The 72,089-nt window shown below is 37.0% G+C and overlaps 1 long non-coding RNA gene and 1 other non-coding gene across 2 annotated transcripts; one reads left to right on the top strand and one right to left on the bottom strand.

The window, feature by feature from the left end:
* Window positions 1-23,872: 23,872 nt before the first annotated feature.
* On the top strand, window positions 23,873-54,367 carry LOC147378700 (uncharacterized). Its single transcript, XR_015148719.1, has 2 exons — window positions 23,873-23,980; window positions 53,962-54,367. It is a non-coding gene; the product is annotated as an uncharacterized LOC147378700 (long non-coding RNA).
* LOC147378701 (small nucleolar RNA SNORA43) lies at window positions 46,931-47,064 on the bottom strand. Its single transcript, XR_015153915.1, has one exon. It is a non-coding gene; the product is annotated as a small nucleolar RNA SNORA43 (small nucleolar RNA).
* Window positions 54,368-72,089: the final 17,722 nt, after the last annotated feature.

A 72,089-nucleotide genomic window follows, 5' to 3' on the forward strand; every position in this document is an offset into this window, starting at 1 on the left:
AAGCATGATTTCATCATACTATTCACATTTATATTGATTTGTATGAAATCATAATCTTTAAAACATTCTAACTAGTATCCAGGAATCTTAAATAACTTAACTTGAGGTTAGTTAATTTAATTTGCAAGTTTCCTTTATTAATGAACAAATACTTAGTGATTTTTAACTTTTACTGTTATAGTCTAAAGATTAATTTATTATAAGAATTTAAAATTGGACTGCTCTTTTCACATGAAAACAATGATGGAAATCTGTTCACAAAAGAGATTTAATATTATAGCTGATATACTGTATATTTACAATGATAAAATAATACTGATCTAGTAGTAAAAATTACAAAGATAATAAAACTGAATCAAATAGTGATATATTGTCTTGAATACTGGTATATGAAGTTTGCTTAAAGGAAAAATAATAGAAGGAACTGGAGAAGGAAATGTCAACCCACTCCAGTATTCTTGCCTGGAAAACCACATGGACAGAGGAGCCTGGCTGGCTCCAGTCCATTGGGTTGCTAAGAGTTGGACATGACTAAACGAATTCACTTTACTTAATAGAAGGAAGGAAGTTGGGTATTTTTTAAGGGCACAGGTAGCTGATTAAATAGAAGACTAGTTTTTGATCAAATGCACCTTCATCTTGGTATATATGATATACAAAGACCTCTGTCTTCTTGGTGGTTATTTCTTTTTCCTTTATGAGGTAGGTACAGGAGAAGGCAATGGCAGCCCACTCTAGTACTCTTGCCTGGAAAATCCCATGGACAGAGGAGCCTGGTGGGCTGCAGTCCATGGGGTTGCTAAGAGTCGGAGACGACTGAGCGTCTTCACTTCACTTTTCACTTTCATGCATTGGAGAAGGAAATGGCAACCCACTCCAGTGTTCTTGCCTGGAGAATCCCAGGGACGGGGGAGCCTGGTGGGCTGCCGTCTATGGGGTCACAAAGAGTCGGAGACGACTGAAGGGACTCAGCAGGAGCAGCAGCAGTGTTCGTCTCCGGAAACCTAGATGAATGTTTCTCATGTAGATAGGAAAGAACTGGGTAAATAGAAAAGCAAGGAAAATATTTAATACCTTAAACATATAGTGCATATAAATGGAAAAGATAATGTATATGATTGAATTTATTGAATTTTGACAGAAAGGAGATAAAAACATCTTGTGTACTGATTCTTTTTGGGATCCCAGAGAGGATTGTGTCTGGAAGGTTCTGCTTTTGGTCCTTAGGTGATTCCATCAATCCAGTACCTTGGTAGCTGCCTGGTGAGTAAGGGAATGAATTTTAGATCACCACAGATGCCTGAACTAGAAACTGCTTGGGAACTTTGACTCCTCTATCTTCTTAATTTTCCAATATACTCATTTAGAAAATGCTATCAATTTTGCCTCCCGAGCAATTTTAAATCTGTCCTCTCACCACTCTAACACCATTACCCTACTATATTTATCAAGCTCTACTATTTTTTGTAGTTTTCTGATTAGTTGCTAGGATGCCACTTTCTTCCTACATTAATAAACAGTCTTTACATTAATGGATTGACAGAGTTCTAATCTAAAATGTTCTGATCAGCATAGTACTGTACTCATACTTAAGGTTTAGTAAATTCTGTGTATAGGTCTCAGGCCAGTTGGAGCCTAATAGTGGGCTGAAATATGCTTAAGATGTTTAGAAAATAGAGCCATTTACCCAGCATACATCAATTGAGAGAATAATAAATTGTTTTTATCTGTTTTCCACTACCTAGATAAAACTTATTTCAGTAGTCATCATTTTAGTAGACTTGAATTTATTAGTAATTGTAATTGAAGTTAGATTTAATTAATATATATTGAGATTTAACAATCATTAAAAATTATATCTTGAAACTTGGGTATTATAAATTATTAACTAAAGAACTAGATGAGAATATAATGTTCTTATATACTTGGAAAGGCACTGATTTAGTGTTCTTTACCACAAATGGATTATCTTGACACCCTGTTATTAATAAAAATGTATGGGCACCATACTCAGAAATTTCTATCATATGAATCAATGCTAAAAAACAACAAATATGAATTTTATGGTTTCCTCTTTAAATTATCTTCTTTGTCCAGAGGGAAACAGTGATGACATTGTTGTTTGAAGTCTTTAATATTCTAACTTTACTGACAGTTCCATTCTCATTTTTTTGCCACTTTTTCCATCTGTTCTGTATGTGACCAAAGCCACAGCCACAAACCCTGTTATTTAGCCAGCAAAATCTGACTCTTCTTCAAGGATCATCTCAACATCCTCCACAGTCCCTCTGGTGACCATTCACCACTCTCTGTGCTCCCTAAACCCTGCACTCAAACCTCGTTCATAGCACTCATTTAGTTTAGAGAAGGCTTCTGCACTACACTTTGATACCTGAGAATAAGGATAGTGCTATGTTCTGTGCATCCCAAAGCCCCTAAGCAGAGCGTGTGGCCCATAGGCAACACTGAAAGCAGGTTTAATTGATTGGTATAGAAGGCACATTTTATGTCGCTCCTGTCTATGTATTTGAATCTTCAGCAGAGCTTAGTGAACATACAGATACTAAGGTGCCATTCTATATCTGCCAAATCAGTTCTGTCTCAGAGGTGGGTCTAGGTCTGTGTGTTTGGAGCAGAAGCTCCACAGTTGATTCTAATGTGGGACTGATATATATGCACTACTATGTGTAAAGTGGAGAAGGCAATTGCACCCCACTTCAGTACTCTTGCCTGGAAAATCCCATGGATGGAGGAGCCTGGTGGGCTGCAGTCCATGGGGTCGCTAAGAGTCGGACACGACTGAGCGACTTCACTTTCACTTTTCACTTTCATGCATTGGAGAAGGAAATGGCAACCCACTCCAGTGTTCTTGCCTGCAGAATCCCAGGGATGGGGGAGCCTGGTGGGCTGCCATCTATGGGATCGCACAGAGTCAGACACGACTGAAGTGACTTAGCAGCAGCAGCATGTGTAAAGTAGATAGCTAGTAGGAACCTGCTGTTCAGCACAGGGGCTCAGCTCTGTGTGCTGTAGTGACCTAGATGGGTCGGGGATGGGATAGGGGTGGATTGGGAAGGAGGTTCAACAAGTAGGGGATGGATGTGTATATATAAAACTGATTCACTTAATTTTACACCAAAAACTAACACAACATTGTAAAGTAACTCTGCCCCAATTTAAAAAAAAATGCATTCTGATGTTGAAAACAAGCAAACAAAAAATTAGGATTATAGTTCTTTTTCCATTACATGGTGGGTGAGTGCTCAACAAAATGTCATGATGGGTAATGAATTTTGATAAAAGTCAGCTTTTTTTTTTTTTAAATTTTGCAAATGAGGCACATGCAACTGTAGGTAAAATAGATTGTCAGAGTTATCTGCTTACTGGTGAAAGAGCAAGAGAGAATCCAAGCTGTGGAATTTTTGTGTAGTAGTTCTGCCAGTACATTGTCACCATATTTATCCAATAAGAGACTTTATTTTTAATCATCCGTGTGCAACATTGATGATCTAAACAATGTTTATTTGAAATGCTGGTATTACTGGGAGGATTATGTTTCTTAATATGTTTACTGCAATAACACATAATTGATTTCCATCTGAATAAGATCTGTATCATTGTGAGTTTCGAAAATTTGGGAAATAGGGTAAAATATATTTTTGGACTATTAGAACTCAAAGATTTTTGAATGTTGAGGTGTCAACAAATGCATTGTGAATGAGAGAGAAATCTGGATGGAGGTAGAGCTAGTAAAGGACAGAAAAATTTCAAACAAAAAGTGGTTTAGGAGTTTAGCTCAGAACTTCCATGTTGAGCTGTGTGTTACTGATAACCATCCTTCAGCTAAGTTTTGAAATACTACACACATTTTAAAAATTTCTTTGCAATGTGTATCATTTTGATAGCATTCATTTAGCCTGGCCCATTTGAGAATGGGTTTCGCCTTTGAATTTTTCAAGCTTCTAAACTCTGTGATTCATTTATTAATAATATTAGAATGCATTGAATTAGTGTAGTGTGATGGGATATTGATTTCTGCAAATGCCATGTATATTATCTAGGATCAATATATTTCATTACCATATTGGTAAATCTTGTATCTGGAATTATATTTTGAAAATGATCTTACTCTCAATCTTAAAAGTCTATTAATGGCTGCCTAATTATAGGAAAACATTATCAACATTTATACAATATTTTCATTCTTAACTAAAACTTTGCTCATGATTTCTTCATGGAACTTTTCCTTGCTTTCATAACCCACTATCTGTATATTGCTTTATTTGTGAATAATATCTGAATTGTAGTGATCTCAGTACTCCCTAAGGTAACTCTACATAGAGTATTATCATCATTATTTGATTACTTGTTCCACTCCTTCTTTAAAAAGAGTCTGGCTGTGTCATAATATCTCTTTGATTTTAGATTCCCATTATTATAATTACATTTTGACAGCCTCTGTTAATATCTATTCTAAAACATTTCATTTGACTGATTGGATACATTTTATTTCAATTATACCTGATTGATTTCTAATAATAATAGTTAATGTCAATAATACCTTTAAAATAGGTAATTATTATTTTGATATTTAATAATTTGAGGGAAATTTTTTCTGTTGGCAAGCATTGTTTCTTTAGTTAGATATGAGAAAAATGAGATAAAGGGTTGATGATACTGCTCTGTATTTGGATGTTATATGTAGAATATACACTTTGCAGATATATGCATATAGCACCTCTCACTACATTTTTTTTAATGTTAAAAATACATTTGGCTGTGCTGGGTACTGCTGTACAGCCTTTTCTCTAGTTGCGGCAGGCGGGGGCTGCTCTCTGGCTGCTGTGCGTGAGCTTCTCGTTGTGGTGACTTCTGTTGTGTAGCACAGACTTCAGGGCATGCAGGCTTCAGTAGTTATGGCTCTGGGATCTAGAGCACAGGATCAATAGTTGTGACGCATGGGCTTAGCTATTCCTTGGCATGTGCGACTCTCCCAGATCAGGGAATGACCACCGGCGTCTCCTATATTGGCAGGGAGATTCCTCACCACTGAGCCACCAGGGAGGCTCCGAAAAATATTTTAATTTGTTCCTGAACTATCATTCACCAAAATGAAAAGGCATTAAATAAACAAAAATATTTCCACTAGTTTTAATGGAAAAAATTATATATTTTATCCCAACCCAGTCAGTTCAGTTGCTCAGTCATGTCAGACTCTTTGTGCCCCCATGAACTCCAGCACACCAGGCCTCCCTGTCCATCACCAACTCCCGGAGTTTACCCAAACTCATGTCCATTGAGTCAGTGATGCCATCCAACCATCTCATCCTCTGTTGTCTCCTTCTCCTCTTGCCCTCAATCTTTCTTAGCATCAGAGTCTTTTCAAATGAGTCAGTTCTTAGCATCAGGTGGCCAAAGGATTGGAGTTTCAGCGTCAGCATCAGTCCTTCCAATGAATACCCAGGACTGATCTCCTTTAGGATGGACTAGTTGGATCTCTTTGCAGTCCAAGGGACTCTCAAGAGTCTTCTGCAAAACCACAGTTCAAAAGCATCAATTATTTGGCGTCCAGCTTTCTTTATAGTCCATCTCTCACATCCATACATGACTACTGGAAAAACCATAGCCTTGACTAGGTGGGCCTTTGTTGACAAAGTAATGTTCATTTCCAAGGCAAACCATTCACTATCACGGTAATTCAAGTCTATGTCCCGACCAGTAATGCTGAAGAAGCTGAAGTTGAATGGTTCTATGAAGACCTACAAGACTTTTAGAACTAACACCCAAAAAAGATGTCCTTTTCATTATAGGGGACTGGAGTGCAAAAATAGGAAGTCAAGAAACACCTGGAGTAACAGGCAAATTTGGCCTTGGAGTACAGAATGAAGCAGGACCAAAAGCTAATAGAGTTTTGCCAAGAGAATGCACTGGTCATAACAAACACCCTCTTCCTACAACATAAGAGAAGACTCTACACATGGACATCACCATATGGCCAACACCAAAATCCCAACCTAAGATATTAGTAAAATTTTCACAAAAAGAGAAAATATATCAGCTGAGAAATGAAAACATGTTCAATAAGGAAAATAATCAACTTGGAAGCAAATATTTCACTCAGAAAATATAATTAAAGTTTATACTATGCTTTTTTCCCTTTATTTTTGCAATGTTTTTTTAGCAAATTTTCACCCAAGTTGTGGACATGGTCATAATTGTGCTTATATACTTATCTGTAAGACTGACCATAGTAAAATGCCGTCAGAGCAAAATATGTACAAAACATGAGACTATGTTGAAATACATGGAAATAACACATTTGTATAATACAGATGGGGAAGTCATAGAAGATGACTTGGCAGACATTTGCAAAACATTTGTTTTTGTCCAAACATAAGGCATAACGCAAAAATGTTCAGAGTATTTGATATTCTCTGAACACTTGTGGTAGACAAATTGGCATTTGTCTTTGTCTTCACCTATAATTCAAAATATTACTACTGATAGTGTATTTATTCAGTGTGATTTTAGTAAAAATATTATACTCCTCCAATGCAAGGGAAATTGTTGTGGATGAGGTCTTTAAACATGTAAATTAATTCTGTTGTTTATTTTTATATTCCAACATGAAAAACGTATTTATTTAAAGCACTTTTCATTCATTTAAAAGAAATGCTATTTATGGGTTTTTAAGAACTTAGATATGTGCAAGGAATAATTTGTCTATGAGCTGGTAAAAATAAAAGTCATGCAATTTTAATAATAATTCACGATCAAACTCATGTGAAAGAGTACTCAGCAGACTGAAAGTACTTCATTTTCTACTTTGGGAAATGATCTTGGACTCGATGGGACCTTCCCTAGTTTATGATAATTGCTGTCATTAATAGCGTTAGGAGTGAATTTCAGCCTTTAATACCTCAACACTGTTCAGTGCTCATTGAATGACCATTCAGGGGAATAAACCAGAAAAGAGGAGTCATGAGTTACCCGCTACCACAATTTCTGCTCCAAAGTATCAAAAGAATTTAGCAGTCTTTATCCGTTACATAAAGTTTTATCCATTGTTACAATTGAAAAGTTCTGATCTATCAAAATCTCTTCTTGTTATTGAAAGTGTCTGGCACTTTTCAGACTGTTTCTCCATTAAGACACACTTAGAGATTTCCCTAAGGGAGCTGGTAGCCTTTAAGGGCTTTCTCAAAGTTATTTTTTTTATCCTTATTTTCACTAGAGATGTTAGTTTATGTCGGTGAGCATGAAAGTATCCTAGGTGTTCCAGCTGCGGTCTGAGTCCCTGCAGCATCACTATCACCTGAGAACTTGTTTGAAATGTAGACTTTTTAGGTTCTTCCCCAGAGTGAAACAGAATTGGCATTTTAGCAAGATCCTTAGATTGAAAATCACTATCTAGGTTAAACACCAAGTTGAAACAGGAAATACATTTTTGGTTTGAGTCAATGAGAAATGGTAGTTGGGATACAAGAAAGTGTGAGGGGTTTAAAAGAATGTTAGTGTGACCAAGCAGAGGCAACCTGATGCCAAATTATTGTTCAATGTGATAAAAAAAATAATAAAATAAATTAAAAAATAAAAATAAACCCAAAACTTCTGAAAACAGATTTAGCACCTTCCTCTGTGTCATAGCATAGCCCAATCACAAGTGTGACCTGAGGGAGAAACGGAGTCAAGAAATATGCTGATGAAATAACACATATAGGTTTTATTTTAACGTGTATTAGTGAAAATGAGATGGTGGTTATGTATATCACTCTTACTCATGTGGCATTTATTTTAGTGATCTACACAAAGAACATAACACATGGATCAACTCCAGGGAATTAATAGTATATTACTGAAAGGATGTCCTTTTCAGTAATAGGATGTCCCTTTTCCAATTCTTTCATCTTCAAACCAATTTTAATTCTTTTGATTACATCAAGAACGAGGTTTTGGGTACCAATGAGTACATATTGGATTTTGTAGATTATTGAGTCAGATAATTTTCAAGTGTGGAAGTCTTGTTATACTTCTCTAACCAGGAAGCCATGGCCTTGCTCACAGAACTCCTGGAAAAGCAGGGAAGACCCAGATGCCATGTGTAATGAGTTAGCTGGCAAACAGCCAATATTCAAGACTGAGAGTTCATTTGTTGAAGGTCTTTCTATGCATTGGTATCTGTCTGATATATGTGTTTCATTTTTACTTTTAGAAGTTTCAAATATGGATATTTGAAACTAAAAGAGATAGCTTGATTTCCCATGTTTATAATTGCATAATATCATGTGTATAAACCTTTATTGTAATTGTTATTTTATATCAAATTATAACTATAAAATATTTGATAATCTTAAGTTTGATTTGGTTACATCTAGAATTAATATTAATGACAGGAATTTTTGTTTAGGCAATATCAAAAAAGTCAAATTTCCTTTTCATATATTTGCTTTGGAAGATTTATTGTGATTTTTTTTTAGCATTAAGTTTTGAAGTTTGTTATTTTTCTATTCATTTAAAGTCTGTGAGTCTATATTAATGTCTCTTAGCCTGTTATTAAGGAGAAAGAAGTTATATTATTTATTTACTGCTATATTTCTCTTATACCAACTGTTCAGGTCAGTACAGTGAATACTGAAGAAAAGGCACACAAAAGTGAATTTAATATTTATTTGCAAAGTTAGAGACAGACTGTAACATAATCTGTGACTCTTGGCCTTGTGTTTTATGATTATTTGATCTGAATTTGGATCAACTCTCCACATACCTAAAATAAAAAATCTCCTGTGGAACATCACCACTATTTAATATTAAATATAAGCTTTATAGTCACCCTGTTATGGTGTAGTGGAGTTGGGGAACAAAGGAAGCAATATTAGAGTGAGCAAAGTTGGCCCATCGTGGCAAGATCTACTAGTTTCTAAAGCCCCAATCCTTTATCCTTTCTTGCTGATGTGGTCCTATGATTAAATTCTCATCTATGGATGGCACGTGAGTGGAGAGATGTCCCACTCTGGTTCAACTAGTTAAGATGACTGCTCTAGATTTGGGCTTCACTGGTGGCTCAGACAGTAAAGAATCTGCCTGCCATGCAGGAGACCTGGATTTAATCCCTGCGTCAGGAATATCCCTTGGAAAAGAAAATGGATACCCCCTCCAATACTCTTGCCTGGAGAATTCCAAAGGCAGAGAAGCCTGGGAGCCCTTTCCTACCTTGATGGTTGAAAATGGAAACAACTGGAAAAGTGTCAGAAGTAGCATATTAAGAGTAAAAGAACTATCCTGCTAGCCTGGGTTCTGGGATGATTTTGCTGAACTTGGCCCATCCATCTTTCTTGGACTATTATGTGAGGAGGGAAAATACATTTCTATGTTCTTTGACAAGTATATTTTTCAGTCTTTTGCTTACAGTAGTTGAGCCTTCAGTCTGACTAATGCAACTATGCGGTTTTTCTGGTAATGATAGCCAGGATGGCTATATAGTTGTCCAAACTGGAAACTTTTGAGTTTAGGAGAACAGCTGTAAATTGGGGATATTAGAGTGAGAGGGAGGATGTGTTAGTCTAGTGCTGCTCTGGTTGTAAAACCATTTTTCTTTCCCTGTAATGACAGTCTTATGTGACTCAACCAAGCATGGTATAAGGCTCCCTCACAGACTGAGACTTTTCTTCATCTGGTTTAATGATAGAGGTACGATTTTATGAGCTCCACATTTCAGATAATGGACACATTTTCCTCCCTAAAATATTTAAAGAGTAAAATGGCTGGGAGAAATTGTCACCCCAGGATCCTTTCTTTACAGAAGAGCTACATCACACTGATCCTATTCCCAGTGGCTATGGGATTTCCATATGGTATCAGTACAGATTTAATCTAGGTCTCTGTTCCCAGGAGTCTTGCCTTCTCTAACTAACCATTCTGAGTTTGGAATCCTGAAACTCCTTAGTCAAATGAGACTAAGACTATTTAATATCCATTGCAATTGTGACGAATGAAAGAAAAATAGCATATAAGGTGTTTATGAGAGTGCCTGGCTAATGAAAACCAGCCAATGTGCAGTGGCAATAAACAAAATTAGTGCTAAAGTACCTAAAACTAGACAGAAGTCTGGGCACAGCAGGACTGGCGTCTCTACTTAGTGTCTCACTAGGCTGAAATCAAAGCATTGGCTGAAGCTGCGTTTTTCATGGGGCTGAGTATGGGGGTGGTCAGAACCCTCTTACACGCTCACCTGCTGTTGGCATAATTAATTTCCTTGCTGCTATAGGACTTGTTACTGAAATCCAGTCTCTGTACATTGGCATCAAATAAAAATCACGGAGACAGAGTTTGGGGTGAAGAGGAAAAGAGTAGCCTTATTTCTTTGCCAGGCAAAGGAGGCCACAGCAGACCAGTGCCCTTGACACTGTGTCCTCCCTGAAAGGGTTCAGTGAGTAAAACTTATAATGTTAGCTCAAAATAGGGTTCTTGGTAAAGATCAGAGCAGGTGTGGGGTCTGATTCTTCTCTTCTCATGAAACATTTCAAAACCGTCAAAATGTATAGAGATGGGGTCTAATGTTCTCTGGGGCTATTGTACCATGACCTTCTCTTCTGGAATGAAGAATGCTTACAAAGAAGATGCGTATTAGGGAGTGTTTCAAAGAGGAAAATCACCAGATGCCTCATACAGCTTTAACTAACAAATGAGTTTCTTTAAGCAATTAGGTGCAAAGGAATCATTAACAAAAGAAAGAAAAAAAAAAAAAGGTATGATAAGAGGATGTGCAAGTGAAGCAAAAAGTGATGGAGACCAACTAGTCCAGTCAGTGTTAGCTGTAGCAGACCGAGGCACCGTTTTTCCTGCTAGCTGTGGGTTGAGAACAGCTACAGCTCTCACCTCCTAGAGGCCACTCATATTCATGGCCATATGGCCCCCTCCATCTTTAAAGTTAGCAAATTTCCTCTTCTAGCTGGAGAAAAAGCTTTAGTTTTAGAGGATTTATGTGGTTATCAGGTCCATGCAGATAATTTCCCTATTTTAACATTAATATGGGACTATAATTATATCTGCAAAATCCCTTCAAAGCAATACTTTAAAATTAGTGTTTGATTGCATAACTGGAAATAATTCATGTGCATTTCAGAGCCTTGGAATCTTATGAAGGCTATCTTGGAATTATGCCAACTATAACGTCCTTGAAACAACTAAAAAAAAAAACCAGATAAATTATGTGAAATAGTAGTGTTCACATCATTGGACATCAGGTGATGTTTCACAGCAATTGTGAAAAGATGGGGATAAGGTGTACAATCTTACAATCGCGTCCTGCATATGACAGGTTTCCAGGTTGTAGCATAAGGAGTAGGAAACCAGTAAAAGTCCTGCAGCTTCAATAAGTTAAGGAGTTGGAACTGGGAGTTTTTGAGGCCAAGCGCAGAGTTCTAGAGAAAAGAGAATGGCTGAGGGAAGGAACTCTAGAAATCTCTTTGTGTCTTTAACTGAGCACTGATCAGCATTTGCAAGCGGGGAATTTAGCCATGGCAGAGAGAACCACTCAAAAGGACTCAACAGATTGAAGGAATAATCCCTGGAATTTACACAAGGCTAGAAATAGTTCCTCTTCCTGCCAAATACACAGTGGGAAGTAACACAATTCAAGGGCTATTGGATAGAGTCCTCTAAAGTGTATTGCCTCAGTGGTGGGTTAATGTTAGCTTTACACTGAGTTCTTCTCTAATCCCTATGTAATAAAGCTTAAAAGCATAAAAGGATTAAACTGTTTTAGGCAAGTTAACTGCAACCCAGAAAAAAAAAATCTCAGGAATATTTGAATATAAGATATGCAGCACTCAACAAGGTAAAACTCAAAATATCTAATACAATTTTTCAAGCATGGACAGGAGCGGGAAAATATTACATATAACAAAGACAAAAATCAATAAATGGAAACATCATATAGAAATGGCATATGTAATAGAATTAATAGATGAGGACATAAAAACTATTATTGTAGCTGTATTCCATATGTCCAAAAATGGAGAAAGTGAAAGCTTTAGTTGCTTAGTTGTGTCCAACTCTTTGTGACCCCATGGACTGTAGCCCACCAGGCTCCTCTGTCCATTGGGTTTCCCAGGCAAGAATACTGGAGAGGGCTGCCATTTCCTTCTCCAGGAGAGACATATCAAAAAAAGAACAAAATTGAATTTCCAGAGATAAAAATGACAATGTCTAACATAAGAAATACACTGAGTGGAAGTAAGAACAAATATTACAGAAGATTAGTGAATTTATAAGACATAGCAATAGAAACTATCCAAAATGAAAAACAGAAAAAGACCTAAAAGGAACAGTACATCACTGAGCACGAGACAACATTCCCTTTCATTTATGTGTATTAACAATGAACAATTGCTAATACACAATTGTTTAAAGCTATACACGGAAAGGTTCAGAACATTGCTGAGAGAAATTAAAGAGGATCTAAGTAATAGAAAAGAAAGACCCAAACTTAAACATCCAATACTAAGATGTCAATTCTCTCCATTAAGTTCAGTTCAGTCACTTGGTCATGTCTGACTCTTTGCGAACTCATGGATTGAAGCATGCCAGCCCTCCCTGTCCAACGCCAACTCCTAGACTTTACTCAAACTCATGTCCATTGAGTGTGTGATGCCATCCAACCATCTCATCCTCTGTCATCCCCTTTTCCTCCTGCCTTCAATCTTTCCCAGCATCAGGGTCTTTTCCAGTGAGTCAGTTTTTCACATCAGGTGGCCAAAGTATTGGAGTTTCAGCTTCAGTATCAGTCCTTCCAATGAATATTCAGGACTGATTTCCTTTAGGATGGACTGGTTGGATCTCCTTTCTGTCCAAGGGACTCTCAAGAGTCTTCTTCAACAACAGAGCTCAAAACCATCAATTCTTTGGCACTCAGCTTTCTTTATGGTCCAACTCCCACATCCATACATGACTACTGGAAAAACCAGAGTTTTGACTAGATGGGCCTTTGTTGGCAAAGTAATGTCTCTGCTTTTTAATATGCTATCTAGGTTGGTCATAACTTTTCTTCCAAGGAGTAAGCATCTTTTAATTTCATGGCTGTAATCACCATCTGCAGTGATTTTGAAGCCCCCCAAATAAAGTCTGCCACTGTTTCCATTGTTTCCCCATCTATTTCCCATGAAGTGATGGGACCGAATGCCATATTAGTTTTCTGAATGTTGAGTTTTAAGCCAACTTTTTCACTCTCCTCTTTCACTTTCATCAAGAGGCTTTTTAGTTCTTCACTTTCTGCCATAAGGGTGGTGTCATCTGCATATCTGAGGTTAATGATATTTCTCCTGGCAATCTTGATTCCAGCTTGTGCTTCATCCAGCCCAGCATTTCTCATGATGTACTCTGCATATAAGTTAAATAAACAGGGTGACAATATACAGCCTTGACATACTCCTTTCCTGATTTGGAACCAGTCTGTTGTTCCATGTCCAGTTCTCACTGTTGCTTCTTAATGTGCATACACATTTCTCAAGAGGCAGGTCAGGTGGTCTGGTATTCCCTTTCCTTTCAGAATTTTCCACAGTTTGTTGTGATCCACACATTCAAAGGCTTTGGCAGAGTCAATAAAACAGAAGTAGATGTTTTTCTGGAACTCTCTTGGGTTTTCAATGATCCAACAGATGTTGGCAATTTGAGCTCTGGTTCCTCTGCCTTTTCTAAATTCAGTTTGAACATCTGGAAGTTCACAGTTCATGTACTGCTGAAGCCTGGCCTGGAGAATTTCGAGCATTACTTTACTAGCATGTGAGAGAGTGCAATTGTGTCGTAGTTTGAACATCAACATCAGAACAAGACCCAGTTTCCCCCTCCGTCAGTCTCTCCCATCAGGAAGCATTCATAAGCCTCTAATCTTATCCATCAGAGGGCAGACAGACTGAAAACCGCAGTCACAGAAAACTAACCAGTCTGATAGTATGGACCACAGCCTTGACTAACTCAATGAAACTATGAGCCATGCTGTGTAGGGCCACACAAGACGGATGGGTCATGGTGGAGAACTCTGACAAAACATGGTCCACTGGAGGAGGGAATGGCAAACCACTTTAGTACTCTTGCCTTGAGAACCTCATTAACAGTATGAAAAGACAAAATGATAGGACACTGAAAGATGAACTCCACAGGTCAGTAGGTGCCCAATATGCTACTGGAGATCAGTAGAGAAATAACTCAAGAAAGAACAGATGGAGCCAAAGCAAAAACAACACCCAGTTGTGGATATGACTGGTGCCAGAAGTAAAGTCTGATGCTGTCAAGAGTAATATTGCATAGGAACCTGGAATGTCAGGTCCATGAATCAAGGCAAATTGGAAGTGGTCAAAGGGGAGATGGCAAGAGTCAATATTGACATTGTAGGAATCAGCAAACTAAAATGTACTAGAATGGGTGAATTTAACTCAAATGGCCCTTATATTTACTACTGTGGGCAAGAATCCCTTAAAAGAAATGTAGTAGCCCTCATAGTTGACAATAGAGTCCAAAATGCACTACTTGGATGCAGTCTCAAAAATGACAGAATGATCTTTGTTCATTTCCTAGGCAAATCATTCAATATCACAGTAATTGTCTCCATAGTCCTGTGTAAATTGGTTTTTTATATCCCACATAATCTCAATTAAAATCCTCTCAAAGTTTTTTGTAGAAATTGACAAGCTGATTCTAAAATTCATATGGAAACTCAAAGTGAGTAGGATAGCCACATTTTGACAAAGAAAATAAATTTGAAGGGCTTACACTACCTGATTTTAAGACTTATTTAGATACAGTAACTAGGCCTATGGTACTTGTCTAAGGATAGACAAATAGATCAATCAAACAGAATAGAGAACACAGAATTAGAACTAAACATTGAATTTTGAGAAAAAAAAATAAAGTTTAGTGGATGAAGGACAGTCATTTCAATAACGTGTCAAAAAATTGGATATCTATATGCAAAAGCATGAACTTTAATCCACACCTCTTACCGTATATAAAAATTAACTCAAATGATTTATGAAACTAACTGTAAATCCTAAAGCTACAAATCCTTTTGGGAGAAAATCTAAGAAAAATCTGTGTAGTCTTGAGTTAGGCGAATATTTCCAAGGGGCCCAAGAAAGTTTGGAGGTATTACACATGTGTTTGTGAACTTGATTGCGGTGATGTTTCCATGATGTATACATGTCAATCCTTAGTCACATAGTTTTATTTGTGCATTTTTATATCTTTCAAAAATATGTTAATTTTTTTAATGGAAAAATTTCCTTTACTTTTATATTAACACATTATTGCCTGGGCGATTTTTGGAGAAAACATCAGTGGCCAGCAATTTGTTATGTAAGTAAATATTGAAAGACTCTGGTCAAAAATGTTTGGGTAACAAAAGACATATTAATAATCTCTGTCAATAAGCTGTTAACTGAGGCTGTATGGATTAAAATTAAAGTGAATTTACCCCATGATGCAAAGAGAAGTATTTATACAGAACTACTTAAGCAGTGACCCAACCTGACAGGCCATTTCCCATTAGTCACTCTGAGAGTATACAGGCGAGGTTTGAAGACTGATCAGGAGACGTCAATGAAGGAGGGATTTTCTTAGAGATAGAGCACTGTTAGAGACCTCTGCTACTGTTTTTTCCCCTTATCCCATATATTAGGGGAATACTTAAGGTCATCTTAAACCAGTGAGCAAGTGAGAGAACTTTAGAAAAATTTCCCTTTAAAGTTCTGTCATGAGATTTCTGAAAACTGGAGAAGCAGAGACTAGTACCTGATTCAGTATTAAAACAGGCTGAAGCTGAGTCTGGCCAGTTGCCTGATAGCCGAGCTGAGGGAGAAGCCCATAGTGTCTATGAGCTGTATTCCAGAAATGCCAGGAAATGTGCCTGTATTTGTTGCCCTGATGTGAACGATGACACAGGTTGCTGGCAGCCATTGTGCTGAAAAGAATTCTGATCGTACAGATCACTTGTAGGTTGACATGAGCCCAGTGGATATAGTCTACTGGAGTAGATTGCCACAGATTCAGTCCTGAAGTAGAATTGTTCACAGCCAGCTGGAGAAGGCAACACCCATTATAGCAAACTGAAATCAGAGAATCTCACTAGGGGATCACTGTGGAACTCATGAGAACACAACAAGAGGGATTTCCCTCATGAGGCACCAACACACTCTTGCTTTTTCTTTGCCCACCCTAATCCAGGAGAAATAGTGTCATTGTGAGTAGGGAAAGAAAAATGGGGGAGTATAATGGGAACCGATGAAGAAAACTTTGTGCCCTGGGTGAAACGACTCTAGCTATTCCCTAAAATCTGTTTTTTCCTTTCTTCTTGATAAATTCTTAATTTTCAACTTTGCACATGACTACCTCTCAATATAGTTTGATTTTCTTGCAAGTAAGAGAGGTCATGTGATCAAGGTTTGGCCCATAGGCTCTAAGCAGTAAAGACCGTTGTGACTTTTGAGGAATATATATAAATAGAATGGGAGGACCTTTCTCCATCTCTCTTCCTCCTGCTAGGGTGACTGCGGACTCAATGATCTGATATCTTTCAGGCATCCTGAAGTGGATGTGGAAGTCACAAGCTGAAAAATATGGACAATTAGGAGAAGAAACTTGAATCCCTGATGACTATGTGGTACCACCGTACCAGACCTGGGCTGCCTACCTCTAGAGATCTTTACATAAGAAAGAAAGAAATGGTTAGCTCTTCTAAGGCCCTTGGGAACTCGCTTAAGCACATTTGAACATAATGTTTGATATACTTGCCTTTTCTAGTACAGGTTTACCAACCTGAAGCAGGACTTAGCTGGGGAAGGGGAGAATTTCTGAACTGGATAATAATGAAACTCTATAATAGGCTTGAATGGACTTGCTGACGCCTAAAATGGGATTGCTCGCTAATATCTGACAATGATGAAATTGCCTTGTGATGTATCTGTCAGAGGTACAGATGAGAGACTCACTGGAGCACAAGGGAAAAACAGTAAAGTGAAAGAATAAAGTTACATTTACTTGCTCTCTACTAGCTCAGTGCCAAGTCATTCAGTGAATTGGTTACACATTTGTTCTAATTGGCTAAGCAATACTTTATTACATGAATGAACTCAATGTAATACATTAATGAGATATACTGCCTTGAATTGCTCAGAAGAATCTAAAAATTGTCAAATGTTCTTTAATTGATATGTCATTAATATTGGAGCTTTAGTAATTCAATGTAATTTTGATAACTAATATAAAGCTATAATTAATTTTGTCACATAGAATCTTTATGTTATGTTTGTGCTTCCAGAATTTTGTATTTTATAAAGTAATTGCTTTTAATATGACCTGACATTGTACAAGATATACTTATAATTCATCTTTCCCTTGAACCTGTATTCAATTTTTTTAGCATATTTTTACTCAAATATATATTGGAAGCACTTTTCTCTCCTCACACAAAAAACCTCCTATGTTTGGCCTTTTGTACAAGTATGAGACAGTTATCCTTTGAGAAACACTGTGGTTTTCAATTGCCCTCGAAAGAGCACACCTCACCCCATAAATAGTTGTAGGGGTCTTTCACTGCACCCCGGTTTCAGCCTTTCTGGAGGATGAATATTCAGATATTCACCTTGGTTGCTGTTGAGACAGCATACTCCTTTTTGGCAGCAGTTATACCATCCTATCTCGGCTCCCAAAGGAAATGTCACGCAGCCTGTATTATAGACTGTATATTGTTAGGCAGTTCTAAACATACTGTCCATGTTTGGCAGCCATTTTTGTCTGTTGGTAACAAATGAACCAAGACATAAATTTAAAACAATTGTTTTCCTCCTATCTTCTTAAAACTGGAAGTGGTGCTATCACAAACTTTCTTCATATACATTCTTAATTATACATAATTCTCCTTCCATAATATTTACTTGGAATAAATATTGAGAAATAGGATAACAGATAAAACAGCTAATGTTTATTGATTCTTACTATATACAAAGCTGCATGTTTAAGGATTTGAAATCCATTATCTGCTTTAACCTTCATAATTGAGGTAAGTGCCATTAAGGTTTTTGCTAAACGTATAAGAGATCCGAGACACAAGGATACAAAATTATCCATGGTCATCCACACAGTGGCACAGCCAGAATTTGTGCCTCAACTGTCTTATTTCAGTGTCCTTCAGACAGTCTACTGTGAGGAGCTATCTTTCTAAAATGCAGTCCAACCATATTATTCACCAGTGATGTTTTATTGGTTAATGATGCCAGTGTAAATCTGACTTAAGCTGTTCACAGCTTGGCGATAACTTATTATTTCCAATTCTCAGTCAACCTGCTTCTGATACAATTGCACACACCTTTGACTTATACCAGAGAGATACAAAACCACTTTCCTGGACAGCCTATGTTCCGTTATGCCTTTCTACTTGAGCATGTGGAGCTCCATCTGTGTTTAATTCCTTTCACCACCTTGGCTACTTGGAAACTTTTCCATTAAGACATTTCCATACTTTACCCCTAGAGAATGATTTGCCCTAGACAGGGAATCCTGGGAAGAAAGATATAATTCTAACATAAGTTTAGGAAAGAAGTCCAAGTGATCATGTAGACAGGTGTGCTTATCAGGGACCTAAGAATTGAAAGAATTCCTAATTTTCTATGAAGGGGAAGTCTTGGTGATGGATAGTCAAGGAGGTCTTCTGGAGTTAGGGAGACAGGGAATAAAAAGCTCAAATCTTAATTCAGATATTGCATTTTATATAAAAAAAAATCTATGCTTGCCAAGCAGTGTATCATGTGCAAAATATAGACAAGTGGAAACAAAGTTAAAAATTTCAAGGGACTGCAAACATGTTTCTCCATCACTTGGCAACATCATGAAAACACAATTTAGTGAACCTGATGTGTGGAGTAAAAAGGGATAAGGCTTCAGGGCAGTTGTTCTGTATGGAGTTATGTCCAGATATTGTTTGCTGCATAGATTTCATAGACTTTTGTTCTGTTAAATGTGCAGATCTTGTTGAGATCAGCCACATTTTTTTTTTACATCTGTAGCTTCTGTAGAATAATAATGCCAAGATACTATAATTTTTACATTATCAAATGTGTATTCAAGTCTTCCTTGAAAATAAACTCCAACCACAGATCATAAAATGACAGGGACAACTACTTCTTTATCTCTTGTGACTCACAGTGTAGTTCTCTGTGTGTGAACAGTAAATTCAGGTTGAAAAGCTTTTTGTGAATTCAGCAGTTCTTACTATTTCCTAACTATTCCTCTTATATCTATGGTAGATTAACACTGAAATTTCAGTGACTCTTATGAGCAATTCTTTTTATTTTTGTGCTGTCAGGGTCACCAGGTTGCCACTTCAAAGCATTATTTTCCCCATACTAGATCTAGTCTCTTATTCTGGTAATTTAGGGAACTGCTTAGTTGTTCAAATTCAAACAATGGCCAGTTCTGATACCAAGGAATTTCTTTTTCTTACTCTTTGCTTGAAATAACATTTCAAATCTCTAAAAATATTACACATAGAGCAATACTTTCCCAGAGGGAGATTGACATAGCAATGGGTTCATCAGAACTGCCATCTACTCCCTTTCAAATGAATGTCAAGTTATGCTGGCCAATGCATTCAAATGCCCTCATCATATCTAGTCTATTTTCTCCTTTCAGAAACTAAAATCCAACTCTTAATGTTTGTTTCATTGTCACTCTGTTACCAAGGATACCTGGTGCAAAGATTCTCAGCACTGTGGAACTGCAATGAAAGGTTATAGATCTTCATTACTCAAGTACAGATGATCATTACAGAACTCTAAAGCACTGAATGTTTTGGTGTGTAACATTTTTTAAGGTGATTATCTTAGACAGTGTTTACCTTATGTGCATAGTACATATAATAAATGGAAGATTTTGACAAATCACTATAAATCAATTCTTAAACAGTCATGTTCTGTAGTGTAGGTGGCAAGTTGATTTTATTGGTTCATACTCAATATTTGGAATGGTAGATATTTTTAAAATACAGTGTTTCTGTTGTTAGTTAACATTCTTAATTATTCTTCTCTACTTGGATTTTCTAGCTATAGTTAGATTCAAAGAATTCAGTTTCACCATCTATTCACATCCTGTACATTACTTTGATTGACACAAATACAGATCACAGTTCTGATCTAAGAAATGAATGGATTATTCATTAACCTGACAAAGAGATTGGCACTGTTTGATCTTTTCCATGTAACAGATTGTGGCCTGGAGAGGTGACCAGTGTAGTCAAACTTAGCCATTATAAAGCTCATTGAAATCAGGTGGCAGACGTTCAGAAAGGCTATTTAGTAAAACTGTAGATTTAAATTAAATTCAGAGAGTTTGATATTACTTACTGTTCTTTTTTATACCTCACTGGCTTCTCCATTGTATGTTTGTTACAGTCTTCTCTTATTTTAGTTGCTTCTAATGTTTCTGTTATTCATGCTTAATAATTAATGCTATGCTGCTGCTGTTGCTGCTGCTGCTAAGTTGCTTCAGTCATGTCCGACTCGGTGCGACCCCATAGACGGCAGCCCACCAGGCTCCCCTATCCCTGGGATTCTCCAGGCAAGAACACTGGAGTGGGGTGCCATTTCCTTCTCCAATAATTAATTAATATTTAGTAATTATCATTTATAGAGTTCCTTTCAGGGTATTTAAATATCTGGAAGATAAAATACTAGTATAATGTGACATTAAAATTTACGTGAAATCCAATTCTACAATTACTAGTTTAAGTTAAGGATATTTTTTTCAGATTAATTCTTCATGGCACATATACAATTCTTTATCCTTTATATGTTCTGTTGATTTTTATATTCTATTTAATACTTAAAATTTTAAGAACATATTTGCAAAGGATTCAGCTAATATAAGTTGAGTCTATATTACATGATAATACTGTACAAAAAGCTAGGGAAACACAAACATGAAATCAGATAAATTATGATGCACAAAGGTGAGTAATCAGTCAAAAATATGATGAAAATACTGTAGGAACACAGAATTAACTATGAACTTTCCCTTGGAAGACAGTAACAGAGAAGCAGTTGTTGAAGAACTTCCAGGTAAAAAGAGCAGCATAAAATTAAGGTAATTCTAGAAAGAGAATACTATGTGCAAAACATTAAGATGAATGGAGATCTCTGACTGGTGAGCAGAGAGTAATTTATCCTGATGTCGGAGGACAGTATCAGCTCACTGGGAATGGCAGAGCCTTCCCAGAAGGCTGCAAAAGCACCTGTGAATACTACTGCTTGTCTTGCTACCAATAGCGTTTAAATTAAAATTCCTTTTCTTATCTCTGTATAGGGCTATGTTTGAGTCTTGACATGGGTAAGCAAGCATTCTAATACATAAGTCTTAGAAAAATTGTATTTTACTGTGATACTCTCAAAGGATACTTTTATAAGAAAAAATGTTCTTAGGGCACATCTGGTTGGAATATGGCATGTAGGAGTAGTTTCTTAAATTTTATCCACAGAAGATATGCTCAATGTGATTGTGATGGTATTCTGCTCAGGCAGGCTGGGGTCTTGCCCGGTTGTAAGAATCCTCAGGTGGTGCAGAGAAAGGCTTTTATATCTTTAAGATATAAGAGGTATCCAGAATAGGTATCTTATATATGAAAGTGCCTTTTGCAAGCCATGCCAGCTCTATCTCAGAACTATGTCCTTTGAAGAATTTCTTACCCTGTCACCAGGGAATCAAACACAATTGTTCTTTCTTGGTGATAAGGTGGCCATTAACAGTTTACACGTACATTCTACCAGCCTAGAAATTCCTGTAGAAGGAAAACATCTTTCCATATGGTTCTAACTGAAAAGTGGGAGGAGGTCCCTGATTGGGTTGATCATTAGTGGGATTAATTCACTCCTGCGGTCTGGGTTGAAAGAGCAAGCTCAGTGCATGCAAATCTCAACACATGGCATAGAACCACTAGAGGAAGAGAAACTTGAAATGATAAGGGGTGTGTGTGTGTGTTTCAGATGGCGGTGAGTTGGAGGGGTATAGGTCATGACCATAAAAAGGCAGATGCCCACAATATTTGTTTTGGCTATTTTACTGCTTCATTGTTGGTAGATTTGATTTTTAACTGTTTTAAAATGCATTTAAATTGATTCTAAGAGCAAAATCTGTGTAATGAAACAGATTAAGATTTCTTTTCACCGTGTGTTATTTCCATTAAAAAAAATGGAATAATACATGCTTGTTCTACTGCTAAGTCACTTCAGTCATGTCCGACTCTGTGCAACCCCATAGACCGCAGCCCACCAGGCTCCCCCGTCCCTGGGATTCTCCAGGCAGGAACACTGGAGTGGGTTGCCATTTCCTTCTCCATGCTTGTTCTACTAAGAACAGTTTTTTTTTTTTTTTTTTCTTTTTTAAATCTCTCTCTCTTTTTTTTTTTTTAATCACAGGTCTAATTGTGTGGAGCAAAATAAATTTATCAGGCAGGCATTAAACCACTCTTCACAATTCTGTGAGTAAGTTTGACTAATTATCTAATGCTTTTTAAACTGTCTGAATTAGAGAGAACTTTGCTTCAGTTTTTTTCTTTACCCGTCTGCTGCTGTATGCTAATATTAATTAGATATTTGTCATGAAATTAATATAGAGTAAAGAAAATAAACTACATGCATAAGAGGTAGAAATGTCATTGCTTTCCCACGTATTTTGTTTTTCATTTCCCATGTATTTTGTTTTTTATTTAAGAATATTATTCTTAGGAAAGTGGCTGTGCAGAAATGGGGAGGCTTTTACTCAAAAATTTTAAAGATTTAATGATTTAAGTAAATCATCATTAATCTTGTTAATGAATTTTTTGCACTTTAAATGGTAATTGACAATGTTTTTAGCTCTATGATATTTTTATAGTTTGCCTGTTTTTAACCTTGATTTCATTTTCCATTCTAAAATCTAGAGTGTACTATTTATACAATTACTTTCTCAGTTTAACTAGAGTATTAGGGTCCCCTGAACTTTGAGTGGCATGTGTAAACTGTGCAGTTTGAATTTTAGCATCTTACATTTTAATAATGTGAGCTTTTACAGTTTTTTCTATAACTCATAAATCCTAATCAGGAGGCATTGTCAAGGAAAAACTAAAATCTGGTTTCTGCATGTGAACTGAGTCAATAAATGATTAATTACATTGCTGTTTTTGTTTACATACTTAGTAGACTTTTCTTTTTTGCTGTATGGTGCCTTGTTAGAATTTTCCATTTAAAGTGTAAATAATTATGCTAATAAATTTAATACAAATTTCATAAAAATATAAGCAATGAAACTAATCTCCTTCCTATGTGTATATATATATATATATACGTATATATATAAGATATTTTTTTAAGAAATAGATGTCTGTTTCTTCCTTTTCTTTTTGGCAATGCACTTAGCACATACGATATATATGTTGGCCCTTCAGTGATATCAAAATCAAATTATGTCTTTGTTTTTGTTGGTAAACCCTATGGGTGTTTATAACTAGTGCATTAGGTCACTAGAGAGGTTCCACTGCCCCCAGTGCAGCTCATAAAAAATAATTAAATATTTTTAACGAAAGTGTTTCTAAAGTAAAGAAGTAAAAGTGGCAATCAACTATTCTTATTCTAAAAATAATTGAATACTAAAAGCTGAACAGCATACATTTTCCAGACTCCATTTAGACCTACTTATTATTGAATTTTCTCTGCTTTGTTGTAACGTAATTGTTGAGCAAGTTTAGCAAAGTCTGGCTGACTTTCATCTTAAGTAAAAAGGTGGAAAAGGTAAAAGAAAAATAAAGGGCATCTTATCTTAAAAAAACAATCCCCATTAAAATAGTTTTCTTTTTCAGGCCTCTGTTGCAACAGGATAGGAGAGAGTCTCAAGTTCTTTTTACTTGGAATTTGATATTAAGATGTTACCAGTGTTTAAAATAGCATAAGATAGATTTAGGATCTTGGTGAGTATCTGGCAAAGTGAACAGTATAAGCATTGACTACTCACCACAGTGTTGTGACCTAGGAAGCCTTAATGTCCTCTCTGAGCTGGCCTAGAAGTACCTTGTTAGTCAAGAAGTATTCTATATAATTCTTTGATAGGAGACAATCATTAGCTATTCACACCTTCATTAAAGTAGATAGAAGACTTAAGAATTTTTGTTGCTGCTCTTTAGGCAAAGAAGTTTGGGCAAAAAAAAAATTTGACTCCTTTGGTTATCCAGAGGCAGGCAGAAGCCTTTCTCTGAGTTATGATATTTTAGAAAACTAGGTGATTTGAGTTGGTAAATTAACCTTAGTGCATCACTCTTGAACAGTTTCAAAAATGCTATCTTTGATACTCAGCCACCTGGCCAGTCAATTTATCATTTTAAGTTCACAGATCCCTTAGCTGGTGGTCTAATGGAATAAACTTGCTTTATAGGACATTCGTTTTAATAGAGGTCATTAACTTCATTGCATAGGTACACTTCAGAGACTGAAAAGTGCTAACATTGCATCTTCAGTATCTATTTTACAAATAGCAGTTAAGGACATTATTAGATCTTGGGTTGTCTCTTATGTGGCTGTCATCTTTCTCACATGGCCTCTCATCTTCTACATTTGTTCCGGTCCAAAAAAAAAAAAAAAAAAAAGTGCTTTTTGAATATACATAAAAAATATCATGATACATCAGGTCACAACTTCAAAGTCCTTCCTATTACATTTAGAATAGAATTCAACCTCCTTACCTTGGTTTTGTATGGTATATGGTTGACAACAAATTATCCTTTAAAAATTAGCTCATGGAATTCACTTATTCTTGAGGCTCCAGCAACATCTGACTTCTTTTAATTTCTCTAACCTGCAGGCTCTCCCTGATCAGATCTATTCACATAATATTCTCTGTCAATGTGATTTTCCTAAGTGTTCACACGACTGAGTTCTCATCCTCAGGTTTCAGTTTGTCACCTATTCAGAGGTATTTTGGGTCTGATTGAGTACCTGACTACTTAATCAGTAATAGGTAGCTTTCTCCCTAGAGTTAGCTTCCATCATGGTACTCTTGATAATGGACAATCCTGACTTGGAAGGGAGTCAAACTTACAGATTTTTAATTGGAGCCACACAGCCAGTCTCAGGACTTACTGAAGCTCAGATGGAGGGGAAAGAATTGAGTGAGAAGCAAACTGACAGGAAAAGAACAAATTTATAAGCATAGGATGCCTGTGAGAGATACAAGCAGGCAGACAAGGGAGTGCAGCCCTGAGAACAAAGAGGGCTACATTTTTCAAATCAAAGAACACCTTCTTCCTCATTTTGGGTAGACATCAAAGCTTACATCATTAGTTCCTCCTTTGATCCCATATGGTTTAACTGGGACTGGCATCAGTTCACTTAAGTTCAGTGGCTCAGTTGTGTTCGACTCTTTGTAACGCCATGGACTACAGCACACCAGGCTTCCCTGTCCATCACCAACTCCTGAAGTTTATCCAAACTCATGTCCATTGAGTTGGTGATGCCATCCAACCATCTCATCCTCTGTTATCCCCTTCTCCTCCTGTCCGCAATCCCTCCCAGCATCAGGGTCTTTTCAAATGAGTCATCTCTTTGCATCAGGTGGTCAAAGTATTGGAGTTTCAGCTTCAACATCAGTCCTTCCAATGAACACCCAGGACTAATCACCTTTAGGATGGACTGGTTGTATCTTCTTGCAGTAAAGGGACTCTCAAAAGTCTTCTCCAACACCACAGTTCAAAAGCATCAATTCTTCGGTGCTCAGCTTTCTTTATAGTTCAACTCTCACATCCATACATGACTACTGGAAAAACCATAGCTTAGACTAGACAGACCTTTGTTGGCAAAGTAATGTCTCTGATTTTTAATATGCTGTCTAGGTTAGTCAGCTTCATGACCAAGATAATTGCGATGGTGTGATCACTCACCTAGACCCAGACATCCTGGAATATGAAGTCAAGTAGGCCTTAGGAAGCATCACTACAAAAAAGCTAGTGGAGGTGATGGAATTCCAGTTGAGCTATTTCAAATCCTGGAAGATGATGCTGTGAGAGTGATGCACTCAATATGCCAGCAAATTTGGAAAACTCAGCAGTGGCCACTGGACTGGAAAAGGTCAGTTTTCATTCCAGTCCCAAAGAAAGGCAATGCCAAAGAATGCTCAAACTACCGCACAATTGCACTCATCTCACACACTAGTAAAGTAATGCTCAAAATTCTCCAAGCCAGGCTTCAGCAATACGTGAATCATGAACTTTCAGATGTTCAAGCTGGTTTTAGAAAAGGCAGAGGAACCAGAGATCAAATGGCCAACAAGCGCTGGATCATGGAAAAAGCAAAAGAGTTCCAGAAAAACATCTATTTCTGCTTTTTTTGACTATGCCAAAGCCTTTGACTGTGTGGAACACAGTAAACTGTGAAAAATTCTTCAAGAGATGGGAATACCAGACCACCTGGCCTGTCTCTTGAGAAATCTATATGCAGGTCAGGCAGCAACAGGTAGAACTGGACATGGAACAACAGACTGGTTCCAAATAGGAACAGGAGTACATCAAGGCTGTATATTGTCACCCTGCTTATTTAACTTCTATGCAGAGTACATCATGAGAAACGCTGGGCTGGAAGAAGCACAAGCTGGAATCAAGATTGCCAGGAGAATTATCAATAACCTCAGATATGCAGATGATACCACCCTTATGGCAGAAAGTGAAAGGAATAAAAAGCCTCTTGATGAAAGTGAAAGAGGAGAGTGAAAAAGTTGTCTTAAAGCTCCACATTCAGAAAACGAAGATCATGGCATCCGGTCCCATCACTTCATGGGAAATAGATGGGAAAATAGTGGAAACAGTGTCAGACTTTATTTTTGGGGGTTCCAAAATCACTGCAGATGGTGATTGCAGCCATGAAATTAAAAGACGCTTACTCCTTGGAAGGAAAGTTATGACCAGCCTAGATAGCATATTGAAAAGCAGAGACATTATTTTGCCAACAAAGGTCCATCTAGTCAAGGCTATGGTGTTTCCAATGCTCATGTATGGATGTGAAAGTTGGACTGTGAAGAAAGCTGAGCGCTGAAGAATTGATGCTTTTGAACTGTGGTGTTGGAGAAGACTCTTGAGAGTCCCTTGGACTGCAAGGAGATCCAACCAGTCCATTCTAAATGAGGTCAGTCCTGTGTGTTCTTTGGAAGGACTGATGCTAAAGCTGAAACTCCATTTTGGCCACCTCATATGAAGAGTTGACTCATTTGAAAAGACTCTGATGCTAGGAGGGACTGGGGGCAGGAGGAGAAGGGGACAACAGAGGATGAGATGGCTGGATGGTATCACCGACTCGATGGGAGTCTGAGTGAACTCTGGGAGTTGGTGATGGACAGGAAGGCCTGGCTGCTGCAATTCATGGGGTTGCAAAGAGTCGGACACGACTGAGTGACTGAACTGAACTGAACTAGATTAGTCAAAACTTTCCTTCCAGGGAGTAAGCATCTTAATTTCATGGTTGCAATCACCATCTGCAGTGATTTTGGAGCCCCTAAAAATAAAGTCAGCCACTGTTTCCACTGTATCCCCATCTATTTGCCATGAAGTGATGGGACCGGATGCCATGATGTTCGTTTTCTGAATGTTGAGTTTTAAGCCAACTTTTTCACTCTCCTCTTTTACTTTCATCAAGAGGCCCTTTAGTTCTTCTTCACTTTCTGCCATAAGGGTGGTCTCATCTGCATGTATGAGGTTATTGATATTTCTCCCAGCAATCTTGATTCCAGCTTGTGCTTTATCCAGCCCAGCGTTTCTCATGATGTACTGTGCATAAAGTTGAATAAGCAGGATGACAGTATACAGCTTTGACGTACTCCTTTCCTGATTTGGAAGCAGTCTGTTGTTCCATGTCCAGTTCTCACTGTTGCTTCCTGACCTGCATACAAATTTCTCAAGGGGAAGGTCAGGTGGTCTGGTATTCCCATTTCTTTCAGAATTTTCCACAGTTTGTTGTGATCCACACAGTCAAAGGCTTTGGATACTCAGTGAAGCAGAAATAGATGTTTTTCTGGAATTCTCTTGCCTTTTCAATGATACAGCAAGACTGGCATGGCCCTGTTTAATTCATAGGTATATTAGCCTAAGGGTGATAATATACTAAAATATCCTAAACATAAAATAAAAATTCATCTCTGGTATCAGTCTAATATCCCCTTTCACCTTGTTTCTTTCCCCTTTACCTATATTCCTATCTTGGCTACATGTAGGAGTGCAGTTTTCAAGGTCTGTTATTTTATAAATCTCCCAGGCTGAATGCAGGTCTTATATTCATTTTCCTGCAATAACGACATAAAAAGTCTGTTTAGGTTCAAAATGTTCTGATTGTTGCTTAGCTGCTACATGTTCTTGGCGTTTTCTGGTTGGTGTGTAGCTTATGGTAAATTCCCCAAGTTCCTCTCTATCTTACCTTAGTGGGATTTCTAGCTGTGTAACTATCTTATTGTATTCTTGTCACTCTAGGATTTTTCTTCATAACATTAGTCATAAGTTATAATTAGGATTTTAGTTACTTATATATGTCATGACTCTCTTGCTGAATTTCAGCATCTTGAGGGCAGACTCCATATACATCTGTTTTGGTCCCTGATATGTCACAGAATCGTGGGTCAAAAATATGTTTTGAGAACTGATTACTGGCTGGATCTCTCTCTCTCCTTTTCATTCCCTCCTTTTATCCTCCTGGCCACCTCTGTCTTCTTCCTCCCTCTTCTCTTCTCTGTATAACTCTGTGAACATCTCTGTGTGGTCCAGTTGTAAGTGCACCTAAGGAAGTGTTTACTGATTAGCCTGCTCTCTCCTCTATTGATTCCACCTCATCTCATTTGGGTCACCTCTAACTCCCTCCTCCCTCTTCTCTTCTCCATGTAACTCTGTGAACCTGTCTGGGTGTCCCTCACTGTGGAGAAACTTTTCATCTTTAACCTAGATGTTTTATCAATGGTGCTGTATAGAAGGAGAAGTTTTGAGACTACTGTAAAATAAGACTGAAAACCGGAAGCAGGAGGCTTTAGTCCAAACCCTGACTCCAGGGAACTCCTGATTCCAGGGAACATTAATTAACAGGAGCTCATCAAACCCCTTCATACCTACACTGACTGAAACCAAGCACCACCCAAGGGCCAACAAGTTCCAGAGCAAGACATACCATGCAAATTCTCCAGCAACACAGGAACACAGCCCTGAGCTCCAATATACAGGCTGCCCAAAGTTATTCCAAAACCATAGACATCTCATAACTCATTACTGGACACTTCATTGCACTCCAGAGAGAAGAAATCCAGCTCCACCCACCAGAACACCGACACAAGCTTCCCTAACCAAGAAACCTTGACAAGTCACCTGTACAAACCAACCCACAGGGAGGAAACTCCACAATAAAGAGAACTCCACAAACTGCCAGAATACAGAAAGGCCACCCCAAACTCAGCAATATAAATAAGATGAAGAGACAGAGGAATACCCAGCATGTAAAGGAACAGGGTAAATGCCCACCAAACCAAACAAAAGAGGAAAAGATAGGGAATCTACCTGATAAAGAATTCTGAGTAATGATAGTGAAAATGATCCAAAATCTTGAAATCAAAATGGAAGCACAGAAAATTGCCTGGAACAAGGATTGAGAAGATGCAAGAAAGGTTTAACAAGGACCTAGAAGAAATAAAAAAGAGTCAATATATAATGAATAATGCAATAAATGAGATCAAAAACACTCTGGAGGCAACAAATAGTAGAATAACAGAGGCAGAAGATAGGATTAGTGAATTAGAAGATAGAATGGTAGAAATAAATGAATCAGAGAAGAAAAAAGAAAAACAAATTAAAAGAAATGAGGACAATCTCAGAGACCTCCAGGACAATATTAAACGCTGCAACATTCGAATTGTAGGAGTCACAGAAGAAGAAGACAAAAAGAAAGACCATGAGAAAACACTTGAGGAGATAATAGTTGAAAACTTCCCTAAAATGGGGAAGGAAATAATCACACAAGTCCAAGAAACCCAGAGAGTCCCAAACAGGATAAACCCAAGGCGAAACACCCCAAGACACATATTAATCAAATTAACAAAGATCAAACACAAAGAACAAATATTAAAAGCAGCAAGGGAAAAACAACAAATATCACACAAGGGAATTCCCATAAGGATAACAGCTGATATTTCAATAGAAACTCTTCAGGTCAGGAGGGAATGGCAAGACATACTTAAAGTGATGAAAGAAAATAACCTACAGCCCAGATTACTGTACCCAGCAAGGATCTGCTTCAAATATGAAGGAGAAATCAAAAGCTTTACAGACAAGGAAAAGCTGAGAGGATTCAGCACCACCAAACCAGCTCTCCAACAAATACTAAAGGATATTCTCTAGACAGGAGACACAAAAAGGGTGTATAAACTCGAATCCAAAACAATAAAGTAAATGGCAATGGGATCATACTTATCGATAATTACCTTAAACGTAAATGGGTTGAATGCCCCAACCAAAAGACAAAGACTGGCTGAATGGATAAAAAAACAAGACCTCTATATATGTTGTCTACAAGAAACCCACCTCAAAACAGGGGACACATACAGACTGAAAGTAAAGGGCTAGAAAAAGATGTTCCATGCAAATAGAGACCAAAAGAAAGCAGGAGTAGCAATACTCATGTCAGATAAAATAGACTTTAAAACAAAGGCTGTGAAAAGAGACAAAGAAGGTCACTACATAATGATCAAAGGATCAATCCAAGAGGAAGATATAGCAATTATAAATATATATGCACCCAACATAGGAGCATCATAATATGTAAGACAAATACTAACAAGTATGAAAGGGGAAATTAACAATAACACAATAATAGTGGGAGACTTTAATAACCCACTCACACCTATGGCTAGATCAACTAAACAGAAAATTAACAAGGAAACACAAACTTTAAATGATACAATAGACCACTTAGACCTAATTGATATCTATAGGACATTTCACCCCAAAACAATGAATTTCACCTTTTTCTCAAGTGCACACGGAACCTTCTCCAGGATAGATCACATCCTGGGCCATAAATCTAGCCTTGGTAAATTCAAAAAAATAGAAATCATTGCAAGCATCTTTTCTGACCACAATGCAATAAGATTAGATCTCAATTACAGGAGAAAAACTATTAAAAATTCCAACATATGGAGGCTGAACAATGCGCTGCTGAATAACCAACAAATCACAGAAGAAATCAAAAAAGAAATCAATATTTGCATAGAAACAAATGAAAATGAAAACATAACAACCCAAAACCTTTGGGACACTGTAAAAGCAGTCCTAAGGGGAAAATTCATAGCAATAGAGGCATACCTCAAGAAACAAGAAAAAAGTCAAATATATAACCTAACTCTACACCTAAAGCAACTAGAAAAGGAAGAAATGAAGAACCGCAGGGTTAGTAGAAGGAAAGAAATCTTAAAAATTAGGGCAGAAATAAATGCAAAAGAAACAAAAGAGACCATAGCAGCAAAAATCAACAAAGCCAAAAGCTGGTTCTTTAAAAGGATAAATAAAATTGACAAACCATTAGCCAGACTCATCAAGAAACAAAGGGAGAAAAATCAAATCAATAAAATTAGAAATGAAAATGGAGAGATCACAACAGACAACACAGAAATACAAAGGATCATAAGAGACTACTATCAGCAATTATATGCCAATAAAATGGACAACGTGGAAGAAATGGACAAATTCTTAGAAAAGTACAACTTTCTAAAACTGGACAAAGAAAAAATAGAAAATCTTAACAGAATCATCACATGCATGGCAATTGAAACTGTAATCAGAAATTTTCCAGCAAACAAAAGTCCAGGTCCAGACGGCTTCACAGCTGAATTCTACCAAAAATTTAGAGAAGAGCTAACACCTATCCTATTCAAACTCTTCCAGAAAATTGCAGAGGAAGGTAAACTACAAACTCATTCTATGAGGCCACCATCACCCTAATACCAAAACCTGACAAAGATGCCACAAAAAAAGAAAACTACAGGCCAATATCACTGATGAACATAGATGCAAAAATCCTTAACAAAATTCTAGCAATCCAATTCCAACAACACATTAAAAAGATCATACACCATGATCAAGTGGGCTTTATCCCAGGGATGCAAGGATTCTTCAATATCTGCAAATCAATGTTATACACCACATTAACAAATTGAAAAATAAAAACCATATGATTATCTCAATAGATGCAGAGAAAGCCTTTGACAAAATTCAACATCCATTTATGATAAAAACTCTCCAGAAAGCAGGAATAGAAGGAACATACCTCAACATAATAAAAGCTATATATGACAAACCCACAGCAAACATTATGCTCAATGGTGAAAAATTGAAAGCATTTCCTCTAAAGTCAGGAACAAGACAAGGGTGCCCACTGTCACCATTACTATTCAACGTAGTTTTGGAAGTTTTGGCCACAGCAATCGGAGCAGAAAAAGAAATAAAAGGAATCCAAATTGGAAAAGAAGAAGTAAAACTCTCTCTGTTTGCAGATGACATGATCCTCTACATAGAAAACCCTAAAGACTCCACCAGAAAATTACTAGAACTAATCAATGAATATAGTAAAGTTGCAAGATATAAAATCAACACTCAGAAATCCCTTGCATTCCTATACACTAATAATGAGAAAATAGAGAAATTAAGGAAACAATTCCATTCACCATTGCAACGAAAAGAATAAAATACTTAGGAATATATCTACCTAAAGAAACTAAAGACCTATATATAGAAAACTATAAAACACTGGTGAAAGAAATCAAAGAGGACACTAATAGATGGAGAAATATACCATGTTCATGGATTGGAAGAATTGATATAGTGAAAATGAGTATACTACCCAAAGCAATCTATAGATTCAATGCAATCCCTATCAAGCTACCAACAGTATTCTTCACAGAGCCAGAACAAATAATTTCACAATTTGTATGGAAATACAAAAAACCTCAAATAGCCAAACAATCTTGAGAAAGAAGAATGGAACTGGAGGAATCTACCTGCCTGACTTCAGGCTCTACTACAAAGCCAAAGTCATCAAGACAGTATGGTACTGGCACAAAGACAAAAATATAGATCAATGGAACAAAATAGAAAGCCCAGAGATAAACCCACGCACCTATGGACACCTTATCTCTGACAAAGGAGGCAAGAATATACAATGGAGGAAAGACAATCTCTTTAACAAGTGGTGCTGGGAAAACTGGTCAAACACTTGTAAAATAATGAAACTAGAACCCTTTATAACACCATACACAAAAATAAACTCAAAATGGATTAAAGATCTAAACATAAGACCAGAAACTATAAAACTCCTAGAGGAGAACATAGGGAAAATACTCTCCGACATACATCACAGCAGGATCCTCTATGAGCCACCTACCAGAATATTGGAAAGAAAGCAAAAATAAACAAATGGGACATAATTAAACTTAAAAGCTTCTGCACAACAAAGGAAACTATAAGCAAGGTGAAAAGACAGCCTTCAGAATGGGAGAAAATAATAGCAAATGAAGCAACTGACAAACAACTAATCTCAAAAATATACAAGCAACTCCTACAGCTCAATTCAAGAAAAATAAATGACCCAATAAAAAAATGGGCCAAAGAACTAAATAGACATTTCTCCAAAGAAGACATATAGATGGCTAACAAACACATGAAAAGATTTTCAACATCACTCATTATCAGAGAAATGCAAATCAAAACCACAATGAGCTACCATTTCACGCCAGTCAGAATGGCTGCAATTCAAAATGTCTACAAGCAATAAATGCTGGAGAGGGTGTGGATAAAAGGGAACCCTCTTATACTGTTGGTGGGAATGCAAACTAGTACAGCCACTATAGAGAACAGTGTGGAGATTCCTTAAAAAACTGGAAATAGAACTGCCTTATGATCCAGCAATCCCACTGCTGGGCATACATACTGAGGAAACCAGAAGGGAAAGAGACACGTGTACCCCAGTGTTCATCGCAGCACTGTTTATAATAGCCAGGTCATGGAAGCAACCTAGATATCCATCAGCAGATGAATGGATAAGAAAGCAGTGGTACATATGCACAATGGAGTATTACTCAGCTATTAAAAAGAATACATTTGAATCAGTTCTAATAAGGTGGATGAAACTGGAGCCTATTATACGGAGTGAAGTAAGCTAGAAAGAAAAATACCAATACAGTATACTAACGCATATATATTGAATTTAGAAAGATGGTAACAATAACCCTGTATATGAGACAATAAAAGAGACACAGATGTATAGAACAGTCTTTTGGACTCTTTGGGAGAGGGCGAGGGTGGGATGATTTGGGAGAATGGCACTGAAACATGTATAATATCATATATGAAATGAGTCGCCAGTCCAGGTTTGAAGCACGATACAGGAAGCTTGGGGCTGGTGCACTGGGACGACCCAGAGGGATGGTACAGGGAGGGAAGAAGGAGGAGGGTTCAGGATGGGGAACACATGTATACCTGTGGCGGATTCATGTTGATATATGGCAAAACCAATACAATATTGTAAAGTTAAAAAAAATGAAAAAAATTTTTTGAATATATACTGTTTCATACCAAGTTTTATAAACTTATGTCTTCATACAGACCCTCTGAGAGCCTTCAAGATTTAACTTGTAGCTTCCTATATTTTTCTGAATTTGGAAGCCCCTTTTGATGGAGCATCTCAAGGGATTAGTGCTAATTTACACATTTTTTTTTTTCCTGACTGGAGATGATTCCTCAAGTGATCATTTAGGTGTCTGATGAACACATTTTAATTTTAAGAATATAATTCATCCCACTAGGTAATTAGTATTTTTTGCATTAATGGTGTTTTGAGAAAATATAGTCTCAAAGAAGAAACTAACATGATATTTGTCCCCTGGGGATATGCTATTAATGAGAAATCAGGAAATATTCCTATAAATAACTAAAAATACCAGATCCTGTTACTTAGAAATATAATAATTTACTAGAGAGAATTAATGAGCAAACTAAATTTATTCTCTTATATAGGGTGTTGAGTCATGAAATAGAGTCATCATGAACAAAAAGTATTTGCATATTTAGTCTCAGTATTGCTTATAGGCTTGGGTTTTTTGTTTCTGGTTTATTTAGCATTAAGTTACATGTATATGTGTGTCTCTGTGTGTTTTCTCAGGCAAGCTATCTTATGCTTAGGAAATGATATCACAGTACTTATGCATGAAGAGTAACTGATGGCTTTGTTGTTGTTCTGTCTCTCAGTCATGTCTGACTCTTTGCAACCCCATGAACTGCAGCAGCCAGACTTTCCTGTCCTTCACTATCTCCTGGAGTTTGCTCAAACTCATGTCCATTGAGTCGTTCTTGCTTTCCAACCACCTCATCTTCTGTCTCCCCCTTCTCCTCCTGCCGTCAATCTATCCCATCATAAGAGTCTTTTCCAATGAGTGGGCTCTTTGCATCAGGTGACCAAAGTATTGGAGTTCAGCATTAGTCTTCCCAATAAATAAGGATTGATTTCCTTTAAGATTGACTGGTCTGATCTCCTTGCTGTCCAAGGAACTCTCAAAGAGTCTTCTACAACCACAACTTGAAGGTATCAATTCTTTACCACTCAGCCTTCTTTATGGTACAACTCTCACATCTGTACATGACTACTGGAAAAGCAATAGCTTTGACTATAAGGACCTTTGTCACTAAAGTGATTTCTCTGCATTTTAGTATGGTGTATAGGTGGTTTGTCATAGCTTTTTTCCCCAAGGAGCAAGTGTCTTTTAATTTCATGGCTGCAGTGACCATCAACAGTGATTCTGAAGATTAAGAAAATAAAGTCTGTCACTGTTTCTATTTTTTCCTCTTCTATTTGCCATGAAGTGATGGGACCAGATCCCATGTTCTTCATTTTTTGAATGCTGAGTTTTAAGCCAGCTTTTTCACTTTCCTCTTTCACCTTCTTCAAGAAGCTCTTGCAGTTCCTCTTTGCTTTCTGCCATTAAGGAGATGTCATCTGCATATCTGAAGTTATTGATACTTCTCTCGACAATCTTGATTCCAGCTTGTGAATCATCTAGGCTGGCATTTCACATGATGTATTCTGCATAGAAGTTAAATAAGCAGGGTCGCAATATACAGCCTTGACATACTCCTTTCCCTATTTGGAACCAGTGTGTTGTTCCATGTATGGTTCTGTTGCTTCTTGACCTGCATACAGCTTTCTTAGGAGACAGGTAAGGTGGTCTGGTATTCCCATCTCTTTAAGAATTTTCCACAGTTTGTTGTCATGCACACAAAGTTTTTAGCATAGTCAATGAGGCAGAAGTATGTTTTTTTCTGGAATTCTCTTGTGTTATCTATGAGCTGATGGATTTTTGCAACTTGATCCCTGGTTCCTCTGCCTTTTCTAAACATAGCTTGTTCGTCTGAAGTTCTTGTTTTATGTACTGTTGAAGCCTAGCTTGAAGGACTTTGTGCATTACATTGCTAGCATGGGAGGGGAGTGCAATTGTGTGGCAGTTTGAGTATTCTTTGGCATTATGTTTCTTTGGGATTGGAATGAAAACTGATCTTTTCCTGTGGCCAGTGCTATTTTCCAAATTTGCTGGCGTATTGAGTGCAGCACTTTCACAGCACCATCTTTTAGGATTTGAAATAGCTCAGCTGCAATTCCATCACTTCCACTAGCTTTGTTCATAAGGCCTTACTTGACTTCACACTCCAGAATATATGGCCCTACATGATTGACCACACCAGGGTGGTTATCTGGGTCATTAAGATCTTTTTTGTGTAGATCTTCTGTGTATTCTTGCCACCTCTTCTTAATATCTTCTGCTTCTGTTAGGTCCATATTGTTTTTGTCCTTTATTGTGCCCGTTTTTTGGGCACAATATTCCCTTGGTATCTCTACGTTTTTTGAAGAAATCTCTAGTGTTTCTCATTCTATTGTTTTCCTCTATTTCTTTCATCATTCGTTTAAGAAGGTTTTCTTATCTCTCCTTGCTATTTTTTCAAACTCTGCATTCATATGGGTATATCTTTCCTTTTTTCCTTTGCCTTTTACTTCTTTTATTTTCTTAGCTATTTGTAAGGCCTCCTCAGATAACCTTTTTGCCTTTTGTATTTCTTTTTCTTAGGAATGGTTTTAATCACCACCTCCTGTACAATGTCATGAACCTCCCTCCATAGTTCTTCAGGCACTCTCTCTATCAGATCTTAGCCCTTGTGTCTATTTGTCACTTCCACTGTATAATCATAAGGGATTTGATTTAGGTCATACCTGAATGGCCTAGTGGTTTTCCTCTACTTTCTTCAATTTCTTCTACTTTCTTTAAGTCTGAATAAGGCAATAAGGATTTCATAATCTGAGCCATTGTCAGCTCCCAGTCTTGTTTTTATAACTCCATCTTTGACTGCGAAGAACATAATCAGTCTGATTTCGGTGTTGGCCATCTGGTGATGTCCATGTGTAGAGTCTTCTCTTGTGTTGTTGAAGAGGGTTTTTGCTATGACCAGTGTGTTCTCTTGGAAAAGATTATTAGCCTTTGTCCTGCTTCATTTTGTAGTCCAAGGCAAATCTTGCCTGTTACTTCAGGTATTTCTTGACTTCCTCTTTTTGCATTCTATTCCCCTATGATGAAAAGGACTTTTTTTTTTTTTTGGTGTTAGTTCTAGAAGGTCTTGTAGGTCTGTTTGGAATGGGTATATCTATTTATGTTTCTCATATAAGGGATTAAAATTGAGAAATATATTTATTTAAACATAATTGTGAACAAAATAGCAATTTTTTGATAAAATTTTCTAAAAAAAAGAAACATTATTTTATATTATCCCAAGCCTATTTAATGTCTTATTTTAAAAGAAAGATATTTTTATATATGTTTCTATTCCATTTGTTGCAAAATGTTGATTTAGTTAAAGTATATGAAGAATAAGAGTGGAAAATGCAAATAACATCTTATTATGAATATAGTTTGACTTCCTAGACTACCTGTCTTAGGTACTGTATATTGTACAAATATACAACACTTTGTATAACCATTGTTCTAATAAGTATTATGTGGGGTAGTTGCTGCTTGTGTGATTATAAACACTATTTCTACAAACATTGTTTTCATGCCTAGTGGTACATGTTAGCCAGAGTTTCTCTGAAGTATATACCAAGGTGTGAAAATATTGGGTTGCATAACATGTACAGTTACCAATGGAATGTCAAACTGTTTTCCAAGTTGGTTTTCTACATTCATACTTATATTAACAGGCAATGGATATTCCCAACCCTCTATATTCTAATTTATAAATTTCATTGATTCTAATCAACAAAATTAATCAGCCAATTTTTCTTTTATGGTGGGTATAAAATGTTATCTCATTGTAATGTTAGCTTGTAGTCCTCTTATTATTAACAGAGTTGTGCATTTTTTCATGTTTCATGGACTATTTGTGCTTCCTCTTTAATATGCTTATTAAATCCAGTAAAGAGTTCTTTATAAATTTTAATATATAAAACTTTAATAGTTTTATCAGTGTATATGTTACAAATACCTTACTTAAGTTTGTGACTTGTATGTATGCTACCTATGCATTAACTGACATCTCTAATTGTATTATAGTAAGCTGTTAATAATTTCTTTATTGTTTGTATCTTTTCTTAGTTAAAAATGTCTTTTCTACTCCAAAGTCTCAAAGATAGTTTCCAAAATTTTTTCCTTGAAATTTTGGTTTAGGCTTTCATATTTAAATTTTTAGTATTCCTGAAATTGATTTTGATTTATGTTAGGAAGAATGGGTTTAATTTTAGAATTTTTTTTTCACTTTTTGCTTTATATATCTAAATGTGCTTATATTAATAAGAGCATAAAATTTTTGAATTATGACAATTATAACAACTTACTGGTGTCTATTGGTCTTAAGTCTAGTTTGTTAAATTTAAATATGACAACTTTTTAAATTAGATTGGAATTTTCCACATATATATACATATATATATTTTTTTCTTCCAATAACTTTAGTCTATCTGATGTCATCCTCTTTTAGGTATTTCCCTTATATTTAACATATCTTTGGATTTCTCTTTAGAAAACAGAAATTGCCTATCAATTTTTTATATTTTATAAGGGCCTTTTAGTTATTTGTGTTAATTAGATTATTGGTTGGAGAAGGGCATGGCAACCCACTCCAGTGTTCTCACCTAGAGAATTCCATGGACAGAGGAGCCTGGCAGGCTACAGTTCATGGGATTGCAAAGAGTCAGACATGACTGAGTGACTAACACAGACAGATATTTGAATTTAGATCTGAAACTTGGACTGTGGGCTTTTCATCTTCTTTTTTTTTCTTTCAGTTTTAACAACATGACTAATAGATTTATTTTTTTTTTAAAAAGCTATGTAGAGTGATGAGAACAGAAGCCAAATGAAATGAGTTGTGTAGTAAATGGTAGGTGAGAGAAAAGAGGGGACAAATACAGAGAGTCTCTACTGAATTAATTGTTATGTAGCGAAGATAGAAATAACTGCAGGAAGATGTGGGAATCAAGGGACTGCTTTTCACATTTTTAAGATGTGAGAAACTTAAGTGTGTATAAATGTAATTAGGAGTAATACAAATGAGAGACAGGTATTGAATATATGTAAGGAAGCAAAGTTATTTGACGGTGTAAAACTCTTGATTGGGTGGGATGTCATAAAGTTCTGTGCAAAAGTAGTCAATTTCCCTTTACCACAGCCCTTTATGGAGTTCTCCACAGAAAGGAGAGAGGTTACAGAGGACATGCATGCAGATGTAATAACGGCTGTAGATCTGTAGTAGGCTGTTAAGGGAGATCTCACTTCATGGCTGCTATTTTTTGCTGTAAGCAACTAGTTTGTCTCCTGAGAATGACATTATTGGTAGTATGTCTGGCTGGAGCTTTGAGGGCATTTAGAAATTAATATCACAATGTTATTGGCAAGTTCCAGGATGACAAGCATGGAATCCCAATTTAATTTTCTAATTTTGTATATGTTTATCAACACATTTAAATGAGCTTCTCTTATCCAAAGATATCTATTTTTAAAAAAGCTTCAAATAATTAACTCTAATATTTTGGTCTTTGTCCTGGGTACTACCATTCTAAAGGAGATCAGCCCTGGGTGTTCTTTGGAAGGAATGATGCTAAAGCTGAAACTCCAGTACTTTGGCCACCACATGCAAAGAGTTGACTCATTGGAAAAGACTCTGATGTTGGGAGGGATTGGGGGCAGGAGGAAAAGGGGACGACAGAGGATGAGATGGCTGGATGGCATCACTGAATGGATGGATGTGAGTTTCAGTTAACTCTGGGAGTTGGTGATGGACAGGGAGGCCTGGCATGCTGCGATTCATGGGGTTGCAAAGAGTCGGACACAACTGAGCGACTGAACTGAACTGAGTATTGGAGAAGGAAATGGCAACCCACTCCAGTATTCTTGCCTAGAAAATCCCTTGGACAGAGGAGCCTGGCGGGCTGCTGTCCATAGGGTCGCAGAGAGTTGGACACGACTGAAGCGACTTAGCATGCATGTATGCATTAGAGAAGGAAATGGCAACCCACTCCAGTATTCTTGCCTAGAGAATCCCAGGGGTGGAGGAGCCTGGCTGGCTGCCTTCTATGGGTCACACAGAGTTGGACATGACTGAAGCTACTTAGCAACAGCAGCAGCAGCAGTTATATAATTTTGATCTTATTCTCAAAGAGGACCAAGTGGTTTGAGCTTAAAATATTGTCACTGAGCGAATTGCAGCTTCCCTTTCTCTGACATCTCTTCCTGGAGCTTAGTTCAAGTCCAACATGACATAGAAACTATAAATATTGAGCAACTGGGTCCTAATAATGTAGTATACTCTTATTTTCTTTCCTAACTTTTGTAATAAACATCTAAGTATTCTAAATGCATGTATTTAGTTCTAAGGACTGTGAACTCCTCTGGGATTAAAATGATACATGACTGATACCCTTGCCTGGGAAAGAGATACTGGAAGAGGGAGAGGGGGCTGGGACTTTTGGGTGGCTAGTAATGTTCCTTTTCTTGACCTCAGTGCCAATGACATGATGTGCTCACTTTGAAAATTCATTGAGAGGTAAGCCCATGCTGTGTGCACTGTTTGTATTATAATATACATACAGAAATACAGACATATGGGAGCCAACACTACATACTGTACACTATAAACATGGGGATGTGTAAATAGTGTTTATGTAAATATAATCAGGGTTACATTAGAGAGATGTATAGGATGCTGTGAGATGACTCCACTGAGACTGTTATCTTAAATGTTAGGCTTCCGTGGTGGCTCAGATGGTAAATGTCTCCAGTAATCTCCTAATCATCAGATGCAATGGCTTATCTTAAGCAAATACTGTCTGTCAACTTTTTGACCACCACCATCTTCATATGCTGTGTTTCCTTTGATCCTGAACTCTGGATCTATGTATAACTTAGTATATCTTCTCTTTCAGTTTCTAACTCATGAAGGACCCATGTCCCCCCTGAATTTTCAGCAGTCATTGCTGCCCAGATAACTCATAGGGTCATCGTTCCTGTCTTGTTCTCTTCACTATGCCTCAGATCATAATTCAAAGCTGCCAGCTAACCATATATATCCTTAATGAAAATGCATCTCCTCGTCTTGTCCTTCTTTCTCATTGTACCTTCATAAAAACCCTATCAACCTATCCATTTCTTATATCCTGTGAGGTGTCCGCCATTTTTTTTGCAAAGGAAAACATTTTAGTAATCACTCAAAAGATGCCAATTTTTCTAAGAAGTGTTGTCATAAGCAAACTTGTTGCACTGTTTAGTAGCCAGTTTCAGGGAAAAATGTTAGTGATGTAAGTGATTGTAAGTGAGAAGGATATGTCATTATCCAATTGTTATGCTTGTAGCCAGTAAAAAGGTTAGAATCTTTAGATATTTTGTGTGTGTGTGTGTGTGTGATGAAGGCACATTATTTTGTTTTGTATTTTGAGGATGATAGGTATTTGAGTACAGTTTTTCTTTTTCCTTGGTAACTTTTAATAGAATGCTGTTCACAGGTTTTCTATTTTTCATTTTCTAAGAAGAGCATGGCAACCCACTCCAGTATTCTTGCATGGAGAATCCCATGGACATGGATCCTAATGGGCTACAGTCCATGGGGTTGCAAAGACTTGGATATGACTGAGTGACTAACACTGTCACTGACTTTCAGTTTCAAGTACCATCTTGACTTTGCAGAAAATCCTAAGCTGATTTATGGATTTTATCGTTCATACTCGGCTTGGCTTTCAAGGTGAGAAGTCAGCATTTGTTGAAAATCAGAGATGACTTCTGATGATGAAAAATAAGTCTATAGTATTACCTGAAACTTGCTTATTACAGTCACATATGTATTTGAAACACAGTGAGAAGATATTTCATGTGGGGAACACAAATATAAGAGAACACCTTTATTCTTGTTTTAGAAGACAACAGCAAACAATATTTTTGGTGTTTCAAGGTCTCTACTATTACTTTTTACAATAATATAAATCTTAAATTCAGAAAAATATTTTGGTTAAAACCATGAGGAAAAATCTTATTAAAGTTTATTTTGTGTTTGGCTATCACAATATGATTATCATCATTATCCAGGCTTTTGTATAAAATACCAGAAAATTGTGATGAGGTAAAAGCTTAAACATTTTGAGGCCAGAAATATGAATTAGGCAACTTCTTTCTAGAAAATGACAGCAAAAACTAGTTCAAGTTTGCAAAATATTGATATTCACATGATATTTGAATAGAAGGTCTCAGATTACACTTAAAATATCATATTCTTATATGTTACATAATCAAGTATCAGTTCACTTCAGTTCAGTTCAGTCACTCAGTCGTGTCTGACTCTTTGCGACCCCATGAATCGCAGCACGCCAGGCCTCCCTGTCCATCACCAGCTCCCGGAGTTCACTGAGACTCATGTCCATCGAGTCAGTGATGCCATCCAGCCATCTCATCCTCTGTCATCCCCTTCTCCTCCTGCCCTCAATCCCCTCCAGCATCAGAGTCTTTTCCAATGAGTCAACTCTTCGCATGAGGTGGCCAAAGTACTGGAGTTTCAGCTTTAGCATCATTACTTCCAAGAAATCCCAGGGCTGATCTGCTTCAGAATGGACTGGATGGACCTCCTTGCAGTCCAAGGGACTCTCAAGAGTCTTCTCCAACTCCACAGTTTAAAAGCATCAATTCTTCAGTGCTCAGCCTTCTTCACAGTCCAACTCTCACATCCATACATGACCAACAGGAAAAACCGTAGCCTTGACTAGACGAACCTTTGTTGGCACAGTAATGTCTCTGCTTTTGAATATGCTATCTAGATTGGTCATAACTTTCCTTCCTAGGAGTAAGCGTCTTTTAATTTCATGGCTGCAGTCACCATCTGCAGTGATTTTGGAGCCCCCCAAAATAAAGTCTGACACTGTTTCCACTGTTTCTCCATCTACTTCCCATGAAGTGATGGGACTTGATGCCATGATCTTCGTTTTCTGAATGTTGAGCTTTAAGCCAAATTTTTCACTCTCCACTTTCACTTTCATCAAGAGGCTTTTTAATTCCTCTTCACTTTCTGCCATAAGGGTGGTGTCATCTTCATATCTGAGGTTATCGATATTTCTCCCGGCAATCTTGATTCCAGCTTGTGCTTCTTCCAGTCCAGCATTTCTCATGATGTACTCTGCATAGAAGTTCAATAAGCAGGGTGGCAATATACAGCCTTGATGTACTCCTTTTACTATTTGGAACCAGTCTGTTGTTCCATGTCCAGTTCTAACTGTTGCTTCTTGACCTGCATACAGATTTCTCAAGAGGCAGGTTAGGTATTCCCATCTCTTTCAGAATTTTCCACAGTTGATTGTGATCCACACAGTCAAAGGCGTTGGCATAGTCAATAAAGCAGAAATAGATGTTTTTCTGGAACTCTCTTGCTTTTTCCATGATCCAGCCGATGTTGACAATTTGAACTTCTGCATAGAAGTTCAATAAGCATGGTGACAATATACAGCCTTGATGTACTCCTTTTACTATTTGGAACCAGTCTGTTGTTCCATGTCCAGTTCTAACTGTTGCTTCTTGACCTGCATACAGATTTCTCAAGAGGCAGGTTTGGTATTCCCATCTCTTTCAGAATTTTCCACAGTTGATTGTGATCCACACAGTCAAAGGCTTTGGCATAGTCAATAAAGCAGAAATAGATGTTTTTCTGGAACTCTTTTGCCTTTTTGATGATCCAGTGGATGTTGGCAATTTGATCTCTGGTTCTTCTGCCTTTTCTAAAACCAGCTTGAACATCAGGAAGTTCACGGTTCATGTATTGCTGAAGCCTGGCTTGGAGAATTTTGAGCATTACTTTACTAGCGTGTGAGATGAGTATAACTGTGCAGTAGTTTGAGCATTCTTTGGCATTGCCTTTCTTTGGGATTGGAATGAAAACTGACCTTTTGCAGTCCTGTGGCCACTGCTGAGTTTTCCAAATTTGCTGGCATATTGAGTGCATCACTCTCACAGCATCATCTTCCAGGAGTAGAAATAGCTCAACTGGAATTCCATCACTTCCACTATCTTTGTTCATAGTGATGCTTTCTAAGGCCCACTTGACTTCACATTCCAGGATGTATTGCTCTAGATGAGTGATCACACCATTGTGATTATCTGGGTCGTGAAGATCTTTTTTTGTACAGTTCTTCTGTGTATTCTTGCCACCTCTTCTTATTCTGATAGATAGAGTGTCTGATGAACTATGGAATGAGGTTTGTGACATTGTACAGGAGATAGGGATCAAGACCATCCGCATGGAAAAGAAATGCAAAAAGCAAAATGGCTGTCTGGAGAGGCCTTACAAATAGCTGTGAAAAGAAGAGAAGCGTAAAGCAAAGGAGAAAAGGAAAGATATAAGCATCTGAATGCAGAGTTCCAAAGAATAGCAAGAAGAGATAAGAAAGGCTTCCTCAGCGATCAATGCAAAGAAATAGAGGAAAACAACAGAATGGGAAAGACTAGAGATCTCTTCAAGAAAATTAGAGATACCAAGGGTACATTTCATGCAAAGATGGGCTCGATAAAGGACAGAAATGGTATGGACCTGACAGAAGCAGAAGATATTAAGAAGAGGTAATCAAGTATACCTCTGATCTTGGGAAAATAAATAAAGTTTTAGAAAAAGGAAAATCACTGATAATAGCTTATAAGATGCATACTATTTTACAAGACAGTCATTTAAGTAAAATCTGAAAGGTTTAAACTAATATCCTCATTAGTGTGGAGCTGGCACTTGGTGGATAATTCAGGTGGAGGTACAAAGAAGTAATATTCTGGCTGAAGATGTTCCCTGGGGTGTATGGTTCCAATCCAGGTATTAGTTCAGTATCAGAGATGATACAGAAATACTAACAGATAGCTAGCTAGGTAGGTATATAAGAAAAGACATTCTAAGAGTATTCAGTATTAAGTGACATAGCAGAAGAGTTGTTGCTTATCTACAGATTGTTCTTTCTGCTTCTGAACTTGAAGTCAAGAATTGTACTTAGTTTTAAATGTGTGCAGTAGTTTAAGTCAGGGTGCTACTATAAGAAGAAGTAGAATGTTGTCATTGTTGTTCAGTTGCCCCATCATGTCCAATTCTTTGCAACCCCATGGACTGCAGTACACCATACCTCCCTGTCCCTCACCATCTCCTGAAGTTTCCCAAGTTCATGTCCATTGCATCAGTGATGCTATCCAGCCATCTCATCCTATGATGCCCTCTTCTCCTTCAGCGCTCAATCTTTCCCAGCATCAGAGACTTTTCCAATGAGTCATCTATTTGCATCAGATGACCAAAATACTGGAGCTTCAGCTTCAGCATCAGTCCTTCCAGTGAGTATTCAGGGTTGATTTCCCTTAAGATTCACTGATTGAAGCTCCTTGCTTTCCAAGGGACTGTCAGGAGTCTTCTCCAACACCACAGTTCAAAGGCATCAATTCTTTGGCATTCTGCCTTCTTTAAGATCCAGCTATCACAACCTTATGTGACCACTGGGAAGACCATAGCCTTGACTATAGGGACCTTTGCCAGCAAAGTAATGTCTCTGCTTTTCAACACGCTGTCTAGGTTTGTCACTGCTTTCCTGCCAAGAAGTAATTGTCTTCTGATTTCATGGCTGCAGTCATCATCCATAGTGGTTTTAGAGACCAAGAAGTAGAAATCTGTCACTACTTCCACCTTTTCCCCTTCTATTTGCCATGAAATAATGGAGTCAAATGCCATGATCTTAGCTTTTAATATTTAATTTTAAGCAGTCTCTTTCACTCTCCTCCTTCACCCTCATTAAGAAGCTCTTTAGTTCCTCTTCACTTTCTGCCATTAAAAATAGAATACTGGGCAAGTGTTTAAAATAGGGTCTCCTGGACAAAAAGATGGGAACTGAATTATTGGAACTCAGGTGTATTTCTTTTTTTTTTTTTTTTGAGGGGGGAATCTAATCAATGATTCCTCCCAAACTGTATTTTTCTGTAGCACTGTTTGTCAACCTTGGCCGGATCCTTTGGCCTTCCTTCCAGAGTGACTCCTTGTCTCAAGGCCCTCAGGGCATAAGCATTTCTGGGTCAGGTGGCTTTGGGCCCAGAGGCCCCAGAGGGTCCTGATACTTGCCCAGCAGCCCTCAGCCAGAGATGCATGTCATTCTTGCCCAAGGATTCCTAACAAATCCTTGCCACACAGATCTATAGAACAATCATTTGCAGTGGGAGACCCTCTCCTGGTGAATCCCACTGTACCCAAACTTGCCACGTGCTTGTCCCCTCACGTAATTTTCCCAAGCCTTATCTTCTGTGCACAAGGGAACAAGGTGCTCCCTCAGGCAACCCTCAGTGAAGTCTGGCTATAAACCATCCTTAGTGCCCACTATTCTGAGCACTGAGTGTAGAAATAACTGCTTCATCTCTGCCCCAACATCCTGAGTTCAGCAGGGCAGCTGCACCCATGGTGCCAGCAAGTCCAACATCTGTAGGGCAGCTGTGTTTCTATTATGTGAGATCAAATTAGAACTGGAAATATCAATTGACTTGATGAATCATCAACTAAACTAAATTTTCTCTTTTAAAAGACATACTAAATCTAAAGCCTGGAGCATGGCTGAGTGGGGATCAAATATCTTCAGCTATGGATAGAGGAAAGATGTGGGGGTCAGGGTACCTGAAAGGATTCTCATACATGTTTTTTTAAAAATAAAATTACATTTAAACCTTGCATGAAAACACTAGAAGAGAAAACTAAACCAAACCTAACCAACGTAATAAGTCAGACCTCACTGACTGCATGCTTTGAAAGAGATCTGCGATCCTGACAAATTTCCATTTACCCCTAACTAAGTTAAACACTTTGCTAAACAAAAAATATTCATTTCCTTTAAAAATTTTGAGCTTTGTGGTAGGTAATTTCTGGTGTATTAGATAGAATTTCTGTTTGCATGTTAGCTGTGAAGATTAAAATGATACAGGGAACAATTACAGAATAAACTAACATAACATAGTAGATTTTTTGTCATTTGTCTGTATATAAAGCATTAGTTCCTGAACTGGGTTTAGTATGAATGATTGTATTTATAAGGTAGCATGTATATGCAATCATACACACATACACACCAACACACATATGGAGACAATAGCCATTTGTGGAGTTAAACAATAGCTTTTATTCTAAGAGTTGCAACTTAATTTATTTCACTTGGGTCAAGGGAATTAAGTGTTCTGAGAAATGAGTTCTGTAGTTTGGTGATATTTAATTATTTTTTAACAAGAAATAAATGCTATAGAAGAAGTGTAGGAAACAGGTATAGACCATTACACCAAATGTGAAAAAAGTAACAAAGAATTTCGAAGGTCAAAAGACTGTGAGTATAATTTTCAAGAGGAAATGACAAGGACTAATGGTCGCAAAGATCATAAGTCCCTCCGTCCCTCATTCAGCACCCTAAAATTACCTAGGAAACCCCTTTCTAAGGAGACAAAAGCCATATATTGTTTGGCAAAGAGAGAAAGTGCAGCATATTGAGAGTCTTTTCTTTCTTTACTCTGTGATGAACTCCTTTTCCAAGATTTTCTGTCATACCATCTCCTGAGTCAGCCTCTGGAGCTCAAATGAAGAGAAGCAGCTGCATTAGGGCTGCCACCCTGAAAGGTGAATAGGCTGCCATCTTCAATATTGTTTCCACTAACTTATGTAGCTGAGTGCCAAGATCCATGGGCTTTGTCATTGCATGATAGGATTATATACTGCCATAGAGAGACTCATAATGATGGTGCACTGTAATCTCTTCAAGATTAGGTTTCTGTCAAGACCATATTTCTTATAAAATTGGCCTGAAGAATTATAGTCCACTAAGTTCTAGATAAAGTAATAATTAATTATAGCCAGTAGAGTGTATAGAAAAGTGACAGCATTATTGCTGAATACACACAAAAAAGGGAACTTATTTAATTAGATGACAGGAGAAGAAATCATGTTTAGAATTTTAATGAGAACTACGATTGAAAACTTTTGGCCTTTGGCCACCTCAGGTAAAGGCAAAACTTAAAGTGATTTTTAGAGATGAAAGCAGAATTCAGTAATGATATAAAAGGTATTGAAAGAAGAGAAAAGGACTCATATCTCTAAATGAGATATGCTGTATTAAAAAAAATTTTTTTTTCCTTCCTTTTTTATTTTGAGTTGGTAAAAAAGATGTCTCCATGATTGCATTGATTCTGTTATTGCAAAAGCATGCTAAGAATTATGCCTGGAGCTAGATTCCTTGATCATTTACTAGACAGTATAGAGGTCAACGGTTTGTGCATGTGAATGCCAAGTCACTTCAGCATGTCTGACTTTCTGTGAACCCACGGACTGCAGCCCAGCAGGCTCCTCTGTCCGTGGGATTCTCCAGGCAAGAATACTGGAATAGGTTGCCATGGCCTCCTCCAGGGGATCCTCCTGACCCAGGGATCTAATCCATGTCTCTTAAACCTCCTGCATTGACAGATGGGTTCTTTACCACTAGCACCACCTGTGAAGCCCATCAATGGCTTAGGTTATGCTGAATAAGCAACTACCCTCCCCTTCCCCCATTTTTATTTTATTAAGTTAAGTTTACTTTATTAAGTTAAATGTAAAGTTTTTTCTCTTTGTTATTAGTGCAAGTTCACCACGGGTTTGAGCAACCTGCCAGGTAAGCTTTCCTGCATAGTCAGTAATCAGGCTTTCACATTTCTGGCTCTAACATCTCATGTGAGGTCAGGTGGGTATTTCCATTTGGAAATAATGTGTGCCACATATGGTTATATTTCCTGGTGAGTCACAGGTCCACACCTAACATCTTAGAAGAGGGGAAGAATAGCCGTTCTGTTACTAAGAGGAAGAGATTTGAATCAAGCACTAGGGAACAGTTTTAGTGCTCACGCTGGGTGTTTACTGGATGGTGTTAGTGATCTCCACATAAAGGAGATGACTGTTGCTCACAGCAGGCATTTGAATCCTCTCCCTTGAAAGAGAGGATAACCCCAAGATTCTCCATTCATTTCCTCAGATACCTACATAGGAGAGTTAAGAACTCTAGTTTCCCACAGGACATAATATAGACTACTTATTTTCAAAACTCTTGAATTAGAAAAAGCTTAAAATAAAATCACAGGAAGCCACCACAAAGATTTACTATCTTGCATATAGAAAAGTAAATAGAAAATTGTTATAAAGAACTACTTAAAATTAGTAAATCTATTACTCTTTTAGATACTATATCAATTTGTAAGCAAGGTTATTCTAAAGTAACAACCCCCAATCCCCAAGTTCTCAACAATTTAAGACAAAATTTATTTTTTTAACTTTTTTAATCTTTAATTTCTTTTGACAATGTTTTATAGTTTAAACGCTGTAATCTTTTAACTTTTTTGGTTAAATTTACTGCTAAGTTTGTCTTTCATTCTTTTGGATGCATTCAAACCAAAAGTTTATTTTTTATTTATTAAAAAAAATTTCTTTCTTTATTTTTAATTGAAAGATAATCCCAATAATGTGTTGGTTTCTGCCATACATCAACATGGATCAGCCATAGGTATATATATGTTCCCTCCCCCTTGAACCTCCAACCCACCTCCCACCCCATCCCTACCCTCTTTTGAAGATTTGGAACAACAGACTGGTTCCAAATAGGAAAAGGAGTACATCAAGGCTATATATTGCCACCCTGCTTATTTAACTTATAAGCAGAGTACATCATGAGAAATGCTGGGCTGGAGGAAGCACAAGCTGGAATCAAGGTTGCTGGGAGAAATATCAATAACCTCAGATATGCAGATGACACTACCATTATGGCAGAAAGTGAAGAGGAACTAAAAAGCCTCTTGATGAAAGTGAAAGAGGAGAGTGAAAAAGTTGGCTTAAAGCTCAACATTCAAAAAACTAAGATCATGGCATCTGGTCCCATCACTTCATGGCAAATAGATGGGGAAACAGTGGAAACAGTGTCAGACTTAATTTGGGGGGCTCCAAAATCACTGCAGATGATGATTGCAGCCATGAAATTAAAAGGTGCTTACTCCTTGGAAGGAAAGTTATGACCAACCGAGATAGCATATTAAAAAGCAGAGACATTACTTTGTCAACAAAAGTCTTTCTAGTCAAGGCTATGGTTTTTCCAGTGGTCATGTATGGATGTGAGAGTTGGACTATAAAGAAGGCTGAGCACTGAAGAATTGATGCTTTTGAAATATGGTGTTGGAGAAGACTGTTAAGAGTCCCTTAGACTGCAAGGAGATCCAACCAATCCATTCTAATGGAGATCAGTCCTGGGTGTTTATTGGAAGGACTGATGTTGAAGCTGAAACTCCAATACTTTGGCCACCTGATGTGAAGAGCTGACTCATTTGAAAAGACCATGATGCTGGGAAAGATTGAGGGCATGAGAAGGGGACGACAGAGAATGAGATGGTTGGATGGCATCACCGACTCAATGGACATGGATTTGGGTGGACTCTGGGAGTTGGTGATGGACAGGGAGGGCTGACATGCTGCAGTTTATAGGGTCGTAAAGAGTCGGACATGACTGAGAGACTGAACTGTACTGAATTGAACTATGAAGAAACCTTAGTAGTTTGGGGAAAAAAAAAAAAACAAACCACAAATTTGTAAAACATAAAGTTATATACTCTCATAGCTTCATTAAATTAATATTTGGTAAGCAGAGCTCTGGAGTGTCAGATGGTTTGACAAAAGACCACAAGGTGATTGAAATAGCAAATTGTTCACAGGTCCTAGAGAGAGTACACCTTATGCCTCCAGGGGTCACACAGCGAGATTTAAGGAGGATGCAGACAGAGAGCGTGGCAGGACCTGGGGCATATGCCTTTGTTATGATCTGCAGGTAGAGTGTTTTGGGGTTCCTGGGTTAAAGCTAGATTGGTCAGTTAATAACCAAGAGAGTCGGGTTTGGGAAGATCTCTGAGCAGCCCAAGGGAAAGGCCCTGGAAGGCAGAGAAACTATTTATCATCAAAGCTGTTGGGGAAGTCATACTAGAAATATATATTTACTTATGACTCTCTGGTTTTATTTAGGGCTTACACTTGCATGAGAAACTAATGATGGCTTATGACCCCCGAGGTTCTCTTGACACAAAATGGATGCTAAAGCAGCAGTACCATGTAGTAGCTTAGCTAAATTCTCAACAAGTGCTTAATTCTTCTCCTTCCCATTCTATTCACTGATTATAACAGTTTTTTATTTTCTTGGCAAAAATAATTTGTAAATCAAACCCTTCATATAAAAGCTTAGGCATTTTAGATTCATTTTAGGATTATGTATTTGCTTAGTCAGAAAATTCTTTATTTGCCAGTTAACAATTTTTTCATGTGCTCTTTCCTTTTAATAAGCATTTGCTTTTAAGTGCTGATCATTGCAGCATGAATAGAAGTAGTTATTTTCTGAGAAAATGGATATGAAGCAGGTATTGACTTTTGTGGCAGTGAACATAGAGATTTATTGACTGGAAGATAAGGTCAATACTTGCCTTGAGGGACAATAAATCTAGATGTTCAACAAAATATAAAGTCAATATTTGTATTAATACCTATGCTTTGAATACCTGTCTAAAATCCCTGGAAATTTCTCTATATAATACTGGAATTTCTTGATCTTTGAAAAGTGTGCCATTGTAAATAGACCTTGAAAAGCTATCACAAAGTTTGAAACTAAGATCAAAATAAACCAGTGCAGATATCAAAAGTAGAATGCATGAATTTTGCAGTCTCTTTTGCAAGAGTGTTTTCTTTAAAATGTGTAAACTTTATCAACTACTTGATTCATCAAAGTGTGAAATTTGTTTAGTTAACAGCATTTCACTGAAGTACAATTTTAATAGATACAAAGCATATATGACAGACCTAGAACTCTAATGTTCATAAATAAAATATTGTCAACTACTTTTGTTTCTTAAGACTTCAAGGGCATTCTTTGCAAATAAATCACTGGATTTTAAGTACAGTACAGCGCTCATAATGTTATTACATTGCTTGTTCCCTTAGGTGCAGCCATTTTATTATTATAGCCCCTTGACTGATTAGAGTGCTTCCTCCATTAAGAAATACCTGTTACATATAGACTTCATAGTATTGATTTCAGAGGCAAACTTTCTAGAAAGTACTTGCAATCATCAAAACAAAACTAGGTATCTTCCACGAGGTACCCTCCCTATCATCTTTCTAGCAGTGGCTTGTCTACCTTCCAAATCCCCTGGACTAATCACTGCAGGGTTTATTGACATTTTTCTGTCAGTATGTTCCACTTTTAATTTACAGTGAATGAGCCCATGCACTTTAATCCTCTTCACCTGCCATTGAAATAGCCAGCACTTATTATAATAGTAACAAAATAAAATTGCAATCTAGCATTAGAAACAAGGCAAGGAAACTCAAAATAACAGGGACTGAAGACAAAGTGAGGCCATGGACAATTAGCAGGAGCAAACGTTGAACCTGCAAATGCTTTTGAAAAATACACTGCTGCCACGGTCCATAAGGGATAAGATTTCTGTGGGAGCAGCACTCCTCACGGAGGATGTGCCGAGTAAGGTGAAGACACTGCTCCAAAAGGCTTCTGAGGTGGGTGGCCATGCTGGCTCATGAAAGTTGATCCCAGCCAACTTTCAGAAAAATGATTTAGTATAGCAGCCAGGCTCTGCTCTTACTACTTGCTGTAGCAACTGGACCTGCTATCTTGCAGATTACAGTTCTAAAAATGAAAAAAAAAAAACTGTTCTCCTTAAATCTGTGTCTGATTGTTCTTTCAGATAATGTTCATGTTTTATTTTGACATCCCAAAGCAGAAATGCATTGATCACCCTCCGTTGTAGCAAAGTAAGAAAAAATTTTGTACATTTGAGGCTCAAAAGATGAAACAAAAGTTAAGGTTCTAAATTATCACTGAAATCATCTCTAACTTCATAAATGCTACTTGAGAGGTATTAATTCCATCTGTGAAAGGGGAACAGAAAATATTGCTTTTAGATGGAGAAACAGATTTCTGGATTTAAAACCTCTCCACTATCACCACTGCTCTGAATTCTGTAATTTATATGTGAGAAACTAAAAACAAGTTACTTAGAACTGTTAAGGGTAAAATGGCAAGTGAAAATGCCAGCTTAGTGCAATGAGCAGGAAATATCAGTGGCATTATAACCTTCAGATAAAATGACATTCAAGGGCAAAAACATTAAATGGGGCAAAGATAACAGTGGTGATCAACCCAGAGTTCACAGTTCCATCATTATAATCACTCATTTGCTCATACCCTCAATTCTTTGTCCCTTTTTTCTCGCTTTGTTATTTGGAATTAACTTCAACCCTGGTTAAATTCAACTACTTACCTTTTCCAGATCCGAAAACTTGCTGCAGAATATGGCTAGAGAAAAGTCACCTGAAAATATTGTCTGATCTCCTGTTAATTGATAACCATAGACATCAAGGCAGCTCCTAACAATGCCATGGAATGACCTGCTTTCGCTGATGACCTCATTTCTTATTTTGCTATGAACAAAGAAGCAATTAGGAGAGAATTTCTACAACAAGTATGGTGACTTTTCTGTTTGATTCTATGCTCATATACTCTGCAGGCCCTCCTATTTTTGTGGAGTTACTATATATGATCCTATGTGAAATAGTGATCCCTCCAGTTAAGCTTATTTGTAATTCTAGAGTTTAAAGAACACCAGTGGAGAAATATATATTTGAGAGTTGTCAACATATAAATGGTATTTGAAATTATAAAATAATAATGATATAGTGGTTGATTTAGTCATTAAGTCGTGTCTGACTCTTGTGACCCCATGGACTGTAGCCTGTCAGGCTCCTCTGTCCATGGGATTTCCCAGGCAAGAATACTGGAGTGGGTTTCCATTCCCTTCTCCAGGGGATTTTCCTGACCCAGGGATTAAGCCCACATCCCCTGCATTGGCAGGTGGTTTCTTTACTGTTGAGCCACTGGGAAAGCCCAAGGAATAAAAACAGACCCTAGTAAATTGATAATTGGTGATATTGAAGAAAAGCATATTAGTGGAGTAAAGGAAAACAAAGTGAAGTAGGTTCAAAATAGAATGGAGGGTGAAAAGTTGGAGGCAATGAATGTTTTAGTCTGCTCAGGCTGCCATAATAAAATACCATAGACTAGGTGTTTTCCTCAACAGAAATTTAGGTTTTCAGTTTCAGAGGTTACAAGTCAAGGCCAAAGTTTGAACCAGTTAGGTTTCTGGTGAGAACTTTCATCTTGCCTTGTAGACTACCACTTTCTTGCTATGTCTTCATGTGGCCTTTCCTTGGTGTGTGTGTGCATCTGCATGGGAGAGAAGTAGAAGAGAGGGAAAAAGCAAGCTGTCTGGTGACTCTTCTAAGAACATTGATTGCATTGGATTAGGACTCCTCTTTTATAATCCCACTTAGCCTTAATTGCCTCCTAAATGCCAATGTCCAAATACAGTCACTTTGGGTTTTAGAACTTCAACATATGAACTTTGGGGAGGAGACATGATATAGTCTGTAGTAATGACCACAGACAACTTTGTATTACGTTGACAACTCTATGCAGAGAATAAATTATAGAGGATGAAAGTTAATGCAAGGAGGAGGCTATTAATTGTGGTATGGGGTCATATAGTTGAATGTGGTTGGGTGTTAGCCCTGGAAATGGACTCTAGATGGAATATATGTTTTGGAGACTGGGAAAAAAACATGTAAGACTACATATAGTATGGTGAGTGGCAGGTTATACTTTACAAATACAGTCCCATCTTTTCCCATTATACATACTCTTTTGCAATGTGCCCTTGCCACTACCCCATCAAGGAGTGGAGTCTGTTCTGTACTGCTTTATATCTGGGTTTTCACTGTGACTGCTTCTGTTTAGAGAATATGGCAGAACTGAGGCTGTACAAGCTCTAGGAATAGCCCTTAAATGGCCTGTCAACTTTGACTTCCTGCTGCTTGAAAGCCAGCTACTATAGAAGGGCATGGTTCTCTGAGAAAAGCACGCTGCTGCATGAAGTAGCCTTGGAGGACGAAAAATCACAGGGTGAGATTTGGAGGTGGAGTCTTGTGGAAAGGAGGAGAGAGGCCAAACAGCTCCATGGCATCAGACATGAAATAAAGAAACCATTCTGGATAATTTAGTGCTGTCAAGTCTCAGGTGACTCTAGTCCCAGCTACTGTCTGGCCACACACACAAAATACACCACATGCACCTTGCTCAGTTCAGCCTAGTCAACCTACAGAACACTGAGGAGATCAATTACTTTGGGGTGGTTTGTCACACATTACTAGGTACCTGAAATGGGAGTGGGTGGTGGTAAACGGATGTAAAATCCAAGAGCGTATCTCTGTTTGTATGTTAGGGACTGGGAAATAGTGCTGGTGGTATCTGAGAAGGAAAATTGTGAAACAAATTCAAAGGTGAAAACCAAGAGTTCTATTTTGACTTCTTTAAGACTGAAATCACTATTACATATCTCTGTCAAGTACATGGATAAAAGGAAAGAGTGGTAAACTGTGTCAAAAGTTTCTGAAAAGTTGATGAGAAAATAATAGTACCTGTTGGATCGATCAATACGAACATTACTGAACTTTGTATAGGTTTCTTTCTCCCCATCCCTGCAATCTCTACACTAATCCAATATCTCATATCTCTCAGTATCTCATATCAAGAGTAGCTCTGTCTCCCATTCTCAGCTCACTCTTATTACTTCTAAATTATTTTTTTTCCAAAATTACTTTCATCATTTCACACTAGTGCTATAAAATTTGTCATTTTTATGTAAGATAAAGTTCTTTATCTTTATTAGTAAATAGCACCAAAATATATATTTATTCTATCTACCCACTTTATCTACTATATTATGGGAACATGTCTCTGATCATGGTAGTATTCTCCTAATTCTGTAACTAAATGCCACCTGTTCCTTTTGTCTCAAGTGCCCATCTCTTATTTTTGTCTATCCAGACCCTTTACTTTTGGGACAAAGGCCTTTTTCATGGTGTCTTTTACATTTTTCTGGAAAAATCATTTTAAATTATAGTGTAAAATCTATAGTGGATCATGAAGTCAATTTTCTGTGTCCTGCCTACATTTTAAAAAATCAAACAAACAGGAAAGAAAACATAATTTAGTGAAGATTAATTCATTAAATTCATTGGTTCATTAAATTTTTGTTTCAGGTTGTATGTGTTTGTGTGTGGGGGTGTGTGTGTGTCTTTGTTCTTAAATATGGTTGTGTTATGTCTATATGATCAGGAAATAAAATGTTTTATTGTGAGGCCACATTAAAAAAATTTAAAAGCCACTTATCTGGAGCATATAACTCTCTTACCTAATCTCCTATTTGGCCTTTTAAAATCTAGTTCATTTAAATAGTGTCTAAGATGCTGAACATTGAATTGTTTAATTATTTTAAATATATATTCCTGGAAAATATTTACTCATTTGTCCATTTCTCACTGAAAACGTGCATGTATTGCCTGTTATGAGTCATCTTTTGTGCTTTTCTCTGGGTCTACAGTGCAATGTTTGATAGACCCTTACTCATGAGGCTTATATAGGGAAAGACATTGTAAGGCCATCAGACAAGGTCATCATTGATAAGAATTAGATGAAGAAGACAGATAGGGGACTTTCAGTTCAGTTCAGTTCAATTGCTCAGTCGTGTCTGACACTTTGTAACCCCATGAATTGCAGCGCGCCAGGCCTCCCTGTCCATCACCAATTCCTGGAGTTCACTCAAACTCATGTCCTTCGAGTCAGTGATGCCATCTCATCCTCTCATTTCATCCTCTGTCATCCCCTTCTCCTGCCCCCAATCCCTCCCAGCTTTAGGGTCTTTTCCAACGAGTCAACTCTTTGCATAAGGTGGCCAAAGTATTGGAGTTTCAGCTTTAGTATCAGTCCTTCCAATGAACACCCAGGACTGATCTCCTTTAGAATGGACTTCAGAGCATCTAAAATCTTGGGGAAACTTGGGCTTACCTGGAAAAGTGGTGTTAGATCTGACTTCTGAAAAATAATTACAACTTGCATATGCAGAAGAAGTGAACTGGGAAAGAACATTAAAAGAAGAAGAAATATATTATTTGAGACCCTGAGGTAGAGAGAATAGCTAATTAGAGGAATTGAAAGAAGAGTCCTTTGACTGGAGCAAAGTGAATGAGGAAAGATTGACAGTGAGGCTAAAAAAGCAGAAACAGAGAAAATCATCCCTAATATCCTCATAAGTTGCATAGTTTTCCCTGTTTAATCTAAAAGCAATGAGAAACCTCTAAAGCATTTCAGTCTGAGGAGTAACATGATTGACTCTGTGTATTTGATAAATATAGTATGTGAAGAATGTATTAGAGGGGAGTAATAGTGGTCCTGAGACCTAAGGCAGGAGGCTGATGCTCTCAGTTCAGCTCAGTTAAGTTGCTCAGTCGTGTCTGACTCTTTGCAACTCCATGAATTGCAGCACGCCAGGCCTCCCTGTACATCACTAACTCCCGGAGTTTACTCAAACTCATGTCCATCGAGTTGGTGATGCCATCCAGCCATCTCATCCTCTGTCGTCCTCTTCTCCTCCTGCCCCTAATCCCTCCCGGGATCAGAATTTTTCCAGTGAGTCAACTCTTCACATGAAGTGGCCAAGTTATTGGAGTTTCAGCTTCAACATCAGTCCTTCCAAAGAACACCCAGGACTGATCTCTTTAGAATGGACTGGTTGGATCTCCTTGCAGTCTAAGGGACTCTCACGAGTCTTCTCCAACACCACAGTTCAAAAGCATCAATTTTTTGGTGCTCAGCTTTCTTCACAGTCCAACTTTCACATTCATATACGACCACTGGAAAAAACCATAGCCTTGACTAGATGGACCTTTGTTGGCAAAATAATGTCTCTGCTTTTGAATATGCTATCTAGGTTGGTCATAACTTTCCTTCCAATGAGTAAGCGTCTTTTAATTTCATGGCTGGAATCACCATCTACAGTGATTTTGGAGCCTCAGAAAATAAAGTCTGACACTGTTTCCACTGTTTCCCCATCTATTTCCCATGAAGTGATGGGACCAGATGCCATGATCTTTGTTTTCTGAATGTTGAGCTTTAAGACAACTTTTTCACTCTCCTCTTTCACTTTCATCAAGAGGCTTTTTAGTTCCTCTTCACTTTCTGCCATAAGGGTGGTGTCATCTGCATATCTGAGGTTATTGATATTTCTCCCGGCAATCTTGATTCCAGCTTGTGCTTCTTCCAGCCCAGCATTTCTCATGATGTACTCTGCATGTAAGTTAAATATGCAGGGTGACAATATACAACCTTGACGTACTCCTTTTCCTATTTGGAACCAGTCTGTTGTTCCATGTCCAGTTCTAACTGTTGCTGCCTGACCTGCACTTAGGTTTCTCAAGAGGCAGGTCAGGTGGTCTGGTATTCCCATCTCTTGAAGAATTTTCCACAGTTTATTGTGATCCACACAGTCAAAGGCTTTGGCATAGTCAATAAAGCAGAAAGAGATGTTTTTCTGGAACTCTCTTGCTTTTTTGATGATTCAATGGATGTTTGCAATTTGATCTCTGGTTCCTCTGCCTTTCCTAAAACCAGCTTGAACATCTGGAAGTTCACAGTTCACCTATTGCTGAAGCCTGACTTGTAGAATTTTGAGCATTACTTTACTAGCATGTGAGATGAGTGCAATTGTGTAGTAGTTTAAGCATTCTTTGGCATTGCCTTTCTTTGCGATTGGACTGAAAACTGACCTTTTCCAGTTCTGTGGCCACTGCTGAGTTTTCCAAATTTGCTAGCATATTGAGGGCCGCACTCTCACAGCATCATCTTCCAGGATTTGAAATAGCTCAACTGGAATTTCATCACCTCCACTAGCTTTGTTCATAGTGATTCTTTCTAAGGCCCACTTGACTTCACATTCCAGGATGTCTGACTCTAGGTCAGTGATCACACCATCATGATTATCTGGGTCATGAATCTCTTTTTTGTACGGTTCTTCTGTGTATTCTTGCCACGTCTTCTTAATATCTTCTGCTTCTGTTAGGTCCATACCATTTCTGTCCTTTATCAAGCCCATCTTTGCATGAAATGTTCCCTTGGTATCTCTAATTTTCTTGAAGAGATCGCTAGTCTTTCTCATTCTTTTGTTTTCCTCTGTTTGCATTGATCACTGAGGAAGGCTTTCTTATCTCTCCTTGCTACTCTTTTGAACTCTGCATTCAGATGTTTATATCTTTCCTTTTCTCCTTTGCTTTTCACTTCTCTTCTTTTCACAGCTATTTGTAAGGCCTCCCCAGACAGCCATTTTGTATTTTTTGCATTTCTTTTCCATGGGGATGGTCTTGATCCCTGTCTCCTGTACAATGTCATGAACCTCCGTCCATAGTTCATCAGGGCACTCTATCTATCAGATCTAGTCCCTTAAATCTATTTCTCACTTCCACTGTATAATCGTAAGGAATTTGATTTAGGTCATACCTAAATGGTCTGGTGCTTTTCGCTATTTTCTTCAATTTAAGTCTGAATTTGTGTGGGCACAGGAGGGCGGAGAGGAGCTACTCCATGTTCAAGGTTAGGAGGGGTGGCTGTGATGAGATACCCCTCATCCAAGGTAAGGAGCAGCGGCTGCGCTTTGCTGTAGCAGCCATGAAGAGATACCCCACGTCCTAGGTAAGAGAAGCCCAAGTAAGATGGTAGGTGTTTGAGAGGTATCAGAGGGCAGATACTCAAACCATAATCACAGAAAATTAGTCAGTCTAATCACACGGACCACAGCCTTGTCTAACTCAATGAAACTAAGCCATGCTGTGTGAGGCCACCCAAGACGGGCGGGTCATAGTGGAGAGGTCTGACAGAATGTGGTCCACTGGGGAAGGAATGGCAAACCACTTCAGTATTCTTGCCTTGAGAACCCCATGAACAGAACAGTATGAAAAGGCTGATGCTCTAGCGTATGCCAAAGATGATAATGATTTGGTTGGGATGGTGATAATTGGGATGGAGAAAAATCGATGAATTGGAGGGATATTTAGGATGTAAAATTGACATGAAATAGTGGCTTATTGGAATGGAAGGTAAATGAGAGGAATCTGTTAAATGATGACTCCCTAGTTGTTGGTCTGAAGAGATGGTGGACTAATTTAGAAGAAATGAGCATGGGTATAATTGTGGATGCGTGGGATTTGAGATTGATTTGAGATATTTAAGTGTTGATGGATGTTTGATACATGGGTTAGTAGTCAGGGAACAGTTCTGGGCTGGGGATAAAAATGTGGATTAGAACAACCAAAAGGAAAGAGTAAATTAAGAATGAGCTTTCAAAAATTTAAACCTTTAATGTCTAAGTTTTAAGAAGATGATTAAGTAAAAGAAATTGAAAAGAGTGGATGAAAAAGAGGATGGAATTTTTCCCACTTGATTTAGCAAACCAGAGGTTATCAGTGGACTTAGAGAGAGTGACTTGAAAACATAGTGGGAAGGGAAGCATTGAAGGAGCTGGAAGAATAAATGGGACATGAGAAAGTAGTGAAATTATTAGTCACTTAATTATGTTCATCTCTTTGTGATCCATGGACTGAAGCCCTCCAGACTCCTCTGTCCATGGAATTCTCCAGGCAAGAATATTGGAGTGGGTTGCTTCTCCAGTAAATATAACTATCTGAGAAAGTTAAGATAATCCTGCTGAAGATTAGAAAGCATGTACATTTTGTAGATGTTCAATAAATTCTTGTTGAATGAAAAAATAAACAACTTTTTTTTAAAACAATTTTTTTCAAATGATTAATGTTGAAAAAAGGAATTAACATTGGATTCTTGCAATTTAGTAGGGCTTTTTTTTTTTTTTAGGAAATAATTTTATATTGGAGTATGGTTGATTAACAATGTTGTATTAGTTTCAGGTGTACAGCAAAGTGATTCAGTTATACACAAACATGTATCTGTTCTTTTTCAAATCTTTTCCATTTAGGCTGTTACATGATATTGAGCAGAGTTCCCTGTGCTATGAAGTAGGCCCTTGTTGGTTATTCATTGTAAATATAGCAGTGTGTACATATTGATCCCAGACTCCTTAACTGTCCCTTCCTTCCTCCCTTACCCCCAGTAACTATAAGTTCATTCTCTAAGTCTGTGAGTCTGTTTCTGTTTTGTAAATAAGTTCATTTTGTATTATTTTTATAAGATTATGCATATAAATGATATCATATGATATTTCACTTGTGAAGTATGCCTTTCATTTAATCCTTCTTAGTCCATCCTATAAGATAGATGGTATTTTTCTATTTTTTATAAGAAAAATGAGATTCAGAAAATGAGATGCAGTTGAGATTCAGTTCAGAAAAATGAGATGCAGTTGTCCAAGTTTGCACAGCTAAGTGGCAGAGCAGGCATATCAACCTTTGACTGTTTCAGAGTCTATTTTGTCCTAGAAAATGCAACTTACTTGACCACGAAAGTCTATTTGTTAAGAGTTAGATACAGTGATACAGTGATACAATCTTTGGATCCAGCTTTCTCTGGCCTAGTAAATTGCATACGGAGGTTCACTTTAGATCAGAGACTCTCATGCATGGCTGATCATTCATTCACCTAGAATGCTTTTTAAAAAAAATGAATGCCTAAATCCCACCTTAGGAAGGTCTGAGAGTGGTACCAGGGAATCAATATTTTTAAAAAGTGTCCCAGGTTATTCTAATGTACCATTGAAATTGAGAAAAATTAGATTGCTACCAAATTACTAATTAATAAAAGCCAAAGGCCTAATTAATGCTTTATGGTATTTTACTAGTTTTGACTAAGTAAGTTTAAATTTGGGGAAAATAGTAGAAAACACATTGACTCAGACACAGATGAACACATCTGGCAGTGACTGCTAAGAAACAGGATGATACCAAAGGCTCACCAATCTTGGCGCCTCCTCTATGGGTCATTTTGATGCAATAGAAGCATATCTTCTGGCCCTATTGGTATGTTGCATATTTAAGAGCGGCCGATAGAGCTACTTCTTGCCTGAAGTAGAGAGAAAGGGCCCAGTACTAACAGAAATGTAGCATGTTGCATTGAGCACCTACTTCCCTGCCCTTTCCCACCACCTTATTCCCATCAGTGTGCATGAACTCTCAGAGGGGAAGATTGTGAGCATTCCTTCTGCATAGAGATGTTCATTTCTTCTCCTGATTGACTAAAGGAAGATAGAAGTTGGCCGTAAAAGATTTCTGTTGAGTTTAACCTGAAAATTTATGTATTTGTATTTTCCTAATTGTTAGACTAAAGTAAAAATAACTTAAAATAAACTTCAATGCTAAGACACAAAGTATTTTCAATCTTAGTTCAGAATTCATTTAACCATGAAGGAAAAATTCTCATTGGGTTACATAGGTGAGATTAAAGATTTTCCATTTTCAGTTGCCATTCTCTCTCATACTGCTGTGCACTGCAGTGGCGGCTTTGGGACTAGAAGCTACAAAGTTTTACACTTTTCAAAAGATGAGATATATCTGACATCATAACACAGCAACCATTGTTAAAAATGGTAACTGAAATAAATTGTCATCATTCTTTCTTACACTTTCAGTAGATTTGTATTGTAACGCATGGTGAGCTTGATAAGAAGATGGTGCATACATAATTCACTTTTAATAGCAAACAGATCTTTGATTTCCTTTTCCTTATCATTAGGCTCTTAATATCCTGTGTGTGTACCCTTTGAAGTAGCTGCTACTCTACCATCAAGAGAATTTTTCCTGTATTCAGGGACCAACCAAAAATAGTGTTCATTTCTTTCTTTATTCTTTTTTTATTCTTTTCTTATTATGCATTGGCTTCCATCTATTGTAAATCATGAGCTAAATGAATCCTGTACTTGGAGATGGGTAAGTTCAGAGACATCTCATTTATATGTTTGTGCAAACTGCAAATTTTAAGCCCTACCTCTAACTTTACAAGGGTTTAATGTGTATGAAGAAAAAGTAGCATTTTGCCTTAAAATGAATTACCTTAGATAGGTGAAACCACATGAACTGTATTGATTTGAAATTATATCTTAAAAATGAAGTCAAGTTAAAGATATTTTTTAAGATGAAAATTATCAGTGGTAAAATAAGCAAAAAATCAAACACAACAATAATTTGGCCTTTATGAGTAGAAGCGTTAGAGTTAAAAGAACTTTTGAAAATCATATTTTTTACCTTCTCCTTTTGCTTTTCTCAGAACATAGTAAAGAATGTTTAAGAGAATTTTTCCACTTATGTATGTCAATAAAAAGTATTATATGCCGTATATCCCATCTTACATATTTTAAGTGATTAGATAATATCTATTCTATTGAAATAGGTTCTTTCCTCTATGCTTTTCTCCTAATATGTGATTCCATATATTGGCATTGTAAAAATAATATGCCAAATCATTATTTTTAGAGCCACATTGTGTTAAGTCTTAGATATTTGGCCAAGTAGGAAATTCCAATCTCACTTTTAGTAGTTGATGTTCTTGGAGTCAGTGCTACAGCAAATCACTTGATAAGAAAGGAAAGAATTAAACTAAAGCTTCAGACTATTGCTTTGCTTTCCTTTGTGCTATACCACTGCCACTACATTGCTCCTGGATTTTGAGTGTTGCCTTCCCTGGTGGCCTTGGCATCTTTAGCAACCATCCAGTCCTTTGTTAGTATTGCTGACCATAGCTGCTGGTGTCACTTCCGCTGCTCCACAGACCATGTTTCCTATTGTATTTCAAATGGGTGAATTTTTTTTCTACTCAGGCAGTCTCAGAATGGTGACATCTAGGGAGTAAGGTCTTTTGATTTCCAACTGATAAGCAGATTTTCTAATTTACATCATTCATCAAAATTCTGCATCTGTGGGATCAACTATCTATGGATTGCTAGTATTTATAGTATTTATTGAAAAAAAAATCAATGGATAAATGGACCCTTGAAGCTCAAACCAGTATTGTTTAAGGGCCAACTATATATATGTTCCCAGAAATAAAACTCCACAACCAAATGGCTTCACTGGAGAATTCTTTGAAATAATTAAAAAGGAAGTAATATCCATCTTATAGAATCTTTCCAAGAATATAAGTGAAGGGAACACATCCTGAATTGTGAAACTAACACGCATTATAATCTGCTACCAAAACCAGATAAAGACACTAAAAAACAAAAACAACAACAGCTATGGATCAATATAGTTTATGAAAAATATAAGAATTCTTATAAAAAAGCTAGTAAATCAAATTCAGCAATATGTAATAAGTACAAATACTCCCCAATCTAGGGTTTACATGAGAAATGTAAGGTTGTTTTAACACTAGAATTAATCAGTTCCATTCATCATAGCAACAAATAATAGGAAATTTTGTCTGATTATCTTAAATGATGAAAATCTATTTCATAGTCAAACATTCATATTAAAAACTCTCAGCAAACTAGCAGTGAAAAGAAACTTTCTCAACATGAAATTAGAAGACTTCTATGCAAAACTATAGCTAACAATTTATTTAATGGTGAAAGGCTCAATGTTCTTCTCTAAGACTGGAAGTATTCCGATGATGTTTGACATCACCACTTTTTTCCTGCACTGTGAAAGTTCTGATCAAAGCAATAATATTGATAAATAAAACAACTAAATAGGTTACAAGGCAATGTGCATCTAAGGAATCTACAATAAAGCTATTATAGTAAATTAGATAGGAAGTTGGCAGGATACAAGGCCAAAATACAAAATCAGTTGCAGTTCTGTGTATTAGCAATGAAAACTAGAAACTGAATTAAAAATACTTCAAAAATAGCATGCATATTCATGAAATAATTAGGAATAAATTTGATAAGATATATATCAGTTCTGTATCCTAAAAACTGCCGAACAATGTCAGAAAAGATTAAAGTAGTTCTAAATAAATGAAAATATAAATCATGCTCATTGATCAGAAGATTCTATATTGTCAACTCCCCACACATTAATCAAGATACTTACTTTAATTCCAATAAAAATCTCATCAAAATTTGCTCTACAATTTAAGATTTTTCTAAAATGTGTATGGAAATGCAAAGGACCTAATGTAGCCTACAGAGAAGGCAATGGCACCCCACTCCAGTACTCTTGCCTGGAAAACCCCATGGATGGAGGAGCCTGGTAGTCTGCAGTCCACGGGGTGGCTAAGTCGGACACGACTGAGCAACTTCACTTTCACTTTTCACTTTCATGCATTGGAGAAGGAAATGGCAACCCACTCCAGTGTTCTTGCCTGGAGAATCCCAGGGATGGGGGAGCCTGGTGGGCTGCTGTCAGTGGGGTCGCACAGAGTCGGACACGACTGAAGTGACTTAGCAGTAGCAGTAGCATAGCCTAAACAGTTTTAGAAAGGAAGAGCAAACTTGGAGGATTTCACAAAAATCAAGTCAGTATTATATTGGCATAAGTTTGATATATTCCATATATCAATGGGATGGAGTAAAAGGCCAAGATAAAGAAATTGGTTATCGACATAGGTGCCAAGATAATTTTTGGAGGAAGGGCTTGCTGGACAAAATATGTCTACATGGGAGGAAGAAGTAGAAATGTGTCCCCTGAATCTCACCATACATAAACATACAAACTACTCAAAACTGATCATAGCCCTAAATGTAAAAGCAAACTAGAAGATGTTAAGATAACATAGTTAAGTCTGAGTATAGCATTCTATTTCATCTATATACCACATCTTCTTTAAACATTCATCTGTTGAGAGATACTTATGTTGCTTCCATGTATTTGCTAGTACAAATAAGCTGTTATGAACATTGAGGTGCATGCATCTTTCCAAATTAGAGTTTCCATCTTTTCTGGACATATGCCCAGGAGTGGATTGCTGGATCATAAGTTAACTTTAATTTTCTAAAGAACCTCCATGCTGTTTTCCATAGTGGTTGCATCAATATACATTCTCACCAAAAAGTATAGGAGAGTTCCCTTTTCTCTACACTCTTTCCAGCATTTATTATCTGTAGACTTTTCGATGTTGGCCATTCTGACCAGTGTGAAGTGATATCTCATTTTTGTTTTGATTTGCCTTTCTCTAATAATTAGTAAAGTTGAGCGTCTCTTCTTCATGTGCCTGCTGGCTATAATATCTTCTTTGGAGAGATGTCTGTTTCAGTGTTCTGCCCATTTTTTGATTGGGATGTTTGTTTTTCTGATACTGAGTTGTATGAGCTATTTGTATATTTTAGAAATTGAGCCTTTGTTGGTTCCATCATTTGCAAATATTTTCTCCCAGTTTATAAATTGTCTTTTCATTTTGTTTATGGTTTTCTTTGCTATGCAAAAGATTGTAGGTTTGATTAGGTCCCATTTGTTTATTTTTGTTTTTATTTCTTTGCCTTGAGTATTGCCATTGCAGCAACATGGATGGACATAGAGATTATCTTACTAAGTGAAGCAGGTCAGACAGAAAAGACAAACATGATATCAGTTATATGTGGAAATTAAAAAAAAAAAAAAGAATTTTTAGCAAAACAGAAACGTACTCACTGACATAGAAAATAAACTTGTTTACCAAAACCGAAGTGAGAGGAGGGATAAATTAGGGGTATATGAGATTAACAGATATACACTTCTACATGCAAAACAGATAAACAACAAGGACTGCATAGAAAAGGGAACTATATTTATATCTTGTAATTAATTATAATGGAAAAGAATCTGAAAGAGAATATATATATATATATATATATATCGTTGAATCACTTTGCTGTACACTTGAACCTAACACGATATAGCTATAGTTCAATTAAAAAAGAAAGCATAGTTTAAAAAAATTCCTTGTTAGCTCAGTTCAGTTCAGTCACTCAGTCGTGTCCGACTCTTTGCGACCCCATGAATTGCAGCACACCAGACCTCCCTGTCCATCACCAACTCCCACAGTTTACTCAAACTCATGTCCATTGAGTCAAGTGATGCCATCCAGCCATCTCATCCTCTGTCGTCCCCTTCTCCTCCTGCCTTCAACCTTTCCCAGCATCAGGGTCTTTTCAAAATGAGTCAGCTCTTTGCATCAGGTGGCCAAAGTATTGGAGCGCCTACACGGCAGGAGACCTGGATTCGATTCCTGCAGGGGAAGATCCCCTGGAGAAGGGACTGCAAGCCACTGCAGTATTCTTGCCTGGAGAAAACGGTGGACAGAAGAGCCTAGCAGGGTACAGTCCATGGAGTTGTAAAGAGCTGCATATAACTGAGCAACTAACACTTTCACTTTCAATTTAAAAAGAAAGCATCATTTAAAAAAATCCCTTGTGAATTTAGAATAGGCAAAATCTGCTTATAGATGATAAAAATTACCCATAAAATTGAAAAAGGGTAAATTAAATCTCATTAAAATAAACAAAATTTCACTTAAAAAAACTGTTAAGATTTTGGAATGCACATGATGGATACATATAGAACTCTAACAACAGGAGGGAGACAAACAACCTGGTTAAAAACTGACAAAAGCTTTGAACTGATACTTAACAAAAGATGATATTACAGATGAGCAATAAGCATATAATTAATTTATATATGTTATAATTCCATATAGTAGACCTAAGGAGCTGACGCTTTATTAAACACTGCTAAAACAAAATGAGAATTTTTCAGAACTTGAAACAGATAAGAATTTTCAGATTGAAGAAATACAGTAAGTCCTAAGCAGAATAAAGAAAAATCAAAACTACATCTTCAGATAACTTTTTAAGAGAGTCTAGATAGGAAACAGCATAATCACCTTATAATATTCAGTAATATTTTTTTCAACTCACTGTAAGGATTGGAAAGCTTAAATTAAGAAAAAGGTAATGTGGGGCTTCCCTGGTAGCTCTGATGATAAAGAATCTGCATGTATAACTCTGTATCTCTCTACATTTTTCTGTCTTATCTATCTAATCTATGGTATGTAGGAATAAGTCAAACACAAAATTTATAAGATTTTTATAAAAGTGTTTAATTATTTGTGAGGGTAATAAACCAATAACGGAGAGAGAGGTCAATATGAAGAGAAATTAATTTTATTCAAATTTATCTACTGAATTAATTTGAATTCTAGTAAAATTCTTTATAAGGTCATTTTGAAATTTATATAGAACAGGAAATATACAAAATAAGAGTTAAAGAGATTTGCCACACTTGATATTAATATTTAAGAAATTATAATGAATTCCACAGTGTGGTATGGCACAAATATAGACAGTTGTACCAATGGAACAGAATAATGAGTCCAGAATGTGTCATTACAAGAAAATTGTGAAAGGATTGACTAACCAATTAATTTTCTAGGGCAATAGGTTATATATTTGATAAATAAAAATTAGCTTCCTACATCACAGTACTTATAAAAATAGGCTCTGCCTTAAAGCCCTAAATATTAAAAATACTCTTTTATCAAAAAGCAATGATTTAAGCATCAAATTTAAGCTACAAATAAGATCAAATTGCAGCTTATATTTTAGTCATCAGTTCAGTTCAGTTCAGTCGCTTAGTCGTGTTCGACTCTTTGCGACCCCATGAATTGCAGCACGCCAGGCTTCCCTGTCCATCACCAACTCCCGGAGTTCACCCAGACTCATGTCCATCGAGTCAGTGATGCCATCCAGCCATCTCATCCTCTGTCGTCCCCTTCTCCTCCTGCCCCCAATCCCTCCCAGAATCAGAGTCTTTTCCAATGAGTCAACTCTTCGCGTGAGGTGGCCAAAGTACTGGAGTTTCAGCTTTAGCATCATTCCTTCCAAAGAAATCCCAGGGCTGATCTCCTTCAGAATGGACTGTCATAAGGAGATGCAAATTTGTTTAATATCTGAAACTATAAAGATCCCCAACAAATCCATAAGAAAAATTTGAAAATTTCTAAAAACTGAGCAATGGGTATAATCATAATCATGGAATTTAGTAGTATTAAGGGAATAGTACAGTAAAGCAAAGTTAAAAATTAATTAAAATGTAGATGTCATTTTATGCTCACAAATTTGGTAAAAATTTAAGAGACTGATTGTCAAGTGAGAATGTGGAAAAATGGAAATTCTCGTCATTACTGATGGTGTTGTAAATGTTATAGTCACTTCGGAGAGGAATTTGGCAGTTTCTGCAGAAGATGGTATTTGAAAGTCATCATCTTTGACCCACAGGTTTCATTCAGAAATAAATCTCCTAGAGAAACTATGGTATATCAGACAAATAGACAATTGTTAGGAGATTCATTGCAGCTTTGCTTCTCATCATTTACAATTGAACACAACCAAAATACCCATCAACACAGAATGAGTGAATATGCAGTGCTGTATTTTCAGTGAAATACTACACAGAAGTTAAGAATATTTGAATCATAGCTACATGTATCAATAAGGATAAATAAACATTATTTATTCAAACATTCATTTGTTTTGAATAAAATGCAAATTACAAATATGTGCAGTATTATTTATATTACCTTTAAAAACTGGAAAGAAAAACTGCATATATTATCTACTGGTAGATGTATATGTATAGAAAGATAAAATTAATGTATCTTGGGAAGGTTATACCTTACTTTAGGAACATCTGAGGGAAGAAGGTAAGGAAAAATATTTGGGAGAAAGTGCAAAGGTAGGGTTTGATATTCTAATAACATTTATTTTTCATACAAAAGTATTCTGGAGAAATATGGAGAGATGCTAAATATTTTAATATCTGGTTGTTTTTCATTGTTTTTCTTTATGGTTTTATATGGTTAAAATATTTCATAGTGTGTTTCATAAGTAAAAAAGCCTTAGGTATTACTCTAAAGGAAAATGATTTTAAAGCACTATAGAATCTTCAAGTAAATGTAAGGTTATATCTTTCATTCATTTTAATTATTAATGGAACATTGAGCTTGAAACTACTAAAATAACTACAAAGTAGTAATTTTAAAAAATCATCCTGCAATAGTAGAAAGATAAGAAAAATCTTCATTAGAAATGTGGCTTTTAGCTTTCAGAAAAGTTTCATCTGTGATACCTGCTGCCTTTACTGAATTTTGCATGTTAAGCAAGATAATAAAAGTGAAATCCTCAGTATCAGAGCATATGGAAGTGAGGGTAAAACAGAAATAAAGTACCGTTCATCTGTTGGTTATGATATATAGTATTCTTTTTATTATTTAATTGGTTTGTCTATTTGATGCCATTTTCTTTGTATTCTTCGAATAGTCTCTTTCCACACAGCCACTGTACTTTTTTTCCTTTCATATTTCCTTAGAATGTTGTAATTTTAAAATTCTGCAGCAATATACCTCTTATATTTTTATAACTTTTTATTTTTATAAGAACGGTTTTTGACAGTACACTAAGACACTAAATCTATGTCATATATATCCAAACATTGTACATAATTTAGCATTATTTCATGTTGATTTTCTAATAGATATGTCTTGTTTCTTTCTAAATGATGTACAGAATTGCATTGCTGTGCCACAAAACATGAAAATAACACTGTGCCTATTTTAAGTTATTTGGAAACAAACTGAAAAGGGCATGTTAAGAATGAAAAGCACAAGTCTTATAAAAGTGAAATTTTTAGAATTTAGCAAAGCAGGGAAAACCTCAATTAATTATGAAACAATTTCTTTGTTATCATGTTTTCAGTTAATAAAAACAACACAGGGTAGAAAATGAATGCTTCATGGATGAACATTACTTTTCTTGAATATGGGGAAAAGTGTAACAGTTGTGTTGAGTGCTTACTCTATGCTAGACACTGTGCTTTCCATGTACCAAGTGTTTATTTAATCTTCTCCCAAACCCTTTGAATTAAGTATTGTTATTATCCCCATCTTACAGTTCAGAAAATAGATATACTTGATGTCATTAATTTTACACAGTTTGAAGAGGTAGACAGTAGTAGAAACAGGTCATAGACTTGGCAATTTGTTTTAAATCCATGTTTTACTGCTATATTAAGGAAAAAATGGGGTAAGCAGGTCCATCTTCCTTGCTATAAGTTGACCTGTCTTATCTCTTACACATGGTGAAATAGCAACATTCTGATGGATCAATATTCCAATTTGATTCTTTTCATTTTCCTGTTGCTGGTGATGTTCTTGTATATTCTCAATCAGGCTCTTATATTTTCTATATCAACAGCAACTATTTGATTTTCACAAGAGATCCACAATAACCATTTAATTACTGGTAAATTCCAAAAATGAAATAGCATTTCTTGGTTCCAATTGTTGAAACGAAAATATTCAGCTTGGATATTTTGGAAAATATCCAAAACTCTTCTGTTTCGGAGAGTTGAAAAATATTGACTAATTTTTGCCAACAATGGTTACTACAGAAGTCTGATAGACTCCTAAAGGTCTCACAACTATTACAGGCATAGTTCTGAGCTTTCTCCCTTCCTCAATAATCTGAAAACAGGTGTCTTTTTCTAAGACTGGATACATGGCCACACATTATATGATAGGTTTCCTACTGTTTGTTTACTCTTCCTGTTGCTCTGATAATTGCATATAGGAAGTATG

The sequence above is a fragment of the Bos grunniens genome, chromosome 2 (genome assembly GCF_055505025.1).
Source record: "Bos grunniens cultivar Pamir isolate PY7600 chromosome 2, Bosgru_T2T1.0, whole genome shotgun sequence".
Lineage (NCBI taxonomy): Eukaryota > Metazoa > Chordata > Mammalia > Artiodactyla > Bovidae > Bos > Bos grunniens.